Source organism: Lolium rigidum, chromosome 1, assembly GCF_022539505.1.
Source record: "Lolium rigidum isolate FL_2022 chromosome 1, APGP_CSIRO_Lrig_0.1, whole genome shotgun sequence".
NCBI classification, from domain to species: domain Eukaryota; kingdom Viridiplantae; phylum Streptophyta; class Magnoliopsida; order Poales; family Poaceae; genus Lolium; species Lolium rigidum.
This window is the reverse complement of record NC_061508.1, coordinates 41,536,886-41,608,974: the sequence shown is the minus strand read 5'-3', so window position 1 is coordinate 41,608,974 and position 72,089 is coordinate 41,536,886. Positions and strand designations below refer to the sequence as shown.

The 72,089-nt window shown below is 42.6% G+C and overlaps 3 protein-coding genes, 1 long non-coding RNA gene, 1 other non-coding gene and 1 pseudogene across 5 annotated transcripts; 4 read left to right on the top strand and 2 right to left on the bottom strand.

Moving 5' to 3' along the window:
* Positions 1–4,075: 4,075 nt before the first annotated feature.
* LOC124671732 lies at positions 4,076–4,859 on the top strand. The gene has a single exon (XM_047208070.1). It carries the CDS (start codon positions 4,181–4,183, stop codon positions 4,679–4,681), a length of 501 nt encoding a protein of 166 aa, XP_047064026.1. The 5' UTR covers positions 4,076–4,180; the 3' UTR covers positions 4,682–4,859.
* A 4,952-nt stretch (positions 4,860–9,811) lies between these two features.
* On the top strand, positions 9,812–13,074 carry LOC124685242. The gene is made up of 3 exons (XR_006997346.1): positions 9,812–10,161; positions 11,262–11,612; positions 12,640–13,074. It is a non-coding gene; the product is annotated as an uncharacterized LOC124685242 (long non-coding RNA).
* A 16,942-nt stretch (positions 13,075–30,016) lies between these two features.
* Positions 30,017–38,086, top strand: LOC124685241 (annotated as a pseudogene).
* Positions 38,087–38,547: 461 nt separating this feature from the next.
* Positions 38,548–38,629, bottom strand: TRNAS-GCU. Its single transcript has one exon. It is a non-coding gene; the product is annotated as a tRNA-Ser (tRNA).
* A 1,066-nt stretch (positions 38,630–39,695) lies between these two features.
* Positions 39,696–40,007, top strand: LOC124707050. The gene has a single exon (XM_047238715.1). The coding sequence runs from the start codon at positions 39,696–39,698 to the stop codon at positions 40,005–40,007; it is 312 nt and encodes a 103-aa protein (XP_047094671.1).
* An 8,631-nt stretch (positions 40,008–48,638) lies between these two features.
* LOC124707040 (LRR receptor-like serine/threonine-protein kinase GSO1) lies at positions 48,639–51,458 on the bottom strand. Its single transcript, XM_047238704.1, has one exon. The coding sequence runs from the start codon at positions 51,456–51,458 to the stop codon at positions 48,639–48,641; it is 2,820 nt and encodes a 939-aa protein (XP_047094660.1).
* Positions 51,459–72,089: the final 20,631 nt, after the last annotated feature.

The following is a 72,089-nucleotide window of genomic DNA, read 5'->3' as shown; positions in this document are numbered from 1 at the left end:
CGAAGCGATCATGTCCTGTAACATCTGGGAGCTGGGGCGGCAGAAGTGGCTGAGCTGGGTATGCAAAAGTCAGCCGACGGTGGCCTCCGTTTTCAAACATTGACCGCGACAGTGAGCTAGTGCCAGAGGGCCGCGATTTCTAACTTAGTCTGCAGCTTCGTGTACTATTTCTTCGCCTCCCGCCTAGTCTAACTAGAGCGTACCCATGTTGGCACGGTGCAATAGATCAGATCAAGCATGCGAAACAAGATCACGAAATAGCATGTAACCATGACTGTAATCGAATAGAATAATTTTTTGCTCCGAATCCGGCTCCAAATACGTTTTGAGGTACCTATATCTGATGTTAAAGGGAGGATGTGTGTAGAATACGGTAGCAAATAGCATGCATATATAGATCATCCGAATATTTCAAACACAATAATCCAAAAGCAAAGGTCCATTTAACCAAGCTAGTAGTTACTAAATTACCGAGTTCATTTAGCGAGCGGATGCCTAGCTCTCAATTTTGCCACCGGCAGGCTAATGGTGTAACTATTTGATTTATATTTAATTATACCACCTTACGATCCATGCTTGGGTTTCAGCCTAAAATACATTTATATTTGCTAACTAATCGACTCACGCAAGGATAAAATACTAAATCTCTCTTTACTTTTGCTAGAAATATAATTACTCCCTCCGGCTCAAGAAAGTTGTTTGAGATTTGTTAAAATTAAAATATATCTAGACGCTAAATAGCATGCAGGTACATCTAAAATTTACCAAATCTAAGATAACCTTCGTGAGACAGAGGGAGTATATGTTTATGAGAGTATTATGGCTATTTTTTTAGTGCAGTTTGGGTGTTCGAATTCTTGTTCGAATATGCGACCCGATATATCATCATTCGAATTTGAAACCGTTAATTATCCGCATCGCTTCGAATTTGGGAGAAAATATGGAGTAGAAGATATGGTACAAGCAAAACTCGACCAAATCATGTGTAACAATGTGATCTGCGGTCACTCTTAATCATCCAAGGATACATAAACCATTCCTTGCAGCTACATTTATCTAAGTATACTATCCTGCCAAGTTAGTGGGCGCGCGGCACCGAACGTCGCCGCATGCACATGCCTCGACGACCTCGTGAGGCCGGGCCACCAAATGATTTGCACGACTCAATGGATCATATTATACCTGTACAGTACACTACGCAACAATAATACTCGGACGTACCAACGGAAATCCAAATCATAACCGCCTTTTTCACCTACGATAATGAGCGTGCGTGTTAATGTGGTACCAAAGCGCTGAATCAATCGTCCCAACGAGACGAAAGTATGCAAGGCCCATCTCTGATGATGAAGATCCCCAGCCTTTTGCCATCACCTAAATTAAAGCACAGTTGGACACAACCTAAGCACTAGCGGCGACAGCGACGCCAACGTACCTGGGCAGGCGCGCGCCACACTTTGCACACGATCTCATTCTCACCTCCTCCTTCTCGCAGGCAGGCTGCACCCAGCACCCTCGGATTGGCAGGTATCAAAATCATCACACTCGCGTCCTAATAGTTTTTTTAACAAAGAAAATGTATTAATATCACAAATATATAAACTACACCCGTAGTGTCCTAATAGTAATACAGATGCGCACATCTTTAAAAAATATTGTAGCAGCGGATAAAACAATACCAAAATTGCAACCGAAATCTATCTTCTCTAAAAGCGACGCCTCCAAGAAGACAGCAATGCACAAGTGTCGTTATCGCCCTGATCATAGATCATAGTTTTCACCCACGAGAAAGTCCGAGCTTACAAAATGATGCCTTCAACAAGGTCATTGCGAGACACAACTAATTAAGACCAGACTTTGGGTTTCATCATGCAAGTCTAGACTATGAATTTCTCCTGTATTGTCACTCCAACTTACAGATGTCGCTGTTTCAAGTCACGAATCACCAAGCCAAAACCTCATCATGACCAAGACTCGAACCACCACTACTAATCTTCAAATCTCGGCTTCCATGCCATTCTCCGAGACTGAGTTTACCGTGGAACTAAAGACATGTACCAAGATGGTAGCATACTGCAAAGCTTCGCATCGCTCCCCCTGAAACCAAACGGTAAGAAAAACACGGTTGCACCGATCAAATCCCATCCGATCTGGCAATCTCCAGGCATATCGTCCACTGAAGTTCACTGGCAGATCCTTCTGTAACTCGACACTCCGGCCAGATCAATGAAGACATGCATCAAGTGGATCTTCGTCATGGCATGAAAGGGATCCTAGGACCACCTCATTTATTCAAGCCGAGCCAGCAGCCACCACGCCACCAACCGGCAACCTGCAAGATTCGCCACTCCAAACCCTACCAACAGCCATGTGGGCTAGGGAAACATCAAGAAAGACGACGGTAGAGCATGGTCGACCCTCGACTAGATCTGAACCTACCACGCAGCGAAGAGAAATGGGAAGGCTGCACAAGAGACACCCGGATCAAGATCTAGGGTTTCCAACACAACCCACCTTGCACTGCACAAGGCGGCTCCACTGTGAACGGTCTCTTGGGATGATTTTAATTTGTGTGTCTACGCCCCTATGCACATTCCATGTTTGTATATAAATACATGCATATAGACAGGCACACAAAACATGGATCTAGTCGATGCATTTGCGCCTAGGGTTTCACTCCATGATCTTCTCTTGCTACGACACACAGAACTTGTGTGGCCGCATCGCCCTGCCCGTCAGTATGGCCATTTTTTCATCAACTACAACGAATAAATTGGATAGAAGATTCAATATGTGAATTTCTTAGAAACGAAAAAGAGATAACTTGCCCAAATGTCGACACAATATTGGGTGCGATGCTGGGAAGAGACTCCCCATACACGGCTATATGCGCATATGGTAGTCCATGAATTCATATTTGTGCCTACGTCAGCCATAGCGCTTGTCCAACATTGTTACCAGATGTCGTATGGGTGCGTGACTGAAGCTGCTCTAACACCCTTAAGTCAAGGGAATTTGTATGTGAATTTTGGACGTGTGGCAGGATGACGATGCCATCACGTTGTGTTGACATGTTGCAACTACATGGCACCATCCCTCGTTGCGCAATATAAAAACCTATGTCGATTAATTTGACCAGCCTCTTGATGTAAAGAATTACCGCACAAGAAATACATATTTATTACATTTTCTTATTTGATAAAATGAGTTGTGATGATGCACCAATATGTATTGTGATTCTTTGACTAATTGATCAGTCATATAATGTGTGTCCCCTATGATGTAACATTATGATATGGGGTACTATATGTTATGGATTTTGTGTTACCTGTTTTAGATATCCTGGGTAATTGTAGTTTGTTTTTAACATTAGGTAATCGTAGTTAGGAAAACAAAACCCATATGATTTTTTAAAGATTCTAAATTTTAACCAAAAGAACTTCATGATAGAAATTCATATAAATTGCATTTCTATAAAATAGGAGACTCTTCTCGTATTATTTACATTTATTTAAATACTAATGTAAATAAATACTTGGGTAAATATGTTGTACTTACGCTTAAATAGAGATTGGGAGAGAAAAAGGTCAAGTGGCCAAACTAATCTACAGTGCCATGCATGCAATGGACTGAAAAATCGACTATTGGCGAGTTGAAAAACACTCCACTGCCAAATAGCAAGTGCACAAAATTCCCTTGAAATTCTTCCAAACCAAAGAGGCCCTGCTTATTCCTTCCGGCCGTAGTCCGTACAAGCAGGGATTTAGCTATGGATATCTCGAGCTAGTTATAATCCGTGCAGGATCGTTTCCCGTGGCGCTAAATGTCAGTGATTGCTGCGATTTGCTAAAAATCGTCGATATAGCAGGCATGTCAGGATCACTAATTGGAAGAAATCCCCTCCTCCCACGATATACCAGGCATGTCAGGATCACTGATTGGAAGGAATCCCCTCCTCCCAAGTAAAGCTACCCTCTTGCGTCCCTATCATATCGCCTTCTAATTCGATACCTCCACTTTTCCTACTATATATACGAATCACCTTCTCCACGAGACCACGACCACAAATCTGCAGCATTAGCTCAGCAGCGCGCGCGAGCAAGAAATCCGGGTAGATTAGATTCAGGCGCTTAGATTCGAGAAGAAGCGCTTCTCCTTTTGGCCAGGACTAATTGACTCCATGAACATGGCGAGCAATGGCTATGGCGGCGCCTACCCCTACTACCAGCCTGCGGCCATGCCCTACTACTACAGCTACGCGCAGCAGCCGGCAAGAGGCGGCGTCGGCGGCTCTCGCCCGCCGATCCAGCTTTTCCTATTGCTCGCGACGCTCTTCCTCCTCGTCGCCGCCTCGCTGTACGCGGTGTGCGAGGCCGCGGTGGAGAGCATGCTCCAGCAGCTCCGGCCGTTTCTCATCCTGTCCCCGCTGCTGCTCATCGTCGCCGCGCAGCTCTGGCTAGCGACCAGCGATCGGCAGGGCGGAGGCGGCCTCGGGTACCTCATCTCGCAGGTGGCGCCCGGGGAGTACTATCCGAGCGGCGCCGGGGCGTACGGCCGGTGGGACGGCGGCGCTGGATCGTCGCCGTGGGGCGTGGCGGTGGCGCTGGTGCTCGTGTTGATGTTGCTGTCCTACCAGGAGTCGTTCCAGGAGTGGCGGTTGTTCCCGCTGCGCAGACGCTGAAATTCAGATAGCAACAATCAGCAATGCGTGATTGATCAATCAGGGTAGTGGACTGGCCTCTCCGTTTAATTAGCGATGCAACGTCGTTGTATTATCAGGAGAAGCCACTGTTTTATTTCACAAACAGAGACCTTTTAATGTCGTGTGAATCACTAAATTTAGATGCTTCCTCTTTCCATCGGGTTTAGTTAATTGACTTAATTCTAGATGTTAGGATGCGGAAGAAGATCATTCTTGAATTCTTCATGTGTATCAGAAAATCCCTGTAGTCTTTGTTAAAGATATCCATGCATGTAGTTATGCATTTCACTTCACTCGTTTTCTCACAATGTTTCCAGATATGGCTACTGTTTCTCATTTTTCTCCCAATGCAAAAGCATATAAATACATATGAATTGTATCGTCATAAAGTAAAATGATTTTAGAAGATTCAAAAGGGGCACTGCTCATGCTCCTAGATCTGTATTTTTATCATTTTTGCTGAGGATAGAATACAAGTTATTTCTTATTGGAATTTAACACACATGTAGGATACATCATTTACTATATTCTGTTTTTTTTAGAAAATCAGAACTTTAAATTAGATTTTTTTTCAAAGTTTTAAAAAACGGACTCCAAGCTCGTGTGCCAAAATGACGCACTCAAGAAGACGCACCATACAAACTCACCTTATTCAACCAACACCCTCGCAGATAGGAGTAGACCAGCGGGAGACCACACTCAAAATTTTACATTCAACACATTTTACTTGTATTTTCTTAGTTCACACAAGAAGTGGCACCACTTCAATAATTTTCTCTCATTGAAAAATCAAAGCAGTTATGCATTCCAAATGTTTTTTGCTGAGCCTAAAATTCCAATTTATTTTATATTACAAATTTACACGCTCGTAGTGTACATAGTTGACTGGGGGTTTTCATTATTTTTTTGAAACTCTGAAATTAATTTTTCAAAGAGTGAATTCCACTTTTACCCCCAAATTATGTATTTGTGTTATCAATTACCCTATTAAGTCAAAAATCATCTAGATTACACATTCTAAAATACTTGGACCCTCGTTTTCCGTTGTGTATCCGTTGGGCAAGGTGTGCTGTGATGACAGGCTTTCAAAAATACAGTACGGTGATGAGGAATGAAATAATTATGTAAGTTTAGTCTGGATATAATTTTCGATGATGCCCTCCGATCTTTACACATTTTGCCGTGCCACATAGATGAAACACGCCAGTCCTATCTAACAAAAACAAACAAAATGCTAAACATAGGTAAGATTGTGTTTTAAGTCTCCTAGATGGGCTATTCTAATATATATCCAATTAAATGGGGCAATGCATGAATACACAACACGTAGGGTAAAAAGCGAAATTCACTCCTTTTCAAAAGGAATATATTAAGGGCTCTAGGGAGCCTAGGCTCTAGTAAAACTTTCCGGCGTCTTACGTCGGTGGCCACACATTAAGTAAAGCCATATTTTGCAATTGTGTTGTGGGGAAAATAGATGATTAAAAAAGGTACGTTATTTATCCAAACATATATGGTACATTAGTTATTTAAGTTAAACCTTCTATGTACTAATAGTAATATCTCATTATGTGATCTGTGACATGAGATTGATACCATATATATTAGGGTGACCAGTGAGGATGATGTGAGGTATATTTTGAATAAAGGTTTGGTTTCATTCTTTTATACACTAAGTTATGTTCTCCAATACAGCGATGAAGCAACGATTTGATAATTTCCTTGTGAAAGGTGTGTTCCAGGCCACAATGCATAATTATTGTAGGACCTTCTCTGCCGGGGTTGGCAGTTCATGCTATTTTCTACTCCTTCGTTCCATAATTCTTGTATTGGTTGTAGTTTAAATTAAAATATTTATATTGGTCTGGCTCATGCATGATCAGTCTTCTGTAGTTTATGCTAGAGCCACGGCGGAATATCAACATGCAAAATCAATGGTAAACAACGAATCATAGAAACTTGATCTAACTACTAATTTATTAGAGATATTTATCATTTGCTTTTTTCAAGTTTGTTCACTTTGACGTGATTTTTTTATTTTGGCAATGACGTTTCCTACAAACTTAATTGACATCATATATTTGGGATTTACAAATATTCTTATGATAGTATTTTTGTGACTTAATCATCATTTAAACTTGAACCGTAAATACAATTTATATATCCAAATGGAAGAAGTATTCACGAGCCGCAACATGGACAATTAATATATATACTCAAGCCAATATCTGTTTTGTTTATATGACATGAGGGTTTGAGATATTTTCCCAAAATGGGGAAGCTCGGGCCTCTGCATAGATTGATGCACATGGTCATTTTATTTTATTATAAAATTTTGTTTACAAACGAGTATATCGCATAGATCGTGTTTGATGGAGACAAGGATCAACCCTCCAAAAAAGGATCTCAAGTAATATTGGCTTAACTATCTTATATACGGTCAAAGAGGAGCCCTAATTCTTATTTTGGAGGTACATTTTACACATAAACTAGTGTGACAAAGTCAGGTCATACTTATGGTGGTTGTTACTATCCTTGAGTTCGTGATGGCTGTCCATATCGTTGCATTTTTCCCAGTCGTAGTGATGCTGATCTGTGCCAAACCCCACGTAATTGCATAGAAAACGTACATATCTATTACCACATACATAGGAATTAAAGGTTCTCCGAAAGTGTCGACTTTATGGGCGTACTAATTATGGACAACAAAAGGGATCAAATTAGTGCCAGGGACATGGCAAAAAGTGCAAATCTAGGACCAGGGAATGTCCTATTATATAGTACAGATCAAAATCCATTTGCTTTATCTAGAATCTTTCGTCAACTTGCCAGTTTCCATATCTCGAGAGATAGAAAGAATCATCTACCGCTGTTCCGGATCTGGCAATTTTCTTCTTTTCTTCGTCAGATTTCTGGATCCCCTAGTTCTTTAGCTTCGGCCACACTCAGAAACACAATGCAATCTCTGTAAAACAAATGGTTCCATTCTCAAGCAATATCAGTGACCGGGAAATGTTAGCAATGACAGGCAAAACAAATTAGGGAGAATCTTGGAGCGCTTTTTGCAAGGAATTGTGTTGCTATCTCTCTTGCCTTTCGGCTGCGTTTGATGGAAGACTAAAGTAGCTTTCTGACTCCCGGCCATGAAAATCTCTAATATTCTAAAGTTCAATTCAGGTGCAGGCGGCTTCACAAGGAGGCAACTCAGGGGTGTTTATCATTGGTGTATGGACTACGATAATGCAGTTCGGTTGAGCGCTTTATATAGTTTCCTGTTTGATAATCTTCTTTTAGTATTCTGTCCATAAAAGAATGTTATAAATTTATCTAAATTTAAATGTATCTAGACACTTTTTAGTGTATAGATATATCTAAATGTAGATAAATCTTCCACATCTTTTTATGGACGGATTAAGTACTACGTTTATATAATATGCAGTATATAAATCTTAAAATCTCCTTAAGTCAATCTAACAGAAAAACGATATGCCATCAAATCAGTGCGTTTTAGTTGTGACGTTTGCATTTTTTTTTTTTTTTGAGGCGGGAGCAAGGCGGCTCAACCGCTCAAGTGCACCAACTGTTGGCACCCCAATTGTACACTGGCTGAATTCCGGTCAGACCAGCCCAAAACGATCCAGCCTGGCCTCATAGTAGCTGCTATAACAGATGTCAATTGGTACCTGGCTAGCAGGCCCAAGACAACAGCCTCGGGTAAACCTTTCATAAATACCACTCTTTACCATCTAATTTTGCATGGTTTAAAATATTTGAAATTTGTGGATGTTCACAGGATGTGTGTTTTAAAATATCTAAAATTCTCAAAACCAAATTCGAAAACAAGGGGAGAAACAAAAAAGACAAATCTGGCATGAATAGTGTAAAAAAGATAAAATTACAAAATGACACTATTCACATAGCAATTTATTTTTCTTTTGTTTTCGTCTGTGTATTTTGATTTTGGTGCTGATAAATTGGTAGGAATATGAACACATATCTCGTAAAAAACCCCAAATTTGTTTTGATCTTTTTAATACTTATAAATTTGAATTTTAGGAAGTGGTATCATGGAATGTTTTTTTCGAGTACCCAGAGGAGATTTGCATGTTTTGTTTTAAGCTCGAAGGGTGAAAAGGACGGCGTCTAGTACAGAGGGGTAGACACTCCAACATGACGATGGAGTTCCCCACCTTAGGCCAACCATTTGGTAGGCTGTTGACCTCCGTCGGCCACCAATCCCAGAGAGCTGCCGCCGCTGTTTGCAGGTCAGAATGATCTCACATGTCTACAAAACCTCGCAATGGTTCGCACCCGTGTAGCGTTGGTTGCCTGCTGTTTGCCCCAACTGCATCGCTCAAAATTAATCTTCATCTCTTCCCTAAATAAATTAGCCGCCGCCCGATTATTATCACCGACAAGTACCACGGGATGGGCATGGTAATGGCATCATGGGCTACGATCGTGCCGGGCTCGCCGTAGTAGCAGTCCTGCCTGGTCCCGTCCAAAAAACCCACATATATCTCTTCCGTAGTCTCAAACTCTCAATTTTCTTGCCTGGCTGAATCTAGTCTATCCGTTTTAATCGTGCAATCAAGCAAAAGATCATGCTTGTTGGGTGCGTAGTGGGGGCTGGCGTGGTGAGCAGTAGTCCAAGTCGCACAAGTTAAAGTAATGGGAGGTCTGATAATCGCTGTCAGTCTAACTGCCGGGTATGGGGGAGGTGGTGGATTGCCCATACGGGCTGTTATGATGTTATTACTTTAACCCAATTGCTAAAAAGTGCTTGGATGCTCCCTGTTAAACCGAGCACTCGTTTTTGGGCCGTTGGATTCGTCCTGGATGGATCGATCACGCGCCGCGTCAATCTATGAAGTCCGACCGAAACACACCTGCACATTGACGAATTCCCACCTGGCTCCTACGTGGCACGTGTGGTGCGACCGTGCGAGCGGTTTCAATCTCGCACCCGTCTCTCTCGTTGAGGTCGCTAAAGCCGTTCCCCATATCTCCTCTCCCATTCTCGCTCCCATTCTCATAGCTCTAGGGTTCCATGGCGATTTCCGTGGCGTAGGTCGACCGCGACCGTTCCGCTCGTCGCCGGAGGGCGAGAGCGCGTTGGAGGAAGGCTCGCTCGACGACGAAGGGCGTGCCGCGCGGTAGTGCGGCGTGCTCTCCGTCGGGGAGCGAGGTTCCCGGTAAGGGACGAGGTCGATTCGGTGGCGGAGGTTGACCACGACTGCTCTGCTCGTCGCGGGAGTGCGAGAGCGCATGGGAGGATGGCTCGCTCGACGGCGAAGGGTGAGCCGCGCGGTAGAGTGGCGTGTTCTGCATCGGGCAGCGAGGTTTCCGGTCGGACAGCGAGCTCTGCAGCGTAGACGGGGAAGATCTAGTTGTGGGTGTCGTCTTGCTTCGAGGTGACAAAGTTATGCGAAGAATTCTGACCAGGTCGACTTACAGAGGTAATTCCAGAGCAAATCCCCTTCAATCACGTTATATTCTGGTGCTCTGAGGAGCAATTCATGGGTATATCTGTAGTAATTTTAGTCCAGATTTATCTACTGGTGTCTATGTCCCGTTTGATTGTGTGTCTATGGATCCCTAGTGCTGTTTTAAACAACAGTGTAGTAGATCTCATGTAATGGTCATGGCGTTGTATTTGATATGAATAATTTCATCTCGCGTGCGGGATATCCTTTTGGCAGAATTAGTTCAGTCGCTCACTTTGGGGGTACTTTGTTGTTGTTGCATGCACTAATGGGGGAGTAGAACATATACCACTAGTGGTTTCCCATGTATTTTGTAAGTTTTCAGCAGCAAGGCATTTATCTGGTTAGTAGCAGGGTTGCTTCCGGCATGCTGGTGGAAGTTTTCACTAGTTATGCACTAATTTCGATCAGATTTGATTACTCATTTTATTGTAGTTTTGTGTTTGCGGGACAGATTTGGGACGCCGCTTGCCACCCCATTTAGTAGCAATTAGAACTACTTTATGTGTTACTGCTTTGTAAATTGCCAATGAACTAGTAGTAATTTGGATAGAATTTTTGCAGGCATTAAATGTTGTTTTCCATGGATGCTATGAACTGGCCACTCATATTGTCATATAGATAGGTTTGTGTGTTGTCAACTTTTTTTAAAGTTGGCTTCGGAGCATGGTTAAGTCGGTTTCATGTATAACAGTAAATTGGCTTTCGAACATAGTTAAACTGTTTCCTAAATACAACTATTTTCAAAGCTCTATCAACATGGTTTAGTTGGTTTCATGTATAGCAGTAAATTGGCTTTCGAACATAGTTAAATTGTTTCCTGAATACAACTATTTTCAAAGCTCTATCAACATGGTTAAGTCAGTTTTATGTATATAATTAAATTGGGTTATGAACCTAGTTAAATTGTTTCCTGAATACAACTATTTTCAAAGCTCAGTCAACATGCTTAAGTTGGTTTCATGTATACAATTAATTTGGCTTATGAACCTGGTTAAATTGTTTCCTGAATACAACTATTTTCAAAACTCTGTCAATATGCTTAAGTTGGTTTCATTTGAAGCTGCTTGCAGGTGGTCGTACACTGGATGTGCCATTAAATTTCCGAGGTTTCAAGCACTGGCAGTTGCTTCCTCTCACACAGCCAGCTCCACAGTCACAGAAAAAACGACTTGATCGAGAATAAACAACGCGATGCCCACGATGGCACACCTTGGAACATACAGAAGAACAGGTCAGTGTATCCAGCATGATCTTCCCTGTGGTTGATTAGACTCATAAATATAGCATCACACTGTCCATAAATGGATCTGAATATTCGATCTCATCTTACAGCCATCACCATGCTAAGCAGTTTTGAAATAACATCCACATCAACTTGATCTCTGTCTCCTGGTTGCATGATCTTTCTGTATCCATCAAAGGTGTGTATAATCTCAAGTATTACGAGAATACAAGAAAGAAGAATATTGTTGCTAGAAGTGTACTCTGATGGAAATCCACGTAACATGCACTTCAAGGGAAAACAATTTTTCTTCACTTCACCTAGTTTTGTAGCAACTCCATCTATCCTTGACGGAAGATCATATAAACGGTCCAGCATTTCCATGTTTGGACCAACTTTCTCAAGAAGGATATGATACTTGGATTTGTCAAATGCAGAATGCTTAAGTAGGAAGGCAGGATGGCTTATGAATCTGGTTAACTTGTTTCCTGAATATAACTATTTTCAAAACTCTGTCAACAGTCTCAAGTTTGTTTCATGTATACAATGTGGTTTGGCTTATGAACCTGGTTAAATTGCTTCCTAAATACAACTATTTTTCAAAGCTCTGTATACATGGTTAAGTTGGTTTCATGAATACAATAAAGTTGGCTTTTGAACATGCTTAATTTGTTTCCTGAATACAACTATTTCTAAAGCTCTGTATGCATGGTTAAGTTGGTTTCATGTAACTAAGTTGGCTTCTCAACATGTTTAACTTGTTTCCTGAATACAACTATTTTCAAAGCTCTGTATACATGGTTAAGTTGGTTTCATGTATACAATTAACTTGGTTTTTTGAACATGGTTAATTTGTTTCCTGAATACAACTATTTTCAAAGCTATGTATACATGGTTAAGTTGGTTTCATGTATCAATTAAGTTGGTTCCTAAACATGGTTAATTTGCTTCCTGAATACAACTATTTTTCAAAGCTCTGTCAACATGCTTTTAGTCGGTTTTCAAATATAAAAGTAAGTTAGCTTATGAACCTGGTTAAATTGCTTCCTGAATACAACTATTTTTCAAAGCTTTTCCGTTTTTTATTATTTTCACATTTTTGTGTATTACTGCACGCGCCTCTTAGCCATTATTCTAATTGATGCATATGGTCAAGTTTGGTTATCCAGCATGCTTAAGTTGATTATATTCTTGGGTTAACTAAGGTGTTGTTTCTTTTTTTGCAGCACATTGTAATAAATAAGGAGAATGACAGGCGTTCCCGACCGCAGGTAGTTCCCGACTGCAGTTACGACAAGTTGCTGGAGCAGCAGCAGAAAGACTATTCTTCTCCCAATTGCAAATTTGGCTCCAAAACCTGGGATCCATGGAGATGTGGAGGAGGAAGAAGACCTAGAGTTCTTTTTGGCGAGAGGGATGACGAGAGAGAGGGGGTTGTTGGGGGTACGGTTGTACCGTGGGTTGGTAGATGTACATGGTCCACGCCCTACTGGGTTGTTCTTTTGTCTGGACGTGCATTCTTCTGTAATGGGCTATTATTCCTTGTCGTTCCCGATCGGGTGCTGTGCCGGACAAACCAGCATCCGGATGTTGGGTTTGCCAAACTAGCATCCAGATGTTGGGTCAGGCAAACCAGCACCGGATGCTGCCTAGCCCGGTCCTTACTTTAATTGCATTGCTATATGTTTGACTTTCAACACAAAGCTCAATGCAGGCAGCATCTATATATATTCACACGATATCTGCCGAAATTCCGTCTTCCGCTGAAAGGATAATCTATTTTGGTGAGACAAAAAATGATGTAAACCCGGTGATTTGACCGACAACCGGTTAGACGGGGTATAACCTTCTTCGCTAGCCACCCAAAACGTAGACACGTGATTCTAATTGCGTTGCTTGTTTCTCCAAGGGATCATCATGGATGGTCTCAAATGTTGTGTGTCTTGATCATCGTTTGTAGCGGGAAGAGATTTTCTCACTAACAAAATTAAAGGAACACTATGACCTATGTTGCTAATTTTTCTCCAAGAGACCTGTGGCGCTATTTTTGTTTACTCTTTAACTGTCATCAAATAATATTCATGCTGTCGACAATACTTAACTAGCATATAATATTGCCTGGACTTTGGAATGAAATCTTGAGTGACCCACTCGTACCAAAATGCACGTCAGTTAGCAATGATCTAGAAGGTTCCTATGGACCCCTTCGGAGGAGAGACTAGTTTCGGAGGAGAATTTTGAAGAGAATGAAAATCAAGGTGTTCGAAGCAGGAAACAAAAAATTCTAACTTAACACAAATCCTAATATGCCCAAAATCTATCCAAGGAATAATGCAGTAACGGAGATGATATCGGTGACATACCCTCGTAGAGCGACAACGGTTAACGTTCCGCTACAACGTGGTTAGACATCAGGGTTGTGTAGAAGTCCTCTCCCACGACGTCGAATGCCGCAGGTGCATCACCTCGTAGTTTCACACACGTACGGTGCTCAACGAGGCTTCTGGCTCCGATCCAGCGAAGTTGCGGAAGTAGATCTTCTAGATCCGGATCCCAGCAACGCTCTCGCATACTGGATGGAGTTATCTCCCTCCCCGTATAGTTCTTCGGGGAACCGGACGGTAAAGAAAACTAGAAAGATATTTCTATGTTTCATTGTGTATTTAATTTGCCCCAATGGGTCTCTTTATATAAGGGGCAAAAAGGGGGGATGTTTCATAAGGGGGCAAGGTGGGACGAAAGAGGAGGAGGTGGGGAGCTGGCCGACAGGTCCTTGGCTAGGCCGCGCGTGTGCCCTCCCCCCCCCGATCAGCCCGGGTGGGCTAGCCCACTTGGCCCGACCGGCCACCCCCTTTCCTTCCCATGGGACCCTTTCCATATGGGCCAAATAAAGGTTGGGAGGCCACATTTAATTAAATAAAACATATTTTTAATTTAATTAAGTATATTTTAATATAATAATTCATTTAATAAACATATTAAACATATCCTTTCATTTCCTTTTGTATGAGACACCTCCCGAACAATTTTGAAGAACCTTCGGACAACTCCGGAACCCTATTCCGGATATATTTCTCAATTATGATGAATCCTAAACTATTTCGACTTTCGTTGAACCCTTAAGTGTGTTACCCTACGGTTCGGGAATAACACATACATGATCTAGGACACTTTCTCCGGTCAATTGATCACTACGGGGGTATGGATGACCATGGTGATCTCTATGCATTCAATGAAGATATAATCGTCATTTGAACCATTGCGTTGAATCTTATTCATTTTATTCACTCGATACCGACACTCGTTCGAGACATGATCATCGGTATCACAATACCTAATTCGATCTCGTTACCGATAAGGCTATTTCAACTCGTTCGCATGTGATTACATCCCCATGACCTAGTCATATGATGTGCAGCTTTTATGGATGTAATCTCACCGAGTGGGCCATTTGTATCTCTCCGTCACGTGGACGAACAAATCCCGCTCTCGATGCATACGCCTCAACCCATCACATTGGAATACCCACTACAACTTTATGATCACCATGTTATGGTGTGACGGTTGATGCAGTCAAAGCAGCCTCCGGTGGAAGTGATTAGATATGTTCTCACGGTCTAAGGATTAAGTCATTACACACTTTATAAACATCGTAACATTAAACTTGATGTGACTTCATCGTGTTAAAATACTTATGTTTTGGGTATGTCCATCATATCATTCATCCAATTGATACAATCTCATTGTCAATGACGTGTATGTCCATGATCGGGAAGTCTCAATCAACTATTGAACACAATGAACTAGATATGCACATGTGTGCTTACTAGGGACCCTGTTGTTTGTTTAAAATACCACACGCGTATTAATGTTTACGCTTAATACAGTTAGAGCATGACACTTCACTTATTATGAACATATGATATACTCATTATTATTTGTCTCTAGAACACTATCTCCAACATAAAAAGATGCCCAAAGATCACCACCCCTCCACCGCGCCCATATACACATGGGGTTCTCTTTTGTGAGATAGAAAGAGACTCACATAGATGGAAGGTGCCACCATCATCATCAAGTTCATTTACACGCCATACCAGGGGCGGACCTAGAAGAAAGTTTGAGTGGGGGGGGGTGTAACACCCCAAAAATCCAAAGCAATGAAGAAAGTCAAATTCCCTTACTCCAAAATTTTGAGCCAACAAAATCTTGGTTTGCTTTAAATTGGTTTCATAGTGATTATGCATGATTGTTGTGATATTGCCATGATTGTTGTTTAGAGTGTGGGTATACCTCTTAACCCAAAACAATAACATTTGTGTCAAAGAAAAGCAAAACAAATAAAAATAAAAAGGAAAAAAATCAATGCACATATGATAATGGTCACTTTTGACTATTTTAGTCTGATGCCTACTTTGAACCCCTGTGGTTATTCTTTTCTAAAGCAAACCTCATAATCTTTTTGCCCAGATCACTAGTACACATAAAAGTGAGTAACTTGGTGTTGGCCAACCCTACTGAATCATTCTCAAATGCTTATAATAAGCAACCAAGGTGGCAACATTGAAACAGATTCAAGATCACCTCAAATTCGATTTTTCATCAAACCCACCTCAATTTGCAAACCAATACCAAAAAAAGATGTCAAGTAATATTAGAATCACACCCATAAAAGATTGTGGCAAAATTCAAAATAATGTTTCTTGCGGCCATTGTGTCGAACACCTGGTGTGCACAAATCAGAGAAGTGCATACACCCTAATATCTGGTGGGTATTAGCCTAAACCATCACTCCACTTGTCATCCCTCACTCCCTCTACACCCCTCTGGACAATGGCAAGCCCCTGAACCACTGCTCACTGGTGATCATGACCATGGCAAGCCATGCCATGACCTCATGCCACTCACCATGCCTCACCTCATCCCTGCCCTCTCCTCTCACTCTCACCATGTCCTGGAGACAATCCTCACTCCCCTGAACCCACTGGTACCAGCCCTGGGCCAATCGGAGCTCGGCATTGCCCAGACAAGGACGTGCTCGCATCACCCAGGCATGCCACGACCGGCATGGTCGCGACGCCAGAGCGCGCAAGGACGCCGTGACGCGCCCGCTGACCTAGCCCTCTCCTTGCCATCAGCGCCCGCCAGGAGAATCGCCACGACACCAGGAACCTGCTAGACTTCCTCCCTCGTCTCCCCGTGCCCTGTCGCCGATGACCGCCACAGTACCGCCGGACGCGTCATGATCCCCACTGTGTTTGACCACCATTTCCTGTGCGAAGACGCGCGTGATGATCACCATGACGCCATGAACAGCACACCGTCCTCGCCCATGCCTCTCACCGCCCGTAGCGCCACCTCACCGTCCGCCACCGTGACCTCCCCCTGCCCCTCGATGAACCTATAAAAGGAGGCCTCCCCCTTGCTATCTCTTCACACCACTCTCCTCCTCTCCTCTCCCTGATCCTCCCTAAGCAATCCCTCGTCCAAATTTAGATCACAGAGCCTCAATTGCTGGCCGGAGACCCGCCGGAGCTGGAGAAGGTGGAGCGGGAGTTGCCGAGCACCCCCGGAGCTGTCGCGACCACCATCTGCTTCATCTTCGTCCGCAACGCCGATCGCCGCCAACCCCGACCATCGCCGGACCTCCGGTGAGCCTCCGACCCCCTCTGCCGCTGCGGTTAGGGTTGAAACTCGTCGTCGACAACGACGACCCTCGTCCGTTAGATCTCGTTCTAATCCTACGGCACAGGCTGCGTACCATTTCGGTGTAGGTTAAGACCCACTGACAGGTGGGACCCGCTGTCAGGCCGCCAGCGTGTGCGCGAAGCGCCACTGGGCCGTCCCGTTAGCAATTCCTCTGGCCTGTTTCGTTTTCCCGTCTAAGCCCACGAATTCAAATTCGATTTAATTCTTTTTAACCTAAATTCAAATATTGATGCCCTGTTCAAAATTCAATAGAAAAAATCTGTTAAACCAAATTGGATGATTCAAATTTCTATGGAGAGCCTGTGACCTTATCTAATCAAATAAATTAGTTACAACTCCATAAGCATGGTAGAACACATACAGTAAAAATAACAACACAATAGGTTTTCAGATTTAAAACATTTATGAACAATCAACCATAAATTATTTTGAGATGATTCCACCTCTCAAAATTCACATTTCAGATACTCTAACTGCATATGTAAAAATATGACAGGGTTGTTTCCTATGATCATGGGCTAGATTCAAATAATGGCTATGTAGTCATTTCTAGCCCATTTAAATTACTTAAAAATAGTAGTTAAAATTTATGAGATGTGGTCTCTCATTTAAATCACTTTCCCAAGTAATTTTATGTGAGGTGGTGACATTAGTCTACATAACCTCATATTTTATTATTTGAGAATATTAAATCTTAGTAATGTTCATTGAGTGGAATTTACTTTTCCCAAAACAAAAGAAAGAAAACCCTAGTATTATCTTGGGTGATGATTGTGATGATGCTAGATCATCTTGTGTGATAACTAGAGTACATAAGTATTGTTTGGTGATTGTATCCTCGTATCCGTTTATAGACGCTAGTACCGAAGGCTACGAGGAGCAAGAGGTCTTCTACGAAGAAGAAGAGGAACACTTTGACAACTGTACCACTCAAGGCAAGCTCTACTAATGCAAGCTATACTAGTGCAAGATACCATGGCACTATTATTTTTGTTTAAGGATTTATGTTTTCCAAGCACAAGTTTTTATCTTGCAATCTCTTACTTTGGTTATCAAGGCTTATTTTTATAGTTGACCTTTGTCTAAATATAGAGTACTACAAGAGCATCAAACTTAGCCTAGATAGCTAAAATGTAGTTAGCATCCCTCATGACTAGTTGCTAGTGCTAAAACTAAAATTGACCACTCTAGATGGGAACTTGTGAATCAAATGACTTTGAAAACCTTAGAATGATGAGTCATTCTACTAAAAGTTTTGAAGGTGAATATGACCTTTGAATAACAAGGTGAATTTGAAAAAACTGATGGTTGGGTTTGTAGGGATTCGTAGCATAGAAAACAAAAAAAATTCTACCGCGAGAACGCAATCCAAGCCAAGATGCAATCTAGAAGATGGGAGCAACGAGGGGATGAACGAGACTAACCCTTGAAGATTTCCAAAGCCTACGAGAGGAGGCTCTCGTTGCTGCGGTAGAAGATCACTTGCCGCTTTCAAAAGCGCGTAGAAGATCTTGACGGTGCCACAATCGGGCACCACCTCCGTACTCGGTCACACGTACGGTGTTGATGACGACGTCCTTCTCCCCGTTCCAGCGGGCAGCGGAAGTAGTATATCCTCCTCGGAATCCTGGCAACACGACGGCGTGGTGGCGGTGGTGGTAGAGAACTCCGGCAGGGCTTCGCCTATGCGCTGCGGGAGTAGTATGTGGAGGAGGGGCGCTAGGGTTTGGGGAGAGAGAGGGGAGTAGGGCGCCGGCCGTGGGCAGCCCTAGGTGGTGCAGCCAAGAGTGGCTGCCCCCTCCCTCTTCTCCTCATTATATAGGTGGAAATCCCCAAGAGTTGTAGTCCAAGTCTTCGAATAAGACCCCAACAACAAAACCTCCCATAGGTGGGAAACCTACTCAAGGAGGGAGTCCTACCCAAGGTGGGACTCCCACCTTTCCTTTGGGTGGGGTGGCCGGCCACCTATGGTGGAGTCCACCGGGACTCCACCCTTTAGGGTTTGGCTGGCCATGCAAGGTGGAGTCCCTCCGGGGCTCCACTTTCCATGGTGATTTCTTCCGGACTTTTCTAGAACTTTCTAGAACCTGCCATAAATGCACCGGATCATTTCCAAACTTGGAATATGACTTCCTATATATGAATCTTATTCTCCGGACCATTCGGGACCTCCTCGTGATGTCCTGGATCCCATCCGAGACTCCGAACAAAACTTCAAACTCCATTCCATATTCCATATCTACTTAAACGATATCAAACCTTAAGTGTGTCACCCTACGGTTCGCGAACTATGTAGACATGGTTGAGACCTCTCTCCGACCAACAACCAATAGCGGGATCTGGAGATCCATAATGGCTCCCACATATTCAACGATGACTTTAGTGATCGACTGAACCATTTACATACGATACCGATTCCCTTTGTCACGTGATATTTTACTTGTCCGAGGTTTGATCATCGGTATCTCTATACCTTGTTCAACCTCGTCTCATGACAAGTACTCTTTACTCGTACCGTGGTATGTGGTCTCTTATGAACCATTCATATGCTTGCAAGCTATTAGACGACATTCCACCGAGAGGGCCCAGAGTATATCTATCCGTCATCGGGATGGACAAATCCCACTTGTTGATCCATATGCCTCAACTCATACTTTCCGGATACTTAATCCCACCTTTATAACCACCCATTTACGCGGTGGCGTTTGATGTAATCAAAGTACCTTTCCGGTATAAGTGATTTACATGATCTCATGGTCGAAAGGACTAGGTAACTATGTATCGAAAGCTTATAGCAAATAACTTAATGACGTGATCTTATGCTACGCTTAATTGGGTGTGTCCATTACATTATTCATATAATGACATAACCTTGTTATTAATAACATCCAATGTTCATGATCACGAAACCATGATCATCTATTAATCAACAAGCTAGTTATACAAGAGGCTTACTAGGGAATCCTTGTTGTTCACATAACACACATGTATCAATGTTTCGGTTAATACAATTATAGGATGGTATGTAAACATTATCATAAACACAAAGATATATTATAATAACCATTTTATTATTGCCTCTTGGGCATATCTCCAACAGTCTCCCACTTGCACTAGAGTCAGTAATCTAGTTTATATTTGTAAAGATATAACACCTTGGCCTTCTGGTGCTTTATCATGTTTTGATGACGGGAGAGGTTTTAGTCAACGGATCTGACATGCTCAGAAATGTATGTATTTTGCAATTCATTTGCGTTTCAACGCATCACTCATTTTCCAAATGATTAGGCATTAAATATGTTTGGTCTTCTGGTGGAATCTTAATCCCGCGGTCTGAAATATGTCACTAATATTGTCACACACAATATAGCTTCAAAGTTCTGACACTATCGGACACCAAGTTCTCAAAGAACTTCTCGACTTAACATCCTTAATCATTGTCAAAACAATGACATACTCTGCCTTCTTCTGTAGAATCCATCACAATATTTAGAACACATCTAAATCTAGCATAGACTTATTCTAGCTCATTGTGCTACCTTTTAGCCTAATTGAGATTGAAATTTATTTTTATATGCGACCAAACTAATATCGGTGCAACACATTACATCGATTTGTTTGTCATTACACCATACAAAATTATATATATATATCCTTGGTTCTTCTAAAGTACTCAAGGATATTCCTACTGTTTGTCCAATAATCATCACATGAATCATTCTGGCATATGCTCCTAACTCTTTAGAGCACATGACATCTGATTTTGTACATATTCTTTGTGATCTAAAATCACTCATGTGTTTTTACTCATCGAGTGTCAAATACACTCAAGTCTTGTTAAACCTTCGCATGAAAAGAACACCTTCTTAATATTTCTATATTGAACTACTTCAATATTCATTCTATGTACTTTGACTTGAACTTATTATGTGTTTCAATCTATCTTCATAGATCTTTGACACTAAATATGTTTCAGTCCATATCCTTTCATTAAAGTTAATTCTCAATGAAACCTTTTAATCAAGTATATAATTACATCATTTATAACCAACTATATGTCATCTACATAAGTATTATAAATATGTCTCAGCGCTCCCACTTAATTTCTTGCAAATGCAAGCATCTTCATCGTTTCTGATGAAATCAAAAACTCTTTGACTATTTCATCCGATGAAGATTCCAACTCCGCGATACTCACTTCATCCGATTGAAGTTTGTATACCTATCTAGTATTCCACGGACCAGCAAAACTCTTGGTTGTATCTTGTATACACCTTTAATACACACTTCTGATAAGTAATGTATTTTTCCATCCCACTAGCATATCTCATAAAAGAAATATGTAGTGATTACTAGAATAATCCACATAGACTATAAGCATTGCTACGGGAGATCTAATCTTATCGTAGTCAACTCTTTGAACTTTGTCGTAAACAACTTTTCGACAAGTCAAGCTTCATCAATTTTATAGATCCATTTACTTTCAATAAGTATTCATCTATCTTGGATTTCATGGCGTATAGCCATTTTAACGGAGTCAGGGCCCATCATAACTTCTTTGTTTGTAGTTGGTTTATCATTTGTTCAAAATCAATCCTTTGTCCACAAATCATTTATTTGATCACAAAGTAAACCATACCTACAAGGTTCAATATGTACTTCGATCTCCATGGCTAAAAACACTTTGTAGTCATGGGAGCCATGATCGTCGTGGCCGCTTCCGGAACCAATTCCGATGCTGCGCTACTTTGATCATTATGCTCAGGCTCATAAACCTTATCAAATTCTATTGTTCTCCCACTCTAATACTTCGCTAGAAACAATTTCTTGGAAATAAATAAGAAACATCGACAAACACTTTTGTCTTTGTATCCATAGTGGAAAGAATTCCCAATCAACACTTTGGGATAACCAACAAAGACATTCATCCGATTTTGGTTGTAAACTCTTAGACCAAAATTTAAAGAAAGGACTATTAGGGTTTATACCCATGCCATAACTCGTATGATGTCATTTCAACGGATCATGATGATACTCTATTCAGTGTAAAAGCGGTAGTCTCTAAAGCATAATCCACAAAAATATAATGGTATCATTTTATTTTTATCTCATCATTAACCCAACAAGGTTTGGATACATCTCTTGGATACTATATCATCACTATGATACTCCAAGAAATGTGAGTTGTAGAACAATTTCATAACTCTCTTAGATGTTTGCTAAAACTCGTAATTCAAATATTTTCCCAATGATCCAATCATAGATATTTGACTTTTCTATTACAATGATTTCCATTTCATGCTGAAAATTTATTTGAATCCATTCAAATGTTTCAAACTTCTTCCTTATTGAATATATCCACATATATATACTCAATTCATTGTTGGAAGTTTTCATGAAGTAGAAGAATCTCCCGCACACAACTATGCCCAGTAAACCACATATATCATCATGTATGTTTTCACTAAGTTAGTTGCCCATTCAACTCTTGGCCTATGAACGGTATTTTAGTCATTCTCTTTAGAAAAGATTTGCAAGCGCCAAAAGATTCAAAAATCAAATGACTCCAAAAATCCATTTGCATGGAGTTCCTTCATGCGTTCCTTTCTAACATGACCTAAATGGCGGTTCAACAAATAAGTGGAATTCAAATCATTTGCCTTATGGCATTTTAGGGTCAGTATTATGTGTGTGTGTTTCACCATTAAGATTTATAATAACTTATCCATCGTACATGGAGTAATGTCATAATTTGAACAACTCATTGTCTTCATTTGACCAGAGCAAAATAACAATTATTAAGTTCTTTATTATAAATTCTAAGGGCTAGGTAGAATGCCAACGACAAACATGATAACACTTTTATTATGTTCCAGACGTGCATTATTACCATATTCCTTATTAGTCACTTAGGCCATCGTATTCTTGTATTGCGTTGTATTGTATGACATCTCATACCAACCAACCTGGTACTTCTACCCAAGAATTTCATTATGTGACCAAACAAGGAATACATCCATAACATGTATATCATTTATATACACCTGAGCTAGACTTTCTAGTCTTTTCTTTCTTTCTGCCAATAATCTTTTGTAGTTTCTCTTTTAGCTTTCCTCATTATTCAGAAAAACACTTCAACATCAATAACTTCTAGATTTGTTGGTCAAATACCAATAACCTTGAGGTTCTTACTTTTGAAGTTGATCATCATATGACAAGTGTTCCGGATTTCACTATTAGTAACCTTTTAATATGATGAACAATTTCACTCATAATTTTATCCATCATATCATGACGACTTTTGGAGACCATGTCTGTACATGCTAGGCTCGTAAAGTTTAACCTCAGTATTCGCATGTGCAAATCTGGCTTGCACCCATTGTATGCACACGTAGAATCTATAACACCCGATCATCACGTGATGCTTCGAAACTACGAGTCTTAGCAACGGTGCATACTAAGGAAGATCACTTCATGGATATGCGAATATCGTTAGTGCCCCAATAGTTGGAGGATTGGGACGCCTGGCGTCTTCAACCTTCATACATTCCCATAAAACTTATGAGTTTATGTAGTCTCACCAAATTATATTCTATCACCTTGCAACAAGGTCTTAGATATCACATATATCTTATACCTCGTTTATTTCTGAACACAAAATTTTCAGCTCCTTACTTTTCAAACAGATTTGAACTTCAAGTTTCACGGAGACAAGATGACTTTAGGTACTAATTGAAACCATAGCTCTTTGAATCAACTAAAAGTTTGCAATAGGACTTAATCATTTCTTGATTCTTTAATAATACGGTACCAGTCTGTAAAGTTTCTTGTCAGACTTAACAGTATTTCTATCTCAATTACAAGACTAGCGCATGGTAGAAAACGGATGCCAATACTACAAAATTAATTCAAAATACTACTCAGAATATGTTTATGATAATTAGTTCATGTTTTAATCTAATTACTAATGAACTCCCACTTAATACAACATCCCTCATAGTTGTTAAGTGGTACACAATCCATATCCACTACACCAAAACCGATCATCACGTGAGATGATGTAGCTTCAATGGTGAACATCAACATGTTGATCATATCATCCATATGACTCGTGTTCAACCTTTCGGTTTCCGTTGTCCCGAGGCCATGTCTGTACATGCTAGGCTCGTCAAGCAAACCCAAGTTTTCCGCGTGTGCAACATGGCTTACACCCGTTGTATGTGAACGTTGAGTCTATCACATCCGATCATCACGAGATGCTTCAAAACGACGAACTATATCAACGGTGGATACGAGGAGAGAACACTTTATTATCTTGATATTAATGTGAGGGATCATCTTATAATGCTACCGTCGCGTTCTAAGCAAAATAAGATGCATAAAAGATTAACATCACATGCAATTCATATGTGATATGATATGGCCCTTTAGTCTTTGCGCCTTCGATCTTCATCTCCAAAGCACGGACATGATCTCCATTATCAACGGGCATGATCTCCATCATCGTCGGCGTAGCGTCAAGGTCCATGGCGCCGTCTTCATGGTTGTTCACCTCATGTAGCAACTATTACAACTACTTTGAAATACTACTCAACATGAAATTTAAAGACAACCATAAGGCTCCTGCAGTTGCCACAATACAATAATGATCATCTCATACATATTCATCATCACATTATGGCCATATCACATCACCAAACCCTGCAAAAACAAGTTAGACGTCGCTAATTTGGTTTGCATATTTTACGTGGTTTAGGGTTTTCGAGTGAGATCTAATCTACCTACGAACATGAACCACAACGGTGATACTAGTGTTGTCAATAGAAGAGTAAATTGAATCTTCACTATAGTAGGAGAGACGAGACACCCGCAAAGCCACTTATGCAATACAAGTTGCATGTCGAGCGTGGAGCAAATCTCATGAACGCGGTCATGTAAAGTTAGCCCGAGCCGCTTCATCCCACTATGCCACAAAGATGCAAAGTACTCAAACTAAAGACAACATAAGCATCAACGCCCACAAAACAATTGTGTTCTACTCGTGCAACCATCTATGCATAGACACGGCTACGATACCACTGATGGGATTCGTAGCATAGAAAACAAAAAATTTCCTACCGCGAGAACGCAATCCAAGCCAAGATGCAATCTAGAAGATGGGAGCAACGAGGGGATGAACGAGACTAACCCTTGAAGATTTCCAAAGCCTACGAGAGGAGGCTCTCGTTGCTGCGGTAGACGATCACTTGCCGCTTTCAAAAGCGCGTAGAAGATCTTGACGGTGCCACAATCGGGCACCACCTCCGTACTCGGTCACACGTACGGTGTTGATGACGACGTCCTTCTCCCCGTTCCAGCGGGCAGCGGAAGTAGTAGATCCTCCTCGGAATCCCGGCAACACGACGGCGTGGTGGCGGTGGTGGTAGAGAACTCCGGCAGGGCTTCGCCTATGCGTTGCGGGAGTAGTATGTGGAGGAGGGGCGCTAGGGTTTGTGGAGAGAGAGGGGAGTAGGGCGCCGGCCATGGGCAGCCCTAGGTGGTGCAGCCAAGAGTGGCTGCCCCCTCCCTCTTCTCCTCATTATATAGGTGGAAATCCCCAAGAGTTGTAGTCCAAGTCTTCGAATAAGACCCCAACAACAAAACCTCCCATAGGTGGGAAACCTACTCAAGGAGGGAGTCCTACGCAAGGTGGGACTCCCACCTTTCCTTTGGGTGGGGTGGCCGGCCACCTATGGTGGAGTCCACCTGGCTCCACCCTTTAGGGTTTGGCTGGCCATGCAAGGTGGAGTCCCTCCGGGACTCCACTTTCCATGGTGATTTCTTCCGGACTTTTCTAGAACTTTCTAGAACCTGCCATAAATGCACCGGATCATTTCCAAACTTGGAATATGACTTCCTATATATGAATCTTATTCTCCGGACCATTCCGGACCTCCTCGTGATGTCCTGGATCCCATCCGAGACTCCGAACAAAACTTCGAACTCCATTCCATATTCCATATCTACTTAAACGACATCAAACCTTAAGTGTGTCATCCTACGGTTCGCGAACTATGTAGACATGGTTGAGACCTCTCTCCGACCAATAACCAATAGCGGGATCTGGAGATCCATAATGGCTCCCACATATTCAACGATGACTTTAGTGATCGACTGAACCATTTACATACGATACCGATTCCCTTTGTCACGCGATATTTTACTTGTTCGAGGTTTGATCATCGGTATCTCTATACCTTGTTCAACCTCGTCTCATGACAAGTACTCTTTACTCGTACCGTGGTATGTGGTCTCTTATGAACCATTCATATGCTTGCAAGCTATTAGACGCCATTCCACCGAGAGGGCCCAGAGTATATCTATCCGTCATCGGGATGGACAAATCCCACTGTTGATCCATATGCCTCAACTCATACTTTCCGGATACTTAATCCCACCTTTATAACCACCCATTTACGCGGTGGCGTTTGATGTAATCAAAGTACCTTTCCGGTATAAGTGATTTACATGATCTCATGGTCGAAAGGACTAGGTAACTATGTATCGAAAGCTTATAGCAAATAACTTAATGACGTGATCTTATGCTACGCTTAATTGGGTGTGTCCATTACATCATTCATATAATGACATAACCTTGTTATTAATAACATCCAATGTTCATGATCACGAAACCATGATCATCTATTAATCAACAAGCTAGTTATACAAGAGGCTTACTAGGGACTCCTTGTTGTTCACATAACACACATGTATCAATGTTTCGGTTAATACAATTATAGGATAGTATGTAAACATTATCATAAACACAAAGATATATTATAATAACCATTTTATTATTGCCTCTTGGGCATATCTCCAACAGGGTTCGGATGCGACACCATTCCAACTTTAGAGTACCCCCACAATACCTGATCTTTGGGTAGGGCTTAACTGGAAATTTATGTACTTTAGTATGGGTTCCCTCTAAACAAGCGTCATAGGGGTTATGCCGAGGCTGCCTCCGTGAAAAGTGAAATGACGTGAAATAGAGATGAATATCCTACCCAAGCCCTGTGCAGTTCCCAGGATGGCAGATCGCCATCGCTGGGAGGCCAAGCTCATAGGGGAGGTGCCTATACTAGGGTAGGTAAGTGAAAGGTTAATGGTTGATGATCCGCATACTGAGTATGATGATTCAGGCTATCCCTGACGGATGCAATCAAAAGTTGTGTCACAAGTGTACAACCTCTGCAGAGTGTTAAACTATTCGAATAGCCGCGTCCGCGGTCAGGGACGGTTGGATGGCCATACTGTTCCGTTGTCAGATGTTTTCTAAAAATGACTTGTGAACTTGAAAGTTGAATTTGACCTGATCACAACAGAGTTGTGGGAATGACACTAATGTTCTCACTTGAGTAATTTTAGGCAAATAAAGGGTCTTTAACTACAAAGTATTTATGAAATAAAACTAGCTTTGTGCAAATAAACCTAGAAGCTTAGAACCCTTATTAGAGCTACTAGTACTTATATTAGTGTAGTTTGCGAGTACTTTATAAAGTACTCATGGCTTTGTCCCTGGCTATTCAAATGGCCAGACTATGAAGAAGAGCACCAGCACCAGGTAGATGGACAACAGGATGTCTATGATAACTAGGATCACCTCCCAACGTCAAGCGTTTCCTGTGGACCAGATGGACCGCTACTACGTATCTCCCGCTATGTGTTTTGTATCTGATCTTTAGATCAACCGTTGTTTTAAGATTGGATCATGAGATCCCTTGTTGTAAGACGATTATGGTTTGTAATGAATAATATTCTGTGATATCAACTGTTATGTCTCGCAAAAACAATCTTCCTGGGATTGCGATGTATGGCATAATAGGCATCTGGAATTAGAAATTCGGGTGTTGACAGGGGGAAAATATATGAGTGGGGCACCCTTCAAGAAAATGTGAATGATTCAAGGATTTTCCTTATAAATCTGCATAGATTTAAGAGAGATTTAGAAATTTGAGTGGGGGTTTATCCCCCCATTCATGCCTTCTCGGGTCTGCCCCTGCGTCTACCAATTTCTACCACCTTGTTGTATTTCGACCACCATGAAACCCTCGTCCAGTTCATCTGTGGATCCCATCGAGTTTCACATATCAATTTCTTTCATATTTTTTTGTCTCCATATAATGTAAGAAAGGCAAGTGTAGGGCTTTTACCTACATAAGAGAGGTTGAACATGGGACATTAGTGCTCTCACAACCAAATATACATGATCTTAGTGGTACACTCGGTCTTAAGGTCTCATAAACTTTATTCCTCGACGCTTACCACATAGATATGCCATTTTCTCCACTCTACTAGCTATGTTACCTACTAGTCATATATTTTCTAATTATATCTTAATTACCGATATTTTAGAGTCATACAAACATTGATTGGAAGAGAACACAAACCATTATATGATATTCTTATTAGTTATTACCATCTCTACATGACATTGAGGTATAAGAGAAGTTTTTCTTCTCGACTAGAGTTTTTTTTTTCATTTCCGTAGAAGGGCCATGGCCTTTATGCTCAAATTTTTTCTTTCAAAAATTACTAATGTAAAAAAGTATTTTGAAGCACCAAATTTATTTTCTTACACAAGCCAAAAAAATGCCCTTTGTCATGAAAAACATTATACGTGAGCATGGACATGTGTGTGTACATGCGTAGTGCATGTGTTAATATTTCAGAATATTTTAGCACTTGAAATGTTATTTCTTTTACTTAGGCATGAGCATGTGTTCCTCGGAATCGTTTTGAATTTTCCTAGAATAAAAAAACTAAACCTACCATCCATATATTCGCAATTTGTCACTCGCTCAGCCTATTAACCCACAATCATTGTTGGAGTAAGGGAATTGGTAGCGAACACTTGTTGGCATATCTAATGGCAATGAAGATGAATAACACATATGAGAGCACGTCCTCTCCCGCTTGCTTAGCACAATCGATATCTGTAATATCTGTCAACTACTCGCGCACATGCAGGAATACGTTTGGGATCTATCGAGGAGGATGGGATAAGCCGGCGGAGGGCTACCGAACTGCGGATTCAAATCCGAAATGGGGTGGACTTGGGCCAAAAACAGAAATAGTCGGATATATGTTCTCATTGGTGATAGTTATAGTTTTTGCAAGTCTGGAAAGTGATTTAAACTTCCAGTCTCGTGTAGTGAAGAAAAAAGACACATAATGCGCTAAAACTCAAAGCATTGATTGAAACTTGGAGCTAAACATGTTCTCCAAATGGATTTGGTAAGTCAATAACTACTAATCTTGCAAGATTGACCTTGATTTTTGACTAAAAATTGAATTATCCAGTTTAGAACCTTCGGATTATCATAACTAAATTTCGGATAATCCATATCCACATGTTATTTTCTATACCATATCTTATACCGTATCTAAAGCGCCACTTCAAAATCAGATATCCTTATCCATTTGGCTTTTTAAAATCAGATATTAATACCTTAAAAGATTATTTTGATGTAGAAATTATTCTATATCCTTTTACAGTCCTACTTGAGTTGCCCTATATAGACCCGGCAGGCATGCCTGGCGGCCGAACCCAATCCGACCCTACAGTTGCCAGAAGGAAATCCGACCTGTACTCTTTCTATTCCGTCTCGTGTTCTTCTTCGCCTCTGGAGTCAGAATCCCACCCACCTACCTGCCAACTACTCCCTTCCAACGCACGCACAGCTGCGATCGCACCCCCACCACGACTTGTGAGTAATTCTGCCCTCCCCGAATAGTCCAAGCGCAACGGCACGGCACAGCGCGGCAGTCAAACAAACAACCAAGGGAGGGGGAGGAAGCAAGCAAATGCGCGCGTGACACCCGAGGGCCTGCCTGCGCGCGCGTGATCCGTGCGCAATGGGCCGCCGGATCGACCTCTCCGGCGCCGAGATCCGCGGCGGAGACCACGGGGACGGCGGCCCGCCCATCTTCCTCCCGCGCCACACCGCCGCCGCCTCCCCGCTCCTCGCACTCGACATCGGAGGTAGCTCCCCTCGCGCGTCCCTTTTGCTGAATTTCGGTCGGCTTCGCGCGGTTCTGAACCTATTGAAACTAACTCCGGCCGCTCGCAGGGACCCTGGTAAAGCTGGTCTACACGGCGACCTGCGGCGCCGAGGCGGAGCTGCGGTTCGCCAAGTTCGAGAGGCGGAGGCTGGACGACTGCTTCAGCTTCATCCGCGCGGAAGGCCTCCTCGGATGCAACGGTAACTACTACCTCGCTGCCTGGTTGCATCGCTGAATTGTACAATGATGATTCCCTGCCCCCTCCTTTGGTTTCCACGTCTCTGACTGAAGAATTGGGTGACCTGCCTGCCCCCACAATGGCAATAAGCAGAATAGCATTAAACAACAGTTGTTAATTGCTCACGGGCTAGGGTGTTCTTCAGATATTCACGAGTTTGTGTCGTCCACTTGTAGCTCATGATCAGTTCTACAAATGGCACTTGCCACCGCTCTTTTCAATGGTTCAAAAAACGCAGCGCTCACTGTTTTTACCGTGTCAGGATCTCATCTTCTCGCATTGGATGATCAGTTATTATCTTTATCACATCATGGGTTAAACTCAGCATTTTTCATGCCAGGGACAACGTTGGGTTCAACCAAAGAAAGTATGGGACTGCTAAAGGTATGCTTTGCCTTCTCATGCTATGTGATGATGGTGACCTTGAGGTTCAGGGCTTATGTCACAGTGATACTATGCATGGCATACTTTACATGTTCTCTCACCCAAAACCTAGAATTTCAAATGACGCATTCATTGCGCGCCGTTACCTCTTAACGCCCACCAAAATCATTCTTACTACTAGTTACATTTAATTGCTACACATAATTATTGAACTTCATTTTCACGGACTCACGCTATCACTAAATACCCGTATCCAGTTGCAAAAGTAAAGTTTTGTCGTCACGCGACACACTCTGATTCTAGTGCATCAGGAAACACAGAGTTTGCCTCCTGGTTTGATACTTGTAGAGTTGCAAAAGTAAAGTTTTGTCGTCACGCGACATACTCTGATTGAATCAGGAAACACAGAGTTTGCCTCCTGGTTTGATACTTGTAGAGTTTCAAAAGTAAAGTTTTGTCGTCATGCGACAGACTCTAATTGCAGTGCATCAGGAAACAGAGTTTGCCTCCTGGTTTGATACTTGTAGAGTTGCAAAAGTAAAGTTTTGTCGTCAAGCGACACACTCTGATTCTAGTGCATCAGGAAACACAGAGTTTGCCTCCTGGTTTGATACTTGTAGAGTTGCAAAAGTAAAGTTTTGTCGTCACGCGACAGACTCTAATTGTAGTGCATCAGGAAACAGAGTTTGCCTCCTGGTTTGATACTTGTAGAGTTGCAAAAGTAAAAGTTTGTCGTCAAGCGACACACTCTGATTCTAGTGCATCAGGAAACACAGAGTTTGCCTCCTGGTTTGATACTTGTAGAGTTGCAAAAGTAAAGTTTTGTCGTCACGCGACAGACTCTAATTGTAGTGCATCAGGAAACAGAGTTTGCCTCCTGGTTTGATACTTGTAGAGTTGCAAAAGTAAAGTTTTGTCGTCACGCGACACACTCTGATTCTAGTGCATCAGGAAACACAGAGTTTGCCTCCTGGTTTGATACTTGTAGAGTTGCAAAGTAAAGTTTTGTCGTCACGCGACAGACTCTTATTGTAGTGCATCAGGAAACAGAGTTTGCCTCCTGGTTTGATACTTGTAGAGTTGCAAAAGTAAAGTTTTGTCGTCACGCAGTGCATCAGGAAACACAGAGTTTGCCTCCTGGTTTGATACTTGTAGAGTTGCAAAAGTAAAGTTTTGTCGTCACGCAACAGGCTGTAATTGCAGTGCATCAGGAAACACAGAGTTTGCCTCCTGGTTTGATACTTGTAGAGTTGCAAAAGTAAAGTTTTGTCGTCACGTGACATACTGTAATTGCAACGCACTAGGAAACACAGAGTTTGCCTCCTGGTTTGATACTTGTAGAGTTGCAAAGTAAAGTTTTGTCGTCAAGACACAGGCTCTAATTGTAGTGCATTGGAAACACAAAGTTTGCCTCCTGGTTTGATACTTGTAGAGTTGCAAAGTAAAGTTTTGTCGTCAAGCCACAGGCTGTAATTGTAGTGCGTTAGGAAACACAGAGTTTGCCTCCTGGTTTGATACTTGTACATACTTGTAGCTGGGGCAAAGCCCTTGGCAATTCTGCGGTCCGATCAATAATTGCAAGAGTGCTGACCAATGTCTACTTGTGAATTCTGATTGCCACATTGAATACGAATATGAAGTCAAGAGTGCTGAACAATGTCTACTTATGATTGCCACATTGAATACATATATGAAGTCTTACTGTCCCCTTCTGATACAAAATGGCAAGCATTTAGATGCGTGTTTGAGAAAAAAAAAGTTTGCAATTCTTACGGCCTTATTTGACGGTTAACACATGACACTGTAATTTTATGTTTGTCTTAGCACTGTCATTTTATCTGAGGTGAACTGTAAATTTGCTTGATAGCTTGATCTGAATCGAGTGTAATGGAAACAATTTGCAGGCTACAGGTGGTGGATCATATAAATTTGGTGATGATTTTCGGGAGAAATTAGGTGTTAGTCTTGACAAGCTTGATGAAATGGATAGTGTTGTTTCTGGAGCAAACTTTTTGTTAGAGGTAGTCGTAAGCTGTTATCTTCAATATTTTATCGCTGCTTTATTATTAATTTCACATAGGCAACTTGCCTTCACAAGTTCTGATATCTAGTTCTCATTTAGATAATATTTTCCATTTAAATGATGCTTCCATGCAGAATGTTCCTGGCGCAGCCTTCACATACATGAATGGAAAGAGGAATTCGATTGATATTTCCCCAGATAACTTGTTTCCTTACCTTCTGGTCAACATTGGCTCAGGAGTTAGCATATTAAAGGTTGGACTTCTTCATCATAATGTTACTAATATGGAAATACAGCAGAATGCAGCTCATATAACCATGTTTTATCAAGTATATTGCAGGTCACTGGAAATAAAAAATTCGAAAGGGTAACTGGGACACATATTGGTGGCGGCACTATGTTTGGTTTAGGAAAACTATTAACAGGATGTAACAGGTAATGTGCATCCTTTTGCGCCATAATGTCTTGGTTTTACTTATTTCCTCACTAATATATTGATGTTCTCTTAGTTATGATGAATTCTTGCAATTAAGCCAGAAAGGGGACAATTTTGTACTTGATCTTATTGTGAAGGATATATGTGGGGAGCTTGTTTGCCAGAAGGTTTGCCGTCAACCTCTTCCTCTTTCACCTTTTATTTTATGAAATTCATTGCTCTTTTGCAGAGCTCTGTACGTGTTTTCCTTCTTTCTTAGTATGTAGGTCAATTCTGTCAAACTTGATTGTTTTCTTCTTGTTTGCTTAGGATTATATGACAACTTAGTGGTATAAATAGGCCATCATCATTTCTATTGGGCTTCCTTTTATTTTATGAAAGTCATATCTCTTTTGTTGCAATGCTATGTACTTGTTTTTCTTCTTTCTTAGTTTCGGTTGGCCTGCACTGCTCTAGTATGTAGGTCAATTCTGTCAAACTTGATTGTTTTCTTCCTGTTTGCTTAGGATTCTATGACAACCTAGTGGTATAAATAGGTCAATGGAGTAAAAATTATTATTACATAGTGAACTTAGGATTGCCCGGAAAGCAATATGACCACTGGGAGCATTATGTTTAGAATAGTTGATGAAGCACAGTGAAATATTTACCTTGTCAATCTTCATATTATATGAAATTGCTGATCCTTCCCTAAAGATGATTGATTGCGTTTTATTCTTATGTTCCAGCAAGGACTATCAACTTCAACTCTTGCTTCTAGCTTTGGAAAAGTTATTACTTCTATGAAAAAACTAACAGATTACAGACCTGAAGACATTGCATCCACATTATTGAGTGCCTTTACCTACAACATTGCACAAGTGAGTTTATGTTATATATTTATGCATGTTATTGAATTATTATGCTTATTAGAAATAGCCAGCTACCCACGGGCATCTTTCCGTTGGATCAGATATAGGGAGCACACAAGACTTAACAGCGCTACATAGAGAGCATGGCGCCGTGGTATGTTTTAGCAAGAGTGTAGTTGGTGTTCATTAATGCCGGAAAGGGATGTTAGATTAGGGTATCTAGCTAAGGTCTCAGTTTTTTGCTCTGATTTAAGGGCAAGTGGTAGTACGTAAATGTTATTTTAGGGACAAGCACTCTATGTGCTAGACATTTACGTGCTGCTGGTAGCCTGGTACCAGCGCCCAGCCGCATATTGCATTTTTAGCCATGATAGAGAGGGAGAGAGGGGCAGTGCCACCCACCATGGCCCACTATGGGGCAGTGGTTCGGCATGGTAAAAAAAGGCAAGCGGCTGGCTTTGGCAGTTGATTAGAGGAAGAAGGGTCACATCGGAGGAGAGGACACCGGCTATGAGACATGGAGACAGCACACCTCAGTAACCTCTGGGTACCCTCGTTTGTCAGAGGCTCACAGCCCTGGACCCTCACCCCCTGTAAGCCAACAAGAGCTCACGCGGCCCTTATATCTTCCCACTGGACGCGGCAGATAAAAAGCGCGGGAAAACAGTTGCCCGAGCCGCAGAACCTATCTATGCATTTCTTTGGGAAAACGCGGCAGATTGTTTACCCTACGAACCCGGCCACAGAAAAAGAAGAGCTGATGTTGTTGTCAAAACATTATCGCATGCTGACACCGCGCGCAGGGCACTGTGGTAGAGAAATATCCAGAACTAGGCAACACCTGGCCACAGAAAAAGAAGAGCTCATGTCATAGCAAACAACGTTACACACGCTAACGTCTCCATTCGGCATGGATTTTAATGGGAGCAGATTCTCTCTAGATCCAACGACCGGTAACCACGTAGGTAGTAAATCTGCGTTGCTATAGTTATTACCTTGGAATAGGAAAATACTGGAACCAGAAAATTGAATATATTGTACCAGCTACTTCATAGATGTTCACATGCATGGCACTCAACCTTGCTTTATTGGAAGAAAAGAAAAGCTAAGCAGATGCACTTGTCAATTTGTGGAGGAAACACATACTAGTATAATGATTTTGGAGAAATAAGACATATTTCTACAGTTTTACTTATTCTATGTTGCATAAAGTTCTTTTTGTAATAAAACAAATTGTTTCACTAGAAACCATTTTAATTATATCTCGAGAATGTTATTAGCATCATGATAAAGTACACTTTATAGGGCTTCACCTATTGGTTCTGCTCTGTTTGTTATCTTTTTTAATATTGATTTGATATATGACACTCGTGGCATGAGTCCTGCAGATTTCTTTCCTTGTTGCATCACTCTTGGGCCTCAGGAGGGTCTTTTTGGTGGATCATACATACGTGGACACAAAAGCACAATGGAAAATATTTCTTATGCACTTGACTTCTGGTAAGCATTTGATGTTTTCAAGAAGTATTTGTATGATGAGCCGTCCAGATAAAAACTATAGATATTTTGTACATTTAGTACTTCAGTTTGTGGTCCTTAGGAGGATTCTAAAGAACACTCCTTGTGGTTTCTCATTTAATGTTTACTCTTATTTTATCAGCCTCGGAAAGAATCTTACTATTTGAGGTATGTCATTCAGGTCACAGAGTCAAATGCAAGCTGCATTTTTGCAACATGAAGGGTATTTAGGTGCTATTGGTGCCTTGATGAGTTATGGGGATCCCATAGATGAAAACTTGACCCTCAAGGAATCTAACGAGAAGGTGAGCCCCTACGCTGAATACATACAAAAATACATGTTTTTGTTTTGGATAATTAGTGATTACACATGTGATCTACTGTTGATTATTTCCCATGGGCGATTACTTGTTATTAGATGCATCTTGAGCCCATAATGCTGAACGTAACATATTAACATATAGTTCTACAGGCACTTGTGATTAAGCATGTATGCATTATAACATTGTTATTGTGGTTAGGTTGATTTATCTTTGGAAGCTTAATTATTGATTTTCCCGTTGCTGTAGCAAAACACTAACGAGACAGCAGCTCCTACTGATCCGACAGCAGCAGATGAACATAATGACAGCAACATATTTCCTTACCTCCTTGTTAATATTGGATCTGGTGTCAGCATGATAGAGGTTTGCCAGCACACCACTTTCAAACTTCTCTTATATTTGTAGCAGCACTTGTTATCAGCAAACATATTACAGGTAATCGGTAAGGGGAAGTTTGAGCGAATTATTGGATCACATCTGGGTGGTGGTACTATTCTTGGTCTTGCAAGGCTTTTAACCGGCTGTTCCAGGTACTGTTTATTTAGCTTGTGTGCTTATATAATGTAGGCATTTTCCTGAATACATTGTAAGCATTTGCTATTAGTTACGAGGAATTCTTGGAGTTGAGCCAGAGGGGCAATAATCTAGCAGTTGATTTGACTGTCGGAGACATATATGGGGAGAATGGTTATCCTAAGGTATTTTTATCTATACTCTGAAAGAAGACTTTTCCTGTGAGCTTTCTGCTAGAATAATATTAATATTTGTTAAGTTCAAAAAAAATATTAATATTTGTTACAAAATGGAACAGCAAATTCAACCACCTCTTCTGTACGTATGAAGATCAGTTTTAGGGCTTTGACATGCTTAGCATAAACATTATGAATCTCCAGCGCACCAGACCATCAGTATGACTATTAATTCTTCTCTCTTCACACCAGATCGGTCTTCCGGCATCCACTACTGCAGCGAGCTTTGGAAAAGTGAACTCAAGCAAACTTTCAGACTACAAAGCAGAAGATCTTGCAGCAGCTCTGCTCAACTCTTTCACCTACAACATTGGACAGGTATTTTCTCCAGATATTGGAGCTACCTGGTACCATTCATGAAATACCCTCTAACCTTGTTCTTTTTTCTCTTCCATTCTCTAGATAGCCTACTTTGTGGCTAATCTTTCAGGACTGAAGAGAATCTTCTTTCGAGGTGCTTATGTCTGTGGTCATGAGAAGACTATGGACAAGATTTCTCGTTCCCTCAAATATTGGTAAAGTATTTTTTGTTCAGATACAGTGAAAATTATTTGGCAAATGGCAATTGCACAGAAATTTTAGTTATCCAAGAACATGAGAACACATGTTCCATTGTGATCGGGCAATTGAGAATTCCTTATCTCATTTTGTTTTTGCTCCCAGGTCCAAAGGTGAAGTTCAAACGACATTTCTGTGTCATGAAGGTTTCTTGGGAACCCTAGGTGCATTTTGGAGTTATGAGAACATGGGCATTGACGGTTTGGAATCACATGAAGTCATTAGGGAGGTCTTGCTTGGTGCTCCCTACACCGGAAACTTTCCATCTTTACCACTGACTCAAGAGCAGGACAGTGTATGTGACATGAGTTAGAAATAATCACACCACAGAAATTATCTCCAAAGTTATATACCAACCTCAACACTTTCTCCTTTTCACTGGCATTTAACCTTTACCTGTGCTTCTTTTAGGAAGAAAATACAACCGTTGAAGCGGAGGTGGAGAGGCTGCGGCATGAGAATGCAGTTCTGAAGTCTGAGCTTGAATGGTTAAGAAGAGAGAATGCGGAGCTGAAAGCTAAGTTATCATAATCCAATGGAGCGATTAACTTGTGAAGCAATAAAAACAAGAAGACAATTGTGAAGCATGCATCCATGATAAAAAAAAAACACCATGGTGATATATATGGGGGACACAAACAGCCTCAACTTGTTGTAACCTGTAATAGTTCTGGCGATGGGTTCAAAGGTTGTTTAAATAGAAAGAATTTAGCTAGCCCAAATTAGGGTCGCTCCTGTAGTGAGCTCATGTTGTATTTTTTACTTTTCATGGTGTAACCTTTATTGTTTGTCTTGTAAATATGGAGGCAGCATGCCAAGTAATAAACTGTTGTTGTAACTTTATTGGAAATAGTTGGTGTGGCCGTTAAGAACTGGATTGGGCTATTTTCCTTCCAAGTGAAGAAAAACTGTGAAGTTCTGGGTTAAATGCTGGTTCATCAGTACAGTACGTGATGCCAGTCGAACATTATTATCTTTTTCGAATGGTTACCTGAGGGGAGTGATTCCTCGCATGAATTTCAGTGAAATTTGACCAAAGTTGAAGCATTCAGGCGGTGGTTAAGGAAGAAGAAGAATGAGCAGCAAGTTTACAGCTATGTTTGAAAAATATTACTCCGTTCTGTATTTGAACAAAAAAAAAATCCCCATGAAAACGCTGCTCCCATCTCATCAAACTCTACAATTGTTCAGTTAAACCAAGAAAAGCCTTTCCCAATTATTTTTACTGACCAATCGTGGCAGTCATTTGTCAGGTATCACACATAATTAATTTGGCAAAAACAAAAAAAAATGGAAAAAAGAACCGACGCCTGAGAGATTCGAACTCTCGCGGGGAAACCCCATGTACTTAGCAGGCACACGCCTTAACCACTCGGCCAAAGCGTCTTTGTGTTAGAGCTGCCACGGATTAGATTTCTATATACTACGAATAAATTTTGGATATGATGCATGCTCTACAATTTTCCAGAGGAGGCATGCCATGTGTCGGTGCTCATCTGTGTACACGTCAGACTAAATAGGTGGCAGAAACTGAAGTTATATTGATAATTCTTTTAGAAGATAATAAAAGCCAACCACTTCTCTGAAATGTAAAAAAGGGCACATGGTTTTGTCGCTTGGAACATTGCTTGAGTACTCTTGGTGACAACTCACTAGTCACTAGAACAAAATGCAAACGCTACAAGCCGGCCTACAGCTGCCTTCCTTGTGGCCACAAGCCAACAGGGCAAGCAATGGAGTTGTGAATCAAGCGTATGGGGCAATTGCTTGGCTTGCAAGAGTCCGTCCAGCCGGAAAACATGGCTGCCACGTGAGCTCACGTTATCCTGTCGCCGCCGCGGTGGTGCAAGAAATTGAAGAAAGCGCCCAAAAATGGACCACGCGTTCCATCCATGGTTTCCTTTCGAGTTTAGGCAAAGCTAATGGTTAGCCGCAAGCAAGCAATGGGCGGTGTATCGCGAGAGAGTCCTGCTATGCTACTACTCGATCACGAAGATTAGCTTCAGAAACATGCGGATTTCGATAAAGCTCCCGACATCCAAACGGGTGCTCAAGTTATCGCCATAGTTCAGAGATAATCGGATAAGCACGCGACAGAATACACGACGATGATTGAAAAGAGGAAGGGCACATCGATCTGAGATTCAGAGATGTGGGAAGGAAAACGTGCAGGCTTGCCGAACCTCCACCTCTGAATCTGACCGCTTGCGTACAAGGCTCACACAGGACTGCCGAAGCAACTGAGCGCAAGCTGCGTGCCAGCTCTCTAGCTATACTCCTGACGAAACCAGCTCCTGCTAGGTGCTATATAAACACGATCCACCGAGGAGCTGGATCGACTACCACGAATAAGTACACATAAAACGTTCTCTTCGATCATAAACTTTTGTTTCGTTAGTGCGATTCTGCGCGTCGATCCGTGATCGATTCCGGAGCAATTTAGTTCTTGGAGATGGGGAACGTGGAGGCAGTGGCGGCAATCTCGCCGGACCTCGGCGACGCGCTGGCCAAGGTGGCCGTGTTCACGCTCGTGCAGGGGCTGGTCTACCTCATCCTGCACAAGTCCTCGGACCTCTTCTCCACGGCCAGCGGCGCCGCCGCGGCGAGGTCCCGGAGCTTCCGGCCGATGCGAAGCATGAGCGTCCGCCGCGTCCTGGCCGCATTCTCCGACGTCCCATTCGGCGGCACCGAAGATGGGGCCTCGTCCACGTCCACGTCGTCCTCGGCGGCGGCGCAGACTGATGCTCCTGACCGTGCAGACTAGCTTAGCTAGTTGACTAGTACTATAAAATAGGTGCTTTAGTTTCGAAAAAACAGTTCTCAACTCGGGTATAGATGCTCCTGCTTGAATAAAAAAATAAAAATTAAAAAAATCTATGTAGTGGTATGTGAAAAAAAAACAAAATGCGGTGCTGTTTGGAACATCTAGATTTGTTACTTACATCATTCCAATTTATCTTTTTTGCATAGACCACTACATATGTATTTTTCTGAAGATTTTTTATGTGCAGTTAGAACACTTATTTATATTCATTGTACAATTATTTCATATTTTTTAATTTATTTGCTATTTCTTTTTTTAAAAAAATTACCTAGAGCATCTACACCCGGGTTCAGAAATACCTTGTCCCTTTAGTTTGTGTATATAAGAAAGTATTGTACCATGTGCATATTAAAGCTGGATGACTTGATTCTCTTAGGGCGCGTTTGGTAGCCTGCATCACTTTCCTACACCACTAGCGCAGCGGGAAGGAGTCCCCTGCGCGTCGCAGACAGGCCATGGGCTATAAAAGTCCCGTTGTTTGGTGGCCTGCATAGAGTTTTTTCGGTCCATGGAGATTTGGGCTCTGCCCGTTTGGTAGGTCGGTTTTCAGGCCTCCTAGCAGCCCAGAACGACGCCGCTGTTGTTGGTTGCAACCCAGAAACTGCTTCTGCTTACCTCTTACCTTCGGTGGTGAGGTTACCAGCGATCAACAACACAAGGAAGAACACATTTCACAGTTCAGAAAAACTAAGCAGTGATAATAGTTCAAACACGTTCATAGTTCACGACATAGGACGATTATAGTTCAGGACACAGGACGATCATAGTTCAGGACACACCATAGACGATCATAGTTCAACGACTGGAACAACAAGTACACACAGGAGCTTCAGACATGACTTTGGAAGATGACACACCTGGGTCGCTTCGTCATGGTAACGGCACATGGTCATCACCTCAGTGCAGGTGTAGTCAAAGATGACCACATTGTACTGGAAGGTGGACACCTTCTTGAAGACGAGGAACTGGCCTATCTGCAGCTGATGAGCGACGGCGAAGGCCGCCCACCCCTGGTCGATGTATGCGTCATCGCCTTCTCTCACCGTAGTCATCCCCAGTAGCAGCCTGTGTTGGTGGTGACGATGATGTTCGAAGGGATTTCTCCGAACCACCTGACAAAATCACGAGGGATCCGTAGCCGGTTGAAGGTTGGCTTGAAGACGATGCGCAAGTACTCGTCTGGTCCTACGTCCGGCTGGAAGTGGCTGACGTTAGCCACCCTTCGCTTCTTGGATGGTCCCTCGTCGGGGGTCTGAGGTGACCCAAGCTTGAGCTTCTCAGTCTGCCACAAGAACACATGCCATTAGAGGTGTGCCTGCTCACAAGTATATAGATGAAAACGAACATTGCAAACATGTGATGCCTCATACATTGGATCACACGGCAGCTCAAGGGACTGCCTTCAAACTAAGTCTAGTGTGCAAGATATCACACACCAACGACTAAGTTTGAGGGCAGCACCTTGCCTTCCAGTGTGCCATTGTTGAATCATTGGCCAATGCACTAGACAAACAAAAATGAGGCCTCATATATTGGATCACAAGGCAGGCAAAGGGACTGTCCGCAAACTAAGTCTAGTGTGCAAGTCATATGGCACACACGACTAAGTTTGAGGGCAGCACCTTGCCTTCCAGTGTCCCATTGTTGAATCATTGGCCAATGCACTAGACAAACATGGAAAGCAAGGTAGCATAGGCCTCATAGAATGAGCACATATGGAGGAGATGTTTGACCTGAACCAATGGCATGGTGATGTTCAGTCATGCCATATGTTCTGATCAATCATCTACTCACACTATGATTACCGGTTACAATCATCAGCCTAGTTCAATCAGAAACTACACAATCTACAACAAACTACCGCGACTCATTCCGCACAGCAATCTCAACATGCTAAACCCTAGCACAAAAAATCCTTCCCCTCTTTGCATGCACAGTAAGATCTGCCAGTTTCAACAATCCAAAGCCCGATCTAAGAAGGCTACCGCAATCCGATACTAGAGTAACAGATCTAAGCTAATCGAGTCCGTCAAAAGCAAGAACTGGACAAGAACATCAAGAAATGGGGACGAACACCTTGCAAACGTCAATCCAACCGCTATCCTACCAGAAACCCTACCAGATATAATGTGCATATCGTCGGAAATGCCCGAGAATGGCATGTTCTGCCATAAGGAGTACGAAGGTGAGAAGGAGATGTCGTTACCGCCATTTTTCCGGCCGAGGACGAGATCGAGGTCGCGGGCGAAGTGGAGATGCCGATGAAGATTGCGGAGCAGATTGTGGCCGATGTCGCGATGCTTCTCGCCGAGGTCTCCTCCTCCGGTAGCGGTGCTCCTCCGTGCGGCGGTCCGGCGGATTGGTCGGCGGGAGGGGAACCGCCGGGTGATGTGACAGTTCGGGGGAGGTGAGAGTGTGGTCGTGACTAAGAGGTGAAAGTGCATGGAGCCCCCATGTGTGGTTTTGGTAATTAATGACAATCCCTATGGACTAATGTTTGCATTGAGTTATATTTGTAGGAGTTGTCCATAGGCAATGCTTGAACCATATGTTGGCTTCAAGGTTGCAATAAGAAGAAATTGATGAAGGATATCAAGTGTCAAGTATGTCTTGAAGATGAAGATGAAGTGAGCCCTCAAGTTATCTCAAGACATCAACATGATGAAGAATGAAGAAATGATGTGCAAGTTCAAGATGAGCCAACTCGAAGAGATCATATGCTTGAAGCTTTCCATCCATATGGTGTTCATGGATTTGAGAAGATGCGCCGAAGAAGAAGCTCTCCCATGGTGGATTATGGGGGAGCAATCTACAAGACTTCGTCAAGCAAGCACAATCAAGAAAGGCGTTCCATCTTGTTGCGGTCAAGACCATCACCATCAAGCTCAAGTGGAATGCGCAAGGTTAAGGTTTGCTCTTGATAGGGTTTCTTTCTCACCGGTCTCATGGTGTAGTTGGAGACCGGTTCATAGTTTAGTTGCCGTACTATCAAGAGGGCTCTCGAGTGAGTAACTCGATCGTATCGTTCGGAGAGAGCTCAAACCTTTGCATCCTTGCATCATATTTCTTGGTTGTTATTTGGATCTTATCCATGTGATGTTTTAGAGCTTGTGCTTATTCTCATGACAAGCTCTAGTTCTTCGAAAACGGATTTCGCATAAATCACTTGTTGCGTTTTCGAGTTTGGTGATTTTCTCGGTTTCTCATGTTGAGGTGTTGCACCTCTAAAAATAATAGAAAATCACCCCCAACTAGTTTCCATATTTTCAGCTGTTCCGCCGGCCGATGAGGCCAGCGGTGTTGTTCATCTCGACGTCGTGCTGCGCCTGGAAGTAGGCGACCCACTAGGCGTCGTTGCCGGTGGCCGCCCAGGTTGGATCGACCCACTAGACGTCGTGCTGTTGGGTAGCTCTTGTTGTCCTCTTTCCAACAAAATTGGTTTCGTCTTAATCGGAGTTTCCAAACTCTAGATATTATCTTTTGAAGTTTGTCTTCTTTTGGGTTTAAAAGAAAGAAAAGTAAAAGAAAGGAAAAGGAGAGGAGGGGCAGCCGCCGGAGGCTCGGGCGGTACCACCGGCCTCACCATGGCCGGAGCCTCCGGGCTCGGTACCGCCCGCGGTACCGCTAAGGCGCCGAGTGCCACAGTGAAGCTCCAGGGCTATGGGGAGGCTCGGCGGTACCTCGGCCGGTACCATGGCCGGAGGCTCCGGCCTCCCCCTCCCTGCCCGCAGCTCGCCTCCTCCGCCGCCTCCTGCCATCTCTGGCCGGTAGTACCGGCCACCAAGGGCCGGTACTACCGGTCCCCTTCTTCCCCGCGCGCAGCACTCCAACGGGCAGAAATTGGGGCATCCTTTTTAAGCCCCCTCTCTCCTAGTTTTTCACTGCTCGCTCCTTCTTCTTCCTCCTCTCTCTCTCAAGCTCACCACCATTGTTGTTGACCTTTTGAAGCTTGAGATCTCTCTCCCCTTCCCATGATTCTTGCATCTATTTGAGAGAAAGATTGAGGGGATCTAGATCCACACTTTGACCAAACCAAATCATCTCTTTGTGAGTGAATCTTTGGGATCTAGATCTTGGGGAACTTTGTGTTCTTCTTTTGTTCTTCCTCTCTTATTCCCCCAATAGCTTTTGTAGCTTTGTTGGAATTTGAGAGAGAAGGAATTGAGCATCTTTGTGGTGTTCTTGCCATTGCATTTGGTGCATAGGTTTGAGTTCTCCACGGTGATTCGTGGTGGTGAAAGCAAGAAGGTTGTTACTCTTGGGTTCTTGGAACCCTAGACGGATTCTACGCCTTTGTGGCGATTTGTTGGGAGCCTCCAATTAAGTTGTGGATGTGTGCCCCAATATTTGTGTAAGGCCCGGTTTCCGCCTCGAAGGAAATCCCTTAGTAGAACCGTGACCTCGAAGTTGTGGATGCGTTTGGAGGACGTCGCTTCGCAGTTGCATTTTCCAAATGAAATTTTAGATATTTCAAACTTAAGTGAATTCATTCAAACTTGCTATATATTACATAGATTCAAACGAAATTCAATGCAATTTTAAAATAAACCCTAATCTAGTAGTACTTGCGGCGGCCAGAGGCGTCGTAGTACTGGTGGAAGTTGTACATATCGTCGGTGACGACCTCCTACTTGCCGCGCTCGTCAGGCTCGTCGACGGGCTCGTCCTTCACCGCGCCGCTTTGTCCAGCCTTGTCGTCGTTGGTAAGGTCGACGAGCGGCTTCCCGGTGTCGCGGATGGACATGGCGATCGCCGCGTCAAGGTCGCCCCTCCAGGCATTCTTGTCGTTCAACGACGCCTCAAACGTCGCGTGCAGCCCTGGGCAGTCCTCGGGGTCTTCGCTGCTCGCGATGAGACGCTGATGCCGCTCGTACTCCGCCAGCAGCGCCGCCTTCCCGGCTGCCTCGTCGTCATGCTCCTCCTTCACCTCCGGCTTCGGGATGAGGAGGCCGCCGCCGGCGTGCCTTTGCTGCTGCTGGCTGCCGCTGCCGCCGCGCCTCGGATTGACGGGCGGTGTCACGAACTTCGGCTCCCCCTTCACCTCGCACTTGGGCACAGTGCGCGGCGCGGTGCAACGAGGAAGGCGCCGATCGTGCCGGCCCTGACGAGGAAGAGTTGGAGGAGGACGAGTGCATCCTCCTCGACTGCCAGCGCGCTGCGGGAGATGGTAACAGAGACGATGGCGTCTCCAACCTCGGCGCGCCGTTCTAGATGTCGTCGACGACGGCGTGCTCCAGGGTGCGCCCGGAAAGCCCCAGAAGAGGAGGCGCCCATCCTTGTTCCAGCTGTTCCGCCGGCCGATGAGGCCAGCGGTGTTGTTCATCTCGACGTCGTGCTGCGCCTGGAAGTAGGCGACCCACTAGGCGTCGTTGCCGGTGGCCGCCCAGGTTGGATCGACCCACTAGACGTCGTGCTGTTGGGTAGCTCTTGTTGTCCTCTTTCCAACAAAATTGGTTTCGTCTTAATCGGAGTTTCCAAACTCTAGATATTATCTTTTGAAGTTTGTCTTCTTTTTGGGTTTAAAAGAAAGAAAAGTAAAAGAAAGGAAAAGGAGAGGAGGGGCAGCCGCCGGAGGCTCGGGCGGTACCACCGGCCTCACCATGGCCGGAGCCTCCGGGCTCGGTACCGCCCGCGGTACCGCTAAGGCGCCGAGTGCCACAGTGAAGCTCCAGGGCTATGGGGAGGCTCGGCGGTACCTCGGCCGGTACCATGGCCGGAGGCTCCGGCCTCCCCCTCCCTGCCCACAGCTCGCCTCCTCCGCCGCCTCCTGCCATCTCTGGCCGGTAGTACCGGCCACCAAGGGCCGGTACTACCGGTCCCCTTCTTCCCCGCGCGCAACACTCCAACGGGCAGAAATTGGGGCATCCTTTTAAGCCCCCTCTCTCTCCTGTTTTGTCACGGCTTGCTCCTTCTTCTTCCTCCTCTCTCTCTCAAGCTCACCACCATTTTTGTTGACATTTTGAAGCTTGAGAAATCTCTCCCCTTCCCATGATTCTTGCATCTATTTGAGAGAAAGATTGAGGGGATCTAGATCCACACTTTGACCAAACCAAATCATCTCTTTGTGAGTGAATCTTTGGGATCTAGATCTTGGGGAACTTTGTGTTCTTCTTTTGTTCTTCCTCTCTTATTCCCCCAATAGCTTTTGTAGCTTTGTTGGAATTTGAGAGAGAAGGAATTGAGCATCTTTGTGGTGTTCCTTGCCATTGCATTTGGTGCATAGGTTTGAGTTCTCCACGGTGATTCGTGGTGGTGAAAGCAAGAAGGTTGTTACTCTTGGGTTCTTGGAACCCTAGACGGATTCTACGCCTTTGTGGCGATTTGTTGGGAGCCTCCAATTAAGTTGTGGATGTGTGCCCCAATATTTGTGTAAGGCCCGGTTTCCGCCTCGAAGGAAATCCCTTAGTAGAACCGTGACCTAGGCCTTCGTGGCGAGGGTCACCGGAGATTTAGGTGAGGCGCCTTCGTGGCGTTCGGTGTGTGGTGTGAGTACCGCATCTTGGGGTGAGGCCTTTGTGGCGTTGGTGTGCATCGAGCAACCACACCTCAAGGTGAGCCTCTTGTGGCGTTCGGGAGCACTAAGCAACCGCACCTCTCCACCGGAGATTAGCACTCGCAAGAGTGTGAACTCCGGGATAAATCATCGTCTCCCGCGTGCCTCGGTTATCTCTATACCCGAGCTCTTTACTTATGCACTTTACCTTGTGATAGCCATCGTGCTTGAAGTTATATATATCTTGCTATCTCATACTTGCTTGTATTGCTTAGCATAAGTTGTTGGTGCACATAGGTGAACCATTGCTTAGAATAAGTTGTTGGTGCACATAGGTGAACAATAGTATATAGGCTTTGGGCTTGACAAAGTAAACGCTAGTTTTATTCCGCATTTGTTAAGCCCATCTCGTAAAAGTTTTAAATCGCCTATTCACCCCCCCCCCTCTAGGCGGCATCCGTGTCCTTTCAAGAGGAAGGAGAGGGGAGCGGTGAGCCTAATTATGGCGCTTGTTCCCGAAGGGACGCGGCGTTTTCGCCTCCCTTCTCCACGCGTGCAGTCTTCTGGCCGCAACGGGCCTGACCCCAGAGAAACTGCCATTCCGGACGTTCCTCCAGGACCTGTCTCGGGAGTGCTTTAAAACCCGGTTCATGCAACAACGCAGTGGGCTGCAGGCATCCAAACGGGCCGAAAATTGCTGGCCCGATGCGAGCCAAGGGGGACAAGCCTACCAAACGTGCCCTTAAGTCTGCCCTTGTTTCTGCTTGTGATGGCTGTTGCTTGGTGTTCAGTATGGTTTCAGAAAAAATACAGCTTTTTGTACTAAACGCTGCAAGTCTTTGGTCCAAACCCAAGTTTTCTTTTAAGTCAAACCACACACTTTATTAACTTTCACACACTTTATTAACTTTCAGAAAACATAGGTACAATGTGTGAATCTAGCGGCATATCCAGCCATAAGTGACGACCAAGTTCTAAACTAGAGGAAAATTTAGCCAGGTTATAGGCACCTCTATTACAATATCTATTCTCAACATGAATGACTGTAGAGGCCAAAACCATAAAGGTAATTGCTTTTGTAATCCATCGTTTTTTTTTCCGAAATGGGATATTACCCGGTTGGTTGCTGCATCAGTAGATGCACACAACCTTTTATTAAATCAAGTCAAAATATCTTAAAATTTACAGCTCATGGATCAGATAGGGTCGATACAAGAATCAACCATCTGAACAAACTGTAAACTCTACTGGTACTAAGCATCATGCAGTCTACTAATAGGTCGCCATGTAGCCCAGTAGAAAATATCTTGTGCAACTATCTGTGGCCGGTTGCACCCAGTAACCATGCATTTCCACTGATCCGCCGGGGATAGGAAACGTTATAATTGGATCTAGTGTGTAGCCATATCCAACTTTATTTTGGTAAGATATATTGTTGTTTCTTATTTACTAAGTTTGTGAAAAAATACATTCTACAAATCTTGATTTATGCCGGTTACACATTTATCCATGCAGGCTATACGCATATATATCAAGGGTATGTTTTGTTGGCACATTATTCCTACTTGTTGTTGTTGACACCGGCGATCTTTTCTTCTGGCTTTGCCCCTGCACCTCGGGGTATGCCATGTTCCCGGTTTGTAGCTGGTGAGTGATTTTTGTGTTTTCAGGTTATAAGGTCTTGTTGCTATTGATCTTCACCTATTTGTAGGTTTGTAGGTGTTGCGTGGTGGCTTAAATTTAATAAAGATAATGTTGTATGCATCTCTTGGATCCAGAGGTTGGGGGGGCCTCATCCTTCCTTTTGAAAAAAGTAGGGTTACACCAACATCAGGTATGTGAATTGGGTGAAAGCGTTGTGCCCTTTTGTGGGCCGCTGTTCCGTGTTATATAAAGGCACAGTTAACCAACACCGGGAGGATTACAACTACGAGATTACAATCTTGGTTAACATGTAAACAAATAATTACCGTACAACATATCAACAGGTCATTAAGTAGAACATAAAGATACTAATTATAGTTAAACTATACTAACAAACTCTACCAATGTTGGCATTATTTTATTTTACATGCCAATCAACCTGTAGTTTTGTCATCTATCCTTCTCCAAGTAACAACCATAAACACATATGCATTGTCATACAACTTGTCAAAGATGCGGAAATATGCGACTCTCCATGATTTCTTGAACAACAGAGCACAAAACACGAACCAGAGCCCTGCCATGAACCCTGACCCAAGTCCAAAATAAAAGAACACCACTGGCTCAGAAAACTTCTCACTTATCTTCTGATTCACATGCTTTGGTGGATTGTCTCCTGAGCAATTTCTTTCAAGAGGAGGCCCACACAGACCAGTGTTTCCAGTGTATATGGATGGGTTTTCCGTGTAGAGGGTGTCCAGTTGAGTTCCTGGTGGAATTCTTCCTGTAAGATTGTTATATGACAAATCCAATGAGCTTAAAAACGTCAGATCTGACAAGCTTTCTGGTATTTCACCATAAAGGTTGTTCCTTGAGAGGTCCAGTGATTCGACTGATTTCATAGCACCAATCTTCATGGGAATTTTTCCGCTCAAGTGATTCCATGATATGTTTAAATTCAAAAGTCCATTAAGAGATGTTATATCGTCTGGAATTCCACCAGTTAAGTTGTTGAAGGATAGGTCCATACTGACCAAATCAAAAAATCCATTACCGTATTTAAGTTCTTGGCGCTTCATCACAACTGACCAAACTTCTGTAACTACATAGCTGTACCCGGAGAACTTGTCGTCCTTCAGTTTTTTTGGACCTGTGTAGGTCATTCCTGTTAATTTTGACAAGGGCCTTGGTATATCTCCAGATATACTATTTCCCGCTAAATTCAAGTGACGGAGGTGCGTAAGGTTTGTGATAGTCACCGGAATATCTCCATACAACAAGTTGTGGCTTAGCTGTAGATATCTCAAATTTACCAAGTCTCCAATCCAGAACGGCAATTTACCACAGAAATTATTCCAGGAAAGATCAAGGAAAGCCAAACTCGAGTACTTTCGGAGTGATGATGGAAACTTGCCAGAAAAGCTATTGTTACTTAAGAGGATGAAAAGCAAGAGCTCATAAGAACACTGAGGAAGTTTGCCTTCTAGTAAGTTGTTTGATAAGTCCAGCACAACAAGATCCCTTAACTGACAAATATATTCAGGAATATGACCATTGAAGTAATTGAAGGATAAAGTCAACGTTATAAATGCTTGAGGTTGAGAATATATTGGAACAGGCCCAGAGAAAGCATTGTGTGATAAATCCAGGTTCTTTAAGTTCTTCAGATTAACCAGGTGTTCCTCCGTGACTTCACCGTCGAGATAATTGTTGCTAAGGTCTAGGTCGTACAAATTACCTAGGATACCAATCTTAGTTGGCACATTTCCAGTTAGAAGGTTGTTAGAAAGATCAAGGGATTCTAATCGAGTGCAACTCGCTAGCCCTTGCGGTATAGGTCCAGTAAGATAGTTATGCGAAAGGTCAAGCTCATATAAGCAAGTGCAGTTTCCAAGGCCCAGTGGTATAGCTCCATTAATATTGTTGTGCGAAAGTTTCAGGTCCTCTAATCTAGTATAACTATCTATCCCTGGCGGTATAGGTCCGGTAAGATTGTTACTTGAAAGAGAAACATGCTGCAGAGCCGTGCAATTCCCCAATCCTGACGGTATGGCTCCAGTAAGATAGTTGCTAGAAAGGTCAAGGTACTCTAAATAAGAGCAACTATCTATGCCTAGAGGTATAGTTCCAGCAATGCTATTGTTAGATAGGTCAAGCCAAGATAAGCTCCTTAACTGAACCATTCTGTGTGGCAGCATTCCGACCATATTGTTCCCATTTAAGCTCAGTTCTTGCAATCTGGTGGATGGACATTGTGGTAACCTTTCTAGAAACTCTGTTATGTTTCCGTAGGAGAGACTCTCCTGAAGCCATACTATTTTCAAATCACATAGAATTTTCAAGTCTACTGTCAGTGTGGCTTTGTTACCCATGTAGCTCAAAAGCAGCCATCGGAGAGACGTCATATTTCCTAGTGCATCAGGAAATGGACCATCTAGAGTGGTTGCCGAAAGGTCGAGGTACTTGATGCTTGTTACGTTCCAAAACCAACTGGATGCAATTGAATGACCAAAGTGGTTGTTAGAGAGGTCAAGATGATGAAGATTTGTGAGGTTTAGGATTTGAAGGAATTGGTTTGCACTTGACAGTGAGCAGGAAGCAAGACGAAGGTCCTCCAAAGATGGAATCATGTTCAGCACAAGAGGCCAGTCAGCAATTGAGCTGAGGTTGGTATAACTCATATCAAGATGCACTAACAGAGTTAGACGGGCTAACCATGAGATATCTGTTAAGCCCATGCTCCTTCTGGAGTCATCATATAAGTGTGTGAGGTCAAGATATTCCAGCTTTGACAGGTTGCCAAGCTGGAGAGGCAATTCACCGGGGCAATTTAAATACGAGAGATCCAGATGTCTCAAGTTACTCAATGAACCCAGGAACTCTGGAAGACGGCCATCAGGCCCACACAGGAACGTCGATCGGAGATTTAGGTACTCCAGATGCTTTAGAGAAAGCAAGGAAGGACTTATCTGGCCTTGTAAATAACTTCCACTAAGGTCAAGCTCCATAACATGGCCGGTTACGCTGTTGCAGGTGATGCGTTTCCATTGGCAGCAATCTTGGCTCTCCTGTTGCCACGACCAGAGGTCCTCCTTTTCGGCGATGCCTTGCTTGATTGCCAGCAAGGCGCCCCTCTCCTGCGGTCTGCAGCTCGCGGGGGCGGCGCGTGCCGCGCCGGCGACGAGGAAGAAACTGCTCCAAGCCGCCGCTGCTGCCATGAGTAGCAAGACCAATTTGGCAGGCGTGTGACCCATGGTGCAATGTCAGTGTGTTTAGTGGCAGTGATCACACAGATCGGTGCAGCTTCAGTGACTGGTTTGCTTTCAATTGCTACCAAGAGTTCAGTTTTTTCTTAAGAGTTGTATACGTGTATATCAAGCTGGGCTTGAGAAGTACAGTGTACGTCATGAGGAGGTACGTATTTATAATAATCGTAGAGCTCCGTGTGGGCGGATGAAGTACGTATTTTTAATAGTTCAGTGCGGTTAGGCCTGTGTGCACCTTCGAAGTAATTGACACGTACTGCGGTTCAAGAAAGCCGTCGTTCAGTCGCGGCACGAGATTTCGCCGTGCGTGACTGCAGGTACGTCGGAAGGCTGGGGTGGATCAGGTCATGACGATTTGAGCATAGAAGGGGCAAGATGAAAGAGGCCATAAAATATAAACAAAACTAACACTGTACAAAATCTTACATGCAGCGATAATATCCAATAGTAACAACACAAGTTTAGTACTTAAAAGTTGTATTTGTTTTCTTTTTCTTTAGTGTAACGTTACAACTACCAAACTCATCAAACAATCCTATAATCTCATCCTACTCCCTCCGTCTCTAAATACCTGTTGCAGGTTTAGCCAAAGTATAGTCTAAAATATACTCCCTCCGATCCATATTAGTTGCCACTAATATTGATGTATCTAGACATATTTTAGTTCTAGGTACATCCATACTAGTGGCAAGTAATATGAATCGGAGGGAGTAACTTTTTTCGATATCTAGGTCCACTAAACCTGCGACAAGTATTTACTGCAAGAGGGAGTAACAATTATATAAAATAGGGGAAGCATAAAAGGTAAATCATATAATAGTTGGACCTTCAATTTATCATTTATCCTTCTATGTAACTCTAGAATGTACAATTATATGTACACTCGGATCCAATTAACAAAGATGCTCCCCCCCCCCACACCACAAAATAAATGATGCTGACTAATAGTTGCAAATACATTTATAAACTGTAATATAGGATACGGATTACCTTAGGCTTACTCCCTTCGTCCACAAATAAATGTAAGTTTAGCTTTGTTTTAAGTCAAACGTTATGAAATTTGACCAACTCTCTAGAAAAAAGTTACAATATTTATGACACAAATTTAGTATCACTAGGTTCATCCTCATATGTAATATTATAATAGACCAATTTATTCTTACATATGTTGCTACTTTTGTGTAAAAACGTTGGTCAAATTAAAAAAAAATGACTTCAGAAAAGGTAAATGTACATTTATTCACATATAGAATGAGTATGTGTAACAGCCGTTCCTAGTCGCTAGGTGGTTAAGAAAGCCTTTTGTATTTTTTAGTACTTTTAGGTTTCTTTGTAATGTTGCTGAGGACTATAAATGGATCGGTGGACTTTTTGCAAAAAAAAAAAAACCACGAGGTCAAAGTGGTTCGTCGATTTGAAACAATGGTCATCGTCGGCAGCAGAGTAGCAACGGTAGTTGTGTCATTTCGGCGATCGGCATTCGACGAAGCATCCCAGGCTCGGAGCAAAGGCGTCTTTGCTATGTCATGGGTGTCATTTTTTGAACATGTGTCGTTATGCATTGGATACGTGTAGGGGTGTAAACGGATCATATCGGTTCGAATTTTGCTGATACCATATCCTTTACCATATATTTTTCTTTATTTCAGATCGGAGCGGATGTTGATCGGTTTCGGATTCGAATGCATATATACCAGACTACGGATTCGAATTGGAAATGGCATGGACTCAGAGCAAAAATAAAAAGCAGTCGAATATATGCTCTCATTGGTAGATAGTTATAGTTTCTGCAAATCTTGAGAGAGATTTAAACTTTTTTTTTTTTGCGGGGGAGAGAGATTTAAACTTCCAGGCTTGTGTAGTTAAGAGAAGGGAGACATAATGTGCTAAAACTTAAGCATTAATAGAAATTTAGAGCAAAATGTGCTCGTCAATAAATTTGGTAGCTCAATATCTACTAACCTTGCAAGATTGATCTTGGTTATTGACTCAAAAATTGGATTATCCAGTTTAGAACCTTCGGATTATCCTAATTAAGTTTTGAATAATCCATATTCGCATGCTATTTGCTATGTCATATCCTATACCGTATCCGTAGCACCACTTTAGAATCGAATATCCTTATCAACTAGATTGTTTAAAATCGGATATGAAAATCTTAAGACGGTTTCGGTGCCAGTTTCGGTGCGGAAATTATCCTATCCATTTACACTCCTAGATACGTGCAACCAGGCGTGATCATCCTTCTAATTTTGTTTTTGTGGGCTGCGCTCGTGGATTTGGCCCGTTCAACGATTGGACATCATGATAATTGAGATGGTTACTTCAGAAAAAAATTAGAATGGTAGCCACCGTCATCTAATGCATCTTACTCAGCGGTGGAGATGTTGCAGCCACAAAAAAATGTAGTTCTAAGATCAGCAAAAAAGTAGAACTGAAAAGAGGCCACTAGGATTTTGATTCTAGTCAATCGATAGGTGGAGCGCGTTTGATCTCGGGCGTTCTACGCTGAACTTGTCGATGGACGCTGACTGCTTTTTCTGCTCTCCGCAGAAAACTGGAGGCGTGTGGAATGATTAGCGTCCCATCCAAGAGCCATTGTTGCCTACTTTATTTTATTAGAATTATTTTTATTACTTAAGCGCCCAATTAAGTGTTGATACGCTGTGGATGCCTAAATCCGTATTGAACAATAAAATTGAAAAATGCCATAAATAGTAAACAAATCAGACACGTCTTAGATTTATTTAATATCGGACAATCAGTCATTAGATTAAATACATCAAGATTTGTGCAATCTTGTTGTTTTGCGTCGAGCGTCCTTTTACTCCACGGACTTTTGGCCACGAGCTGCCGCTGGCTATTGCTTGGGCTGTTTCTTTGGCATGGCGTCTTTGCTTTGCTTCTTTGCCATGCCCTTGTAGCATGTGATGTTCAACATTTTATTCAATTTGTTGCTTTTTGTGTGCTTCGCTATTGTTCTTTCTAACAGAAAAAAAATAGTGACACATGTGTTGCCACTAAGCAAAGTGTTTCATACCATTGGATTACGTTCTCATTCGTGCTAGTTTAGATAGTTACAAATTGGTTGTGTCTGGAATTTTTCTAGTTGCGTGTGGATCACAATTGAGAGTTTTTCCAGTTGCATGTGGGTTTTCAGTTGCATGTGGATCGTAACGTTACATGTGGGCCGCAATTGAGTTTTTCCTAGTTGCACGCAAAATTCAAGCGCGATTTTCCCTATCACACATGAGCTTTTCCCAGTTGTATGTGGGTCACAACAGAGATTTTCACCAGTTACATGTGGGTCACAACAGAGATTTTCACCAGTTACATGTGGATCGCAACTGAGATTTTATCCAGTTGCATGGGGAGGGCAACTGAAATTTTGCTAGTTACATATTGGTCGCAACTAAGCTTTTTCGCGCATGTAGATTGTAAGTGGGACATTTCCCTGAAATTTTCGTAATAATTGTATGTGGGTCGCAACTGAGATTTTTCTGGCTGCGTATACTCGCTCTGTTTGGATATGTAAAATGTTTAGGTATTTTCTTTGGTTCATCCATTTTAGTTTGTATCTAGTCTATTTTTAGTATGTAGGTTTATCCACTTTAGTATGTATCAAGTATACTTTAAAAGCACCTAAAATATCTTATATTGATGCACAGAGGGAGTAGATCGTAACTGAGATTTTTCCGGTTGCATGTGGATCATAAATGAGATTTTTTGGTTGAATGTACATTGCAATTGAGATTTTTCTTGTTGCACGCAACTAAAAGTTTTCCGATTACATGTGAGTTATAAGTGATATTTTTATGTTGCGCGTTGATGTAACGGGTATTTTCCAGACACTTCAGACGATCCCTTATTTTCTTTTTGCGGGGTGGACGTTCCCTTGTTCACCAGCTGGAAAAGCACGTCTGAGAAGAAAGAATTCATATATGTTACAAGTTGGAACAGCACGATACATGAGAAGAAAAGGAAAGAGCCATAGACTGGAGTGGGCTGAGAAAACATTAGGTTATGCCAATCCATTTTAGTACGAAAGATAATTAATAAAAGTAGCAAGCGTTGAATATCAACGCACTAACGCGGTCGGCTAAGATTTAATAAATCTCAGTCACCTTATCACTAGCCAGGCCATAAAGAAATAAGGCATAAATTATTTGTGTGAGAATATATATTCACGTATGTGTATATTAAATTTAAGAGTGAATTCCACTTTTTACCCTATCGAGGGTCCAAATATTCGAAAATGCATAATATAGATGATTTTTTATTCAAAAGGGCAATTAGTGTCACAACTGCAGAACTACGAGGTAAAAAGTGGAATTCACTCTAAATTTAAACCTACGAATATAAAAAGGTAGCCTACACAACAATAACAAATTGTATTGTTCATAATATAATTATTAAATGTATACTAATCATTGTATAACAAAGTTTCATTTTCCTTTTTTTAATGTGTAGATCACATACGTTAGCTTTTTCTTTGGGCTTAGGGCCTGCTAGTTAGCCAGCTATTGCTAAACTCTAGCAATATGCTTTCTTTGTACATACTATTTTATTGAAAATTTATAAATATACACAGTGGGGAAACCCACTGATTTACCTCAAAAAAAAACATACGTTAGCTTTTTTTAAAAAAAAAATCACGAGTGCATGAATTATTTCAAAGTTCTAAACATTTAAATAGTATTTTTTAAAACAATCAAGTCTGTCTACCCCAGGTTCTTCGCCATATTTCCAGCTCTGGCCATTAGTATGAAGATTCTTACGTATGCCAAAGATAATGGCTCTTAGCATCGTTCGTTCATTTTACCGGGTTTTTTCTTCCCTTAGGTACCTATGTCCCTCACTCAAAGATTAACATTCTTGCAGCGGACAGCCTGACACTACATAACACAATCAAGTCAACATCACGAAATTACCAAACTCTAAAATGTACGCATCTCATTGTGCTTGCCCCTGGTCGGCTGGTCCCTATATGACGATTCCTTATGCGGACTACTTCGGAGCGGTGTAGCGCGCCCTAAAACCGCCCGTGATCAGAAAGACTGTACTCCTCCTTTTTTTTATTTACTTTGTGTTTTAGGTCAACTCATGTCAAATTTTGTCGATTTTGGCTAGTAATATAAAAAATATCATCACGTGTAATTCCTTATGCATATAATATGATAATATACTTTATGATAATTTTATTTGCATAGAACTTACGTTGTAGATGTTGATATTTTTCTACTATAAAAAATTGATCAAGCTATGTAAAATTTAACTTTGTCTAAACCTAATGGCAAAGTAATTATGAACAAAGGGTGCTAGTCTGCAGGGAAACTCTGCCTACGCCGTCTCCGTACTGAACCGACCCGGCTTAGGTTCACCGACAGCGAAAAAGAAAGGAAGCGATTGAAGTCTAGCGAACTGGCACTAGTGGAGAATGGTGCTTTTGCACCGGTTGGTAAGGCCATATGCACCGGATGCCCAACCGGTGCAAAGCATCCGGTGCAAAAGGTCCCCCCTTTTGCACCGCTTCAGTTGCGAACCGGTGCTAAAGGGGGCACCACGTGGCGGCTGTCGGGCGCCCGCGCGAGAAGACCTTTAGCACCGGTTCGATTACGAACCGGTGCTAAAGGGTCTACCGCGGCAGGAAAATGTCTCAAAACGCTGCCGCGGTAGAACCCCGCTACCGTAATTTTTTTTCGAATTATTTTTCACTCTCTCTCTTTTTTTCTTTTTTTTCAGAATTTCTAATATTTTAGTTATTTCATAAGTTTAGTCTCTAACTACCCTTATCTCCAGTCTAATTACTTACTCGTGCTCAGACTTCCTGCGGGTCACCAATCCTCCCACTACTCTAGCACTAGCACGCTTAAGTTCCAAGTTTCTTTCCATCCCGCATCCAAGTGCTTCGCGCGCATGTATGTGATACTAGTATCATATCAATCCTATTAACATATCGGTCGATGTCATATTTCTTTATTGTTCGAATTTCAAATAATTCTTTTAATAAACAAAAGTAATGATATAATAATAATCTTGAATAAATAAATAAACATTAACTTTATAATTTGTATTATTTTTTATTATTTGCAATTTTTTTAATTTTTTTGCCATACCTAAAACCTGAAAATTTGAAAAACTTATAATTTGCTAAAATTAATAGTAATCTTTATGCAGGATGCAATAATTAATTTTAATTTTGAAAAATAAAAAAATATATAAAATCCTAAATTTTTAGAAAAAACTAAAATCTTCCTGCTTTCATATTTTAATTTGGAATTTTGAGAATCTAAAAATTGGCTAACCGGGTAAACCGAGGTGAATTCGGATGTAATTTTTTCCCACGATGATTTTGATATATTATAAGTTTTTTCCCGATGTCGTATGCAAAAGTTAATGCGATTTTACCATTTTTCAAACTTTTTTTGCAAAAAAAATTGAAATTCAAATTTGTTAATTTTCCCTAATAGTAGGTTGCGTAACATACAGGAATCTCAAAATATTTTATTTTTAGAATTTTCTATCATTTTCTTTTCTATTTTACAGTGTTAAAAAAGGCGACCCACGGGCGGGGGGGGGGTGGAGTTGTGTGGGGAGCAGAAAAACCTTTTTGCACCGGTGCGTACCCTTTAGCACCGGTTCGTAATGACCCCTTTAGCACCGGTTCGTGCCAAATCCGATGCAAAAGCTCTTTGGAGCAAAAAACAAAAGCCCTTGTTTCTACTAGTGTGGACAGACGGTGCCGGTCACAGGGCACAGGTCGGCACGACGGAGAGAGGCAGCCATAGTGCAGCTCGTACGTCACATGCACTAGTAGTCTAGTACGTGGCCGCTTCCTGGCGATTTGCACAAAAATAACACAAAACTTAAAGAAAAGCACAGACTGACCCTCCGGCGAAACTATTTCACCCATCTAACCCTTTTGTGTGGCGCCCCTCCTACCGGCGCCACTCTCCCAGCCGACGTGGCACCCTCGACGCTGAGCTGGTGCGCCGATCCGACGTGGCAGCATGTGTGGCGCTCCTCCCAACGGCGCCACACATGCCCTTACAATTGCCCAAAACATACTTTGAGATAATTCGTCTGGGACTTAGTCGTTTTGGTGAGGCTCTATGTGTGGCGCCGACGCCACGGGCGCCGTACTAGCATGTGTGGCGCCGATGCCGCGGGCGCCACACAAAGAGCCTCGCCAAAACGGCTAATGACTTATCGTCCGGAGCCCCTGGATGTTTTCGACCCAATAGTTGATATAGGTTGGCATGTGTGGCGCCGATGCCACGGGCGCCACACAGTGCAGTGTGGCGCCACTGTGGAGGGCGCAGCACATTGACTTGTGTTAAAAACCTGAAAAATCCTACCAAACTCCAACAGTTTTGAGTACAACATTGGACACAACAAGTAGCAATTTCAGAACATACACATATAACACTTCATAGCTCACATCGTAGCAAGTAGATTCAAACAACAAGTAGCATTACAGACATGGTTCGAAATGACATAGGGTTCACAACTCGATACTTATGAAGATATAGTTCACAACAACACGGAGCACATCCTACTATCGTCATCGACGTGTCGTCCTCACGGGCTGCTTCCGGACGGCCATCCTCTTCGTCCGCTGCCGTGGCTCTTGTTGCTGCTGCTCCTCCTGCTCCTCCTGCTCCTCCTCCTCTGAAGATAAGGGCTCGTCGTTCCTCATCCTCCTCAAAGATGATCTCCGCGGCGGCGCCTCATCCTCCTCAATGACAACCTTCTTTCCTCGGTTGACATAATCTTCCGGAGTGTACCGGTTTGGAGCATTGCCCCTTGGCTTCAACTGGTAAGCAGACCGTGGGGCTTGCTTGGAGGTATGCTTTGGAGGTATGCTTTGACTCAGAATTTCCTCATCGTCAGGAATCTTCACAAACATGAACACATGAGATTACAAAAGTTGAAATTAGTAAGAACATGTTTGACAGCAACAAAATAGTCCATACCTCCCGCTCTTCAGAAGAGGAGGATGTAGGAATTTTTCTAGTTGCGTGTGGATCACAATTGAGAGTTTTTCCAGTTGCATGTGGGTTTTCAGTTGCATGTGGATCGTAACGTTACATGTGGGCCGCAATTGAGTTTTTCCTAGTTGCACGCAAAATTCAAGCGCGATTTTCCCTATCACACATGAGCTTTTCCCAGTTGTATGTGGGTCACAACAAAGATTTTCACCAGTTACATGTGGGTCACAACAGAGATTTTCACCAGTTACATGTGGATCGCAACTGAGATTTTATCCAGTTGCATGGGGAGGGCAACTGAAATTTTGATAGTTACATATTGGTCGCAACTAAGCTTTTTCGCGCATGTAGATTGTAAGTGGGACATTTCCCTGAGATTTTCGTAATAATTGTATGTGGGTCGCAACTGAGATTTTTCTGGCTGCGTATACTCCCTCTGTTTGGATATGTAAAATGTTTTAGGTATTTTCTTTGGTTCATCCATTTTAGTTTGTATCTAGTCTATTTTTAGTATGTAGGTTTATCCACTTTAGTATGTATCAAGTATACTTTAAAAGCACCTAAAATATCTTATATTGATGCACAGAGGGAGTAGATCGTAACTGAGATTTTCCCGGTTGCATGTGGATCATAAATGAGATTTTTTGGTTGAATGTACATTGCAATTGAGATTTTTCTTGTTGCACGCAACTAAAAGTTTTCCGATTACATGTGAGTTATAAGTGATATTTTTATGTTGCGCGTTGATGTAACGGGTATTTTCCAGACACTTCAGACGATCCCTTATTTTCTTTTTTGCGGGGTGGACGTTCCCTTGTTCACCAGCTGGAAAAGCACGTCTGAGAAGAAAGAATTCATATATGTTACAAGTTGGAACAGCACGGTACATGAGAAGAAAAGGAAAGAGCCATAGACTGGAGTGGGCTGAGAAAACATTAGGTTATGCCAATCCATTTTAGTACGAAAGATAATTAATAAAAGTAGCAAGCGTTGAATATCAACGCACTAACGCGGTCGGCTAAGATTTAATAAATCTCAGTCACCTTATCACTAGCCAGGCCATAAAGAAATAAGGCATAAATTATTTGTGTGAGAATATATATTCACGTATGTGTATATTAAATTTAAGAGTGAATTCCACTTTTTACCCTATCGAGTACCACAAGTACACGCGGGTGTATGTCCTGCGAGTGTCCTCGTTGGCCCCGTCCGGGCATTCTCCAAAGTTAGTCCTGATCTAAGAGAAAGATGCGCCGGCGGGAACCCTCTCCTTTGGATTTGCTGGCGCCAGAGGAGCCATGCCAATAAGCGCCTCCATCTGCTGGCGCCACCCATCAGAAGTTGTGTTCATACACAGTGGCTCGCCCTGAATAGGTAGTCCAAGGATCATGGAAACATCCTGGAGAGTAGGGGCCATCTCGCCGGCCCTCAAGTGGAAGGTGTGCGTCTCCGGCCTCCACCGGTCGACAAGAGCGGTGAGTGTCGCGGCGTTCATGTTCGGCCCCCCACGGCTTACAAGGGATATGAATGGGAGAAGACCGGTAGGCTCGATGAACTCCGTGTACCTCTCGTCATACGGTATATCCACTGTGCCATGGTAACGAATCTTCAAATGGTGAAGATCCGTTGTCCTCTCCGTCATATGAACAGCCCGGTGATCCCTGTCATACTCTTGATCTAGGAGCCACACCATCCTACATGTTTACACAAATACACCATATTATGAGCAACACATACATGAGAATATATCCAAATAAGCCATCACAAATACATCAAATACATACATATACATTCATATCTAGGGATAGAACACCATATGAGTTATTCCTTCACATACACATTCATGAAATTTGATGCCTAGGGTTCCTCCACAAATCTAGGATACATACATATCTAGGGTTCCTACACATACACATTCAACACTTACATACCCATTTCAACACATACATAGCCATTTCAAACATCTTTGGATACAATGCATACAATCTAGCAAAATTTAACATCTATGGTTCAAACACATGCATACAATCTATGGTTCCAACAAAACTATGGTTCAAACACATGCATACAAATCTATGGTTCAAACACAACCAACATTTCCAATCTAGGCAAAACGGCTAAATCGAATTAAACCGGAGCAAATCTTGGATGAATCGAAGGGGAACGAAGGGGAATACCTTGAGGATTGTATGGGGATGGATTTGGCCGGCCAGATCTGTCCAATCCGTGGAGGATTTGGTGGGGGGCGGCGGAGAGGCGTGTTGGAGATATGCCCAAGAGGCAATAATAAAATGGTTATTATAATATATCTTTGTGTTTATGATAATGTTTACATACCATGCTATAATTGTATTAACCGAAACATTGATACATGTGTGTTATGTGAACAACAAAGAGTCCCTAGTAAGCCTCTTTATAACTAGCTTGTTGATTAATAGATGATCATGGTTTCGTGATCATGAACATTGGATGTTATTAATAACAAGATTATGTCATTATATGAATGATGTAATGGACACACCCAATTAAGCGTAGCATAAGATCACGTCATTAAGTTATTTGCTATAAGCTTTCGATACATAGTTACCTAGTCCTTTCGACCATGAGATCATGTAAATCACTTATACCGGAAAGGTACTTTGATTACATCAAACGCCACTCGCGTAAATGGGTGGTTATAAAGGTGGGATTAAGTATCCGGAAAGTATGAGTTGAGGCATATGGATCAACAGTGGGATTTGTCCATCCCGATGACGGATAGATATACTCTGGGCCCTCTCGGTGGAATGTCATCTAATGTCTTGCAAGCATATGAATAAGTTCATAAGAGACCACATAACACGGTACGAGTAAAGAGTACTTATCAGGAGACGAGGTTGAACAAGGTATAGAGTGATACCGATGATCAAACCTCGGACAAGTAAAATATCGCGTGACAAAGGGAATTGGTATCGTATGTGAATGGTTCATTCGATCACTAAAGTCATCGTTGAATATGTGGGAGCCATTATGGATCTCCGGATCCCGCTATTGGTTATTGGTCGGAGTGAGTACTCAACCATGTCCGCATAGTTCGCGAACCGTAGGGTGACACACTTAAAGTTGGATGTTGAAATGGTAGAACTTGAATATGGAATGGAGTTCGAATATTTGTTCGGAGTCCCGGATAAGATCCCGGACATCACGAGGAGTTCCGGAATGGTCCGGAGAATAAGATTCATATATAGGAAGTCATTTTATAAGATTTAAAATGATCCGGAAGGTTCTATGGAAGGTTCTAGAAGGTTCTAGAAAAGTCCGGAAGAAACCACTAAGGAAGGCGGAGTCCCGGAGGGACTCCACCTCCCATGGCCGGCCAACCCTAAGGGGGAGGAGTCCCAAGTGGACTCCCCTAAGGGGGCCGGCCACCCCCCCACATGGAAGGGGGGAATCCCACCCCAAGTGGGATTCCCACCTTGGGTAGGTTTCCCTATCACATGGAAGGTTTTGGGTTCGGGTCTTATTCGGAGACTTGTAGTCCAACACTTGGGGCTTCCACCTATATAATGAGGGGCCAAGGGGAGAGGCCGGCCACCTCAACACAACAAGGTGGCCGCACCACCTAGATGGCCGGCGCCCCCTCTCCCCAAACCCTAGCCGCCCCACTCCTCCTTCTTCCCCGCACGCTTAGCGAAGCTCCGCCGGGATTCTCCACCGCCACCGACACCACGCCGTCGTGCTGTCGGATTCAAGAGGAGCTACTACTTCCGCTGCCCGCTGGAACGGGGAGGTGGACGTCGTCTTCATCAACAACCGAACGTGTGACCGAGTACGGAGGTGCTGCCCGTTCGTGGCGCCGTGATCAAGATCTTCTACGCGCTTTTGCAAGCGGCAAGTGAACGTCTACCGCAGCAACAAGAGCCTCATCTTGTAGGCTTTGGAATCTCTTCAAGGGTGAGACTCGATAATCCCCTCGTTGCTACCGTCTTCTAGATTCCATCTTGGCTTGGATTGCGTGTTCGCGGTAGGAAATTTTTTGTTTTCTATGCTACGAATCCCATCAGTGGTATCAGAGCCGTGTCTATGCATAGATGGTTGCACGAGTAGAACACAATTGTTTTGTGGGCGTTGATGCTTTGTTGTCTTTAGTTCGAGTACTTTGCATCTTTGTGGCATGGTGGGATAAAGCGGCTCGGGCTAACTTTACATGACCGCGTTCATGAGACTTGCTCCACGTTCGACATGCAACTTGTATTGCATAAGTGGCTTTGCGGGTGTCCGTCTCTCCCACCATAGTGAAGATTCAATTTACTCTTTCTATTGACAACACTAGTATCACCGTTGTGGTTCATGTTCGTAGGTAGATTAGATCTCACTCGAAAACCCTAAACCACGTAAAATATGCAAACCAAATTAGAGACGTCTAACTTGTTTTTGCAGGGTTTGGTGATGTGATATAGCCATAATGTGATGATGAATATGTATGAGATGATCATTATTGTATTGTGGCAACCGGTAGGAGCCTTATGGTTGTCTTTAAATTTCATGTTGAGTAGTATTTCAAAGTAGTTGTAATAGTTGCTACATGAGGTGAACAACCATGAAGACGGCGCCATGGACCTTGACGCTACGCCGACGATGATGGAGATCATGCCCGTTGATGATGGAGATCATGTCCGGGCTTTGGAGATGAAGATCGAAGGCGCAAAGACTAAAGGGCCATATCATATCACATATATGAATTGCATGTGATGTTAATCCTTTATGCATCTTATTTTGCTTAGAACGCGACGGTAGCATTATAAGATGATCCCTCACATTAATATCAAGATAATAAAGTGTTCTCCCTCGTATGCACCGTTGCACGGTTCGTCGTTTCGAAGCATCTCGTGATGATCGGATGTGATAGACTCAACGTTCACATACAACGGGTGTAAGCCATGTTGCACACGTGGAATACTTGGGTTTGCTTGACGAGCCTAGCATGTACAGACATGACCTCGGGACAACGGAAACCGAAAGGTTGAACACGAGTCATATGGATGATATGATCAACATGTTGATGTTCACCATTGAAACTACATCATCTCACGTGATGATCGGTTATGGTGTAGTGGATGTGGATCGTGTACCACTTAACAACTATGAGGGATGTTGTATTAAGTGGGAGTTCATTAGTAATTAGATTAAAACATGAACTAATTATCATAAACATAGTCTGAGTAGTATTTTGAATTAATTTTGTAGTATTGGCATCCGTTTTCTACCAAGCGCTAGTCTTGTTATTGAGATAGAAATACTGTTAAAATCTGACAATAAACTTTACGGACTGGTACCGTATTGTTAAAGAATCAAGAAATGATTAAGTCCTATTGCAAACTTTTAGTAAACCTCACATTGTTGATTCAAAGAGCTATGGTTTCAATTAGTACCTAAAGTCATCTTGTCTCCGTGAAACTTGAATTTCAAATCTGTTTGAAAAGTAAGGAGCTGAAAATTTAGTTTTCGAAATAAGCGAGGTATGAGATATATGTGATATCTAAGACCTTGTTGCAAGATGATAGAATATAATTTGGTGAGACTACATAAACTCATAAGTTTTATGGGAATGTATGAAGGTTGAAGACGCCGAGCGTCCCAATTCTCCAACTTTTGGGGCACTAACGATATTCGCATATCCATGAAGTGATTGTCCTTAGTATGCACCGTTGCTAAGACTCGTCGTTTCGAAGCATCTCGTGATGATCGGGTGTTATAGATTCTACATGTGCATACAACGGGTGCAAGCCAGATTTGCACATGCGAATACTAAGGTTAAACTTTACGAGCCTAGCATGTACAGACATGGTCTCGGAAAAGTCATCATGATATAATGGATAAAATTATGAGTGAAATTGTTCATCAAAGTTACTAATAGTGAAATTTGGAACACTTGTCATATGATGATAAACTTCAAAATAAGAACCTCAAGGTTATTGGTATTTTACCGACAAACCTAGAAGTTATTGAAGGTGAAGTGTTTTCTGAGAATGAGGAAAGCTAAAAGAGAAACTACAAAAGATATTTTGGCAGAAAGAAAGAAAAGACTAGAAAGTCTAGCTCAGATGTATATAAATGATATACATGTTATGGATGTATTCCTCATTTGGTCACACAATGAAATTCTTGGGTATTTGTACCATATTGGTTGGTATGAAGTGTCATACAAAACAACGCAATACAAGAATACAATTGCCTAAGTGACTGATAAGGAATATGGTAATAATGCACGTCTGGAACATAATAAAGTATTATTATGTTTGTCGTTGGCATTCTACCTAGCCCTTAGAATTTATAATAAAGAACTTAATAATTGTTATTTTGCTCTGGTCAAATGAAAACAATGAGTTGTTCAAATTATGACATTACTCCATGTACGATGGATAAGTTATTATGAATCTTAATGGTGAAAACACACATACGTAACACTGACGCTAAAATGCCATAAGGCAAATGATTTGAATTCCACTTATTTGTGGAACCGCCATTTAGGTCATGTTAGAGAGGAACGCATGAAGGAACTCCATGCAAATGGATTTTTGGAGTCATTTGATTTTCGAATCGTTTGGCGCTTGCAAATCTTTTCTAAAGAGAATGACTAAAATATCGTTCATAGGCTCAGAGTTGAACGGACAACTAACTTAGTGGAAAAATACACGATGATGTATGTGGTTCACTGGGCATAGTTGTGTGCGGGAGATTCTTCTACTTCATGAAAACTTCCAACAATGAATTGAGTATATATGTATATATTCGATAAGGAAGAAGTTTGAAACATTTGAATGGATTCAAATAAATTTCAGCATGAGGTGGAAATCATCGTAATAGAAAAAGTCAAATATCTATGATTGGATCATAGTGGAAATATTTGAATTACGAGTTTTAGTGAACATCTAAGAGAGTTATGAAGTTGTTCTACAACTCACGTTTCTTGGAGTATCATAGTGATGATGGAGTATCCGAGAGATGTATCCAAATATTGTTGGATCAATGATGAGATAAAATATTGATGCCATTATAATTTTGTGGATTATGCTTTAGAGACTACCGCTTTTACACTGAATAGAGCATCATCATGATCCGTTGAAATGACACCATACGAGTTATGGCATGGGTATGAAACCTAATAGTCATTTCTTAAATTTTGGTATGCATAGCATAAGGTAAATAAGTTTACAACCAAAATCGGATGAATGTCTTTGTTGGTTATCCCAAAGAATTAATTGGGAATTCTTCCACCATGGAAACAAAGACAAAATTGTTTGTCGATGTTTCTTACTTATTTCCAAGAAATTATTTCTAGTGAAGTTTTTGAGTGGGAGGACAATAGAACTCGATAAGGTTTATGAACCTGAGCATAACGATCAGAGTAGCGCAGCATTGGAATTGGTTCCGAAAGCGGCCACGACGATCATGGCTCCCATGACTACAAAGTGTTTTAGCCATGGAGATCGAAGTACATATTGAACCTTGTAGGTATGGTTTACTTTGTGATCAAATAAATGATTTGTGGATAAATGATTGATTTTGAACAATGATAAACCAGTTAAAAACAAAGAAGTTATGATGGGCCCTGACTCCGTTAAAATGGCTATGCGCCATGAAATCCAAGATAGGTGAATACTTTCTGAAAGTAAATGGATCTATAAAAAATGATGGACTTGGATGATATATCCTTGAAGAAGCTCGACTTTTCGAAAAGTTGTTTACGACAAAGTTCAAAGAGTTGACTACGATAAGATTAGATCTTCCGTAGCAATGCTTATAGTCTATGTGGATTATTCTAGTAATCGCTACATATTTCTTTTATGAGATATGCTAGTAGGATGGCAAAATACATTACTTAACAGAAGTGTGTATTAAAGGTGTATACAAGATACAACCAAGAGTTTTGCTAGTCCGTGGAATACTAGATAGGTATACGATCTTCAATTGGATGAAGTGAGTATCACGGAGTTGGAATCTTCACCGGATGAAATAGTCAAAGAGTTTTTGATTTCATCAGAAACGATGAAGATGCTTGCATTTGCAAGAAATTAAGTGGGAGTGCTGAGACATATTTATAATACTTTATGTAGATGACATATAGTTGGTTATAAATAATGTAATTATATACTTGATTATAAAAGGTTTCATTGAGAATTAACTTCAATGAAAGAATATGGATTGAAACATATTTAGTGTCAAGATCTATGAAGATAGATTGAAACACATAATAAGTTTAAGTCTAAAGTACATAGAAAGAATATTGAAGTAGTTCAATATAGAAATATTAAGAAAATGTTCTTGTCATGTGAAGTTTTAACAAGACTTGAGTGTATCTGACACTCAATGAGTAAAAACACATGAGTGATTTAGATCACAATTAATATGTACACAATCAAATGTCCTGTGCTCAAAAATGTTAGGAGCATATACCAGAATGATTCATGTGATGATCATTGGACAAACAGTAAGAATATCCCTGTGTACTTTAGAAGAACCAAGGGTATATAAATAGTTTTGTATGGAGAAATGACAAACAAATCGCTGTAAGGTGTTGCACCGATATTGGTTTTGTCACATATAAAAATAAAATTTCAATCTCAAATTAGGCTAAGTGTTGTTTAAAAGGTAGCACAATGCTAGATTTAGAAGAGTTCTAAATATTGTGACGGATTCTACAAAAGAAGGCAGAGTATGTCATTGTTTTGACAATGATTGAGGATGTTAAGTCAAGAAGTTCTTTGAGAACTTGGTGTAGTTCCGATAGTGTCAGAACTTTGAAGCCATATTGTGTATGACAATATTAGTGACATATTTCAGACCGCGGAATTAAGGTTCCACCAGAAGACCGAACATATACGATAAATGCCAACTCATTTTGGAAAATGATTGATGCGTCAAGACGCAAATGAATTGCAAAATACATACGTTTCTGAGCATGTCAGATACGTTGACTAAAACCTCTCCCGTGAGTGAAACATGATAAAGCACCGGAAGGCCAAGGTGTTATATCTTTACAAATGTAAACTAGATTATTGACTCTAGTGCAAGTGGGAGACTGTTGGAGATATGCCCAAGAGGCAATAATAAAATGGTTGTTATAATATATCTTTGTGTTTATGATAATGTTTACATACCATGCTATAATTGTATTAACCGAAACATTGATACATGTGTGTTATGTGAACAACAAAGAGTCCCTAGTAAGCCTCTTTATAACTAGCTTGTTGATTAATAGATGATCATGGTTTCGTGATCATGAACATTGGATGTTATTAATAACAAGATTATGTCATTATATGAATGATGTAATGAACACACCCAATTAAGCGTAGCATAAGATCACGTCATTAAGTTATTTGCTATAAGCTTTCGATACATAGTTACCTAGTCCTTTCGACCATGAGATCATGTAAATCACTTATACCGGAAAGGTACTTTGATTACATCAAACGCCACCGCGTAAATGGGTGGTTATAAAGGTGGGATTAAGTATCCGGAAAGTATGAGTTGAGGCATATGGATCAACGGTGGGATTTGTCCATCCCGATGACGGATAGATATACTCTGGGCCCTCTCGGTGGAATGTCGTCTAATGTCTTGCAAGCATATGAATAAGTTCATAAGAGACCACATACCACGGTACGAGTAAAGAGTACTTGTCGGAGACGAGGTTGAACAAGGTATAGAGTGATACCGATGATCAAACCTCGGACAAGTAAAATATCGCGTGACAAAGGGAATTGGTATCGTATGTGAATGGTTCATTCGATAACTAAAGTCATCGTTGAATATGTGGGAGCCATTATGGATCTCCAGATCCCGCTATTGGTTATTGGTCGGAGTGAGTACTCAACCATGTCCGCATAGTTCGCGAACCGTAGGGTGACACACTTAAAGTTGGATGTTGAAATGGTAGAACTTGAATATGGAATGGAGTTCGAATATTTGTTCGGAGTCCCGGATAAGATCCCGGACATCACGAGGAGTTCCGGAATGGTCCGGAGAATAAGATTCATATATAGGAAGTCATTTTATAAGATTTAAAATGATCCGGAAGGTTCTATGGAAGGTTCTAGAAAAGTCCGAAAGAAACCACTAAGGAACGCGGAGTCCCGGAGGGACTCCACCTCCCATGGCCGGCCAACCCTAAGGGGGAGGAGTCCCAAGTGGACTCCCCTAAGGGGGCCGGCCACCCCCCCACATGGAAGGGGGGAATCCCACCCCAATTGGGATTCCCACCTTGGGTAGGTTTCCCTATGACATGGAAGGTTTTGGGTTCGGGTCTTATTCGGAGACTTGTAGTCCAACACTTGGGGCTTCCACCTATATAATGAGGGGCCAAGGGGAGGGGGCCGGCCACCCCAACACAACAAGGTGGCCGTACCACCTAGATGTCCGGCGCCCCCCTCTCCCCAAACCCTAGCCGCCCCACTCCTCCTTCTTCCCCGCACGCTTAGCGAAGCTCCGCCAGGATTCTCCACCGCCACCGACACCACGCCGTCGTGCTGTCGGATTCAAGAGGAGCTACTACTTCCGCTGCCCGCTGGAACGGGGAGGTGGACGTCGTCTTCATCAACAACCGAACGTGTGACCGAGTACGGAGGTGCTGCCCGTTCGTGGCGCCGTGATCAAGATCTTCTACGCGCTTTTGCAAGCGGCAAGTGAACGTCTACCGCAGCAACAAGAGCCTCATCTTGTAGGCTTTGGAATCTCTTCAAGGGTGAGACTCGATAATCCCCTCGTTGCTACCGTCTTCTAGATTCCATCTTGGCTTGGATTGCGTGTTCGCGGTAAGAAATTTTTTGTTTTCTATGCTACGAATCCCATCAAGGCGGCCGGCGGCGGCGGTTGGAGGAGAGAAAGAGAGGAGAGAAAGAAGATAAAGAGAGGGTCGGGCTGGGGGCGGGCGCGGGCGCCACACTTAAGTGGATGTGTGGCGCCCGTGGCATCGGCGCCACACATGCTAGTGTGGCGCCCGTGGCATCGGCGCCACAAGTAGAGGCTCGCCAAAACGGCTAAGTCCCAGACGTCCGGAGCCCCTGGATGTTTTCGACCGAAAACTTGATATAAGTTGGCATATGTGGCGCCGTTGGGAGGGGCGCCACACATGCTGCCACGTCGGATCGGCGCACTAGCTCAGCATCGAGGGCGCCACGTCGGCTGGGAGAGTGGCGCCGGCAGGAGGGGCGCCACACTGACATGTGTGGCGCCGATGGGAGGGGCGCCATACAAAAGGGTTAGATGGGTGAAATAGTTTCGTCGGAGGATCAGTCTGTGCTTTTCTTTAAGTTTTGGGTTATTTTTGTGCAAATCGCCCAGCTTCCCCATGGGTCATGCCCAGACCGGCCGATACCAACCAAAAGGCAACATCGGCATAGGCATAGGACCATGCTTTCTTTCTCTTTTATCTCCCTGGCTTGAAAGTTGTACGCTGTCTTTGAGCCTTTGGCAAACGCTATTGCGCAGGTAGGTATTGCACCGAATTACTGTTGCAGGAGATCTCTAACTTTGGATGGTCCTTTTTCTTTTTATCCTAGATTCTGTCTCTGTTGGAGGGGCCCTTTGTACTTCAACCGTTCCATGAAATATGTCCGAAGTTTGCTTAAATTTGAGAAGGACATCTCCATAAAATGAACCGGTCCGAGTCAGGACTCAGGAGAGGAGAGAGGCGGCGGCGACAAAACCCATCTACGGTTCCATTTTTCTCGCTCGCAACACCATTGGTCCACTCCACCTTTGGTGGTCTTGGGCCCTTAGAGCATCTCCAATCGCGATCTCCAAATCGTCCACCAAACGCGCCGGGTCGAGCGTTTGGGGGATGAGTTTTGTTCGTGCCGAGTTTGGGGGTATTCAAATGCCGTCCTCCAAATGCCATCATCAATGAGGTATTCAAATAGTTTGCATTCAAAAGAGATCGTTCCCGCCGAAGTTGTCGCGATAAGAGTAGCGACGATCAAAGTAATGGGCGCGTGATCATATTACAGGCCGACGAAAGAATTAGAAGAAGGGGTTGGGGTTGGGCGACGCCGACGGCGCATCCTGAGTCGACGTAAGCCCGTCGATCACGATGAACTTGTCGTGATCTACCCGGTGTGCATGCTCCGTCTCCGACGTCGAGGCAGAGGCCGACGCAAATGTAGTAGCAGATGTTGTCGCAGACGCGTCTGCCGGCTCTTGCTCCGGGGTTGGGGTTGTTGCCGCTGTCTGGGCCACCGCCTCGGCCGCCGCCATTTTGACTTCGATGTCGTCGAGGATCTGACCTTTGAAGAAGTTGTGCACCGCCCGCTGATACGTCTCAAACGTATCTATAATTTCTTATGTTCCATGCTAGTTTTATGACAATACCTACATGTTTTGTTCACACTTTATATCGTTTTGATGCATTTTCCGGAACTAACCTATTGACGAGATGCCGAAGTGCCGCTTCTGTTTTCTGCTGTTTTTGGTTTCAGAAATCCTAGTAAGGAAATATTCTCGGAATTGGACGAAATCAACGCCCAGTAACTTATTTTTTCACGAAGCTTCCAGAACACCCGAGAGGGACCAGAGGAGAGCCACAGGGGGCCCACACAGGGTGGCGGCGCGGCCCAAGGGGGGGCGCGCCCCCCTATTGTGTGGCGGC

Excerpts from the sequence above, each read along its gene's own strand:
- LOC124671732 (XM_047208070.1), top strand. The coding sequence starts at position 4,181 with ATGAACATGGCGAGCAATGGCTATGGCGGCGCCTACCCCTACTACCAG.
- LOC124707050 (XM_047238715.1), top strand. The coding sequence starts at position 39,696 with ATGGGGAACGTGGAGGCAGTGGCGGCAATCTCGCCGGACCTCGGCGAC.
- LOC124707040 (XM_047238704.1), bottom strand. The coding sequence starts at position 51,458 with ATGGGTCACACGCCTGCCAAATTGGTCTTGCTACTCATGGCAGCAGCG.